Below are 72,089 nucleotides of genomic sequence, written 5' to 3' on the forward strand. Positions count from 1 at the left end.
GTGGAGTGGGGAGTCCATCCCACATTTGACTGTCCATCTATATACCCTCCCACTCAATGCCTTCCACAGCTGGGAGTGAAACTTAATTTGGAGTGACACTCGTGGTGGAGTGGAAGTGGGTAGGGGCTGGTTTGGAATTGGGCCTCTCCCTCTTTCTTTCTCTCACTTCAAACCACTTGTATTTGTTCTCTACACATCATTCTCTCTACCTCACTAGATGCTTATTCTTTCTGTCTCTCTCTCTTTCTGTACCTCACCTCCTCTCTCTTCAGGAAAGTGTTTCCAGGATTTTCCGTCGAAGTTCAACTGAGATGGCTTGACCCTCATCACGATTTAGAGCATGTGGATGTATATTGCTGTGTAGACAGGGACTGTCTGCTGCCAGTTTTGTTAGAATATCAGTTGGTGGTGTAAAACATTCATGAAGGACCTGGATAAGTACAAAAATAAAATAAAAGAAGAAAGCGTCACGTACAGTATGACGTGAGATCAAAGCCGATCAGAGCTCCCAGTCAAGGCAGTTTTTTTTCCCCTACCCCACTTCAGATGGTATACTTTTCACCCCTCACTTGCTTTCGCCGTCACGTTTTACATGGGATAAGCAGGCAGAAGGGGTATCCTCTCCTCTCCCCCGTCTCGTCAGCTGAGGGTATCGAGAGTGTCTCCCGCCACGCGTTTGGCAGTAAAGGGATTACAGCCCTATCAGTGTGGGACACTGGATCGTAGGGGTGAGGCGGGTTAGTGCGATCCACGCTGTCATCCACCCGGTCGGCCTCCTCTCCAGGTTCAGGCCTCACACTGGATAAGAAGAAGCAACAAGAGCACTACAGAGAGCCTCTCCTCATCCACGTTCACTCGCCAAACCAGCGCTTTTTCAAGTAAGGGGGAACATCAAAGGCTTCAAACTGTAGTCTCTATTAATTAGGAAAGAGAGAGAGAGAGATCTAAGGCAAGGGGGTAATTTGGGTTAAAACAGCAATTTGTCTCAAGTGTTTTAAATCCGAGTGCCATTTCGCAGCAGAAGCTGAATGGCCAGCAGTCTTTTGAATGTGAGGCCTTCCTCGTGTTACAGCGTTCGGATTCATTGGAGTCCATTATAGGGTGATGAGCCAACGATTTGCTCTGGTACGACTCGCTCTGCCAAGTGCGTGCGCTGAGGTACAGTACAGTACTGTAAATGAACTGGATGTGAATCAGGCCAGTGGCATGGTTACATTTGTAAACTTGCTCTCTTTGAGCTTCTGAACTCTCTCTCATCCCCAGAGTCAAGGCCTGGCGTACATACTGTATAAAGGAGCCAAGGAAAACAGAAAGATGAAATGATTGATTTTAATGGGTTTTGCTTCAGGATTAAATCAACAGTGTCGTGAAATAACCATGGAATTAAAATATCAAACGATTTGTTTCTGTTTTGTTGGCTTTGTCACGGTACTATATTTGTGTGGAGATGCCTGTTATTCATAAGAGAAACCCTCATAAGACCTGGATAATTCATTTGTATCTCCAATGTCAGGGTACACAAGCTGCAATGTATTGAATCTTGCCCCTGGCACCTTATCACATTCATTTCCACCGTTACTTGGCATAATCACAGTAAATGCAATATTTCAGCTGTTATATAAGAGCTTATTTTTATGGTTAAATAAAGGTTCGCCATACCCTATCACACAATACAGAACAAATCAGATCTTTGTGAGATTTTTTTGTCTTTTTTTTATTGCCTTTTTTATTACCTTCCCAGGAAGTCTGGGGAAGGAGGTTATGTTTTCGGTGCTGTGTTCGTTCATTAGTTAGTTAGTTAGTTAGTTAGCCTAGTTAGTTATGCAAAAATGACCAGTTTTCATGAAACCCAGTGGAGGAGTATAGCATGAGCCAAAGAAGAAGGGGCAGATCCGAATCACAGGACAAATCCACAAATTATTATTATCAATAATTATTATCAGTGATCCAGATAGCACCGGATTGGCACTGGGCGTGGTGGTATACAGAGGTAATGGCGATGGCGTCTGCAGACCCATGGACCATCCCCCGGTGGCCGAATGCGCTGTCCCAGGCGGAGGGCTCAGTTTGCATGCCTCCGACTCTGGGACGGCCGTTGATGGCTTGGTTACTGAATGGCAGAGATTGTCTGGAAGAGGCCTATCTCTGGCTGTGATCAGTACTATTCATCAGTACAGAGCAGTACCGAGCACGCGGGCGGCTTCCACTGCTCTGGCAAGTGGGCTGCTTTTGATCGCTGGTGTGAGGAGAGGGTCGTCGTACCCGAGACGTGCTCGGTGGAGACGGTTCTTGAGTTTCGCCAACACCTGGTTGATCATGACAGCAGTGTCCTCTATTAAAGTGTATGCATGCTTTTTCCACATGTGGGTTTCACTACAATACGATACGATAATACTTTATTCATCCCGTCAGGGAAATTCAGTGTACCAGCATGACACATAACAATAGACAAACACTAAGCCACAACAATACAGTACAAAACAATAAAACATTAAAACAATAAAAACATTAAAAGGCAACTAGGGCTGCGAGCAGCAATGAGCGGGCCCTCGCACCCCACGCCTGTCGGGGTGCGGCGCGGTTAAAGGGTGTGCTATTTCGGTGTCCAGTACTGAGAGAAACTTCCTGTCACCAGTAGATGGCGCTCTAAGCATGACTCAATACCGACGCATAGATGTGTTCAGGACGGTACCATGATGAAGCGTGAGAAATGTAGTGTAAATCGGACAATGTATGTAGGAGTTATGATGACTTCATGCCTGACCTGTAGGCGGCGCTATAAGTATGACTCAATACTGATCTACAGATGTGTTCACAACGCGACCTTCATCAAGCGTGAGCAATTTGGTGTGAATCGGATAATGTATGAAGGAGTTATGAGGACTTCCTGTAAGCAGTAGGTGGCGCTATAAGTATGACTCAATGCTGACACACAGATGTGTTCAGGATGCGACCTTCATCAACCCTGAGCAATGTGGAGTAAATCGGATAATGTATGTAGGAGTTATGACTACTTCCTGTTTCACCAGTAGGTGGTGCTGTAGGTATGACACAATACTGACTTACAGATGTGTTGAAGATGCGACATTCATCAAGCATGAGCAATTTGGAGTAAATCGGATAACGTACGTAGGAGTTATGAGTACTTCCTGTTTCACCAGTAGGTGGCGCTGTAAGTATGACTCAAAGCCGACGCAAAGATGTGTTCAAAATATGACCTTCATGAAGCGTCAGCAATTTGGTGCAAATCGGATAATGTATAGTATGTAGGAGTTTTGAGGACTTCCTGTTTCACCAATAGGTGGCGCTATAAGTATGACGCAATACTGACACATCGATGTGTTCAGGATGCGACCTTCATGAACCGTGAGAAATATCGGACAAATCGGATAATGTATGTAGGAGTTATGAGGACTTTGTGTTTTATGGCGAAATGTCAAAATTTGGGGGGGCGCCACGGCAAGGGTGTTTGGTGAAAACTAATTTCTAGTTTTTTATTAGACTTTTGATCACAAAGGTCTTCAGATGAAGCTGACCGAATATGAAGTTGATCGGATGAAATCTGTAGGAGGAGTTCGTTAAAGTACAAGGCATGGAAATGGTCAAAACAATGGGAAAATGGCACATTAAGAGCAAAATGGCAGACTTCCTGTTGGATGTTGGATATAGCTCCAAGATACAATTTAGTGTGTCTTGATGAACTACATATGGCCACCGAATTCATCAAACTGAAAGGTGGGGCTCGCCATTTTAAATTTTCCAGGGGGCGCTCTTGAGTCGTTTTGCCACGCCCATTTCCGTCACCCATGAAATATAAATTTTTTCACCGGGACTGCAAAGTTTCATCCGTTTTCATCGATGTTTAGGCCGCCAAAAAGGCATTTGTTTGGGGAGAAGAAGAAGAAAAAGAAAAAGAAGAAGAAGAAGAAGGTAGGAGAATAATAATCCTTACAATTTCAATAGGGCCTCACACCGCCAGTGCTCGGGCCCTAATAAAAGCATAACAGGGCAGTAAAAGCATAAAATAAGCTTGTTTTCTGGAGTACTAAAACTAAGAGTCACTTACTAGGACTACGGTCTATGGGCATTCCCTGGTCAAGCGTTTTTTGACAGGAGTGCGACACCTTTGCCCTGTGCGTAAGGTTACGGCTTCTATGCGGGATTTGCTCTTGGTTCTGAACGCTCTCCGTGGAGTTCCGTTCGAGCCAATGGCTTGCTGAAAGTTTCAGCAATCGATCTCTATAGCGCCCTAGAGCTCAATACCCATTGTAAACAATTAGAAAAAAATACAGCTTGCCAGTGAACAGATAATATAAATTGTTTTATTCCCTGCCAACATTGCAACTGTAACATTGGAGAATGGAGTGTGGACCTACTGTATAAACTTCACTTAACCTAACACTAACCATTAGGAGTTCAATGTTTAACTTTAATTGTGAAATATTGCAGCAAATAAGAGAAATGCATGTATTGCAGTACATCTGCATCTAATGGTTAATAAAACTGTGTTGAGAAACACATTTCCCTGGGAATGTCAACAAGTTTAAATCACACACGTTGCAAGCAAGAGTGTACAGATTCATTTAGTGAAAGAAAAATAACTCATTTCCCAACAAATTGTTAATTGCTTCAACAGGGAGTAAGTGTTACATATGGGTGAAATTAAATGAAATAAAGGTGATATGGATTGCAATCACTCTTTTCTAAATAAATATTGTTAGGCCCCGGCGTTTCCTTTCAGCCTCCACTGCGCCCCCTAAGGCGCTCCGACTCTCCGGAGTACCTCGTCACTCACCCAGTTTTCTTTTGCCGTCAGAACCCGGGTCTCCGCGGAGCCAGCTTGCCTGCTGTCCCCCTCCTTTTCCACTGCCTGATTTATTCACCTTTTTTGTACAATCTTACAGTTTTTTAATAAACCGCCTCCTGGGTATTCACATCATTGCTCTGCCTCCCGGGTTGTGCATTTGAGTCCAGTGCCAACCAGGACATATTGCCTTATCGAATTGTGCCACATAATCCTCTCTCTTCACATTCATAATTACCGAAATAAAGATTAATGTCAGTAGTCTAACTTTGGAGCTTCCTTTCCTAGAGGCATTTCATTGCTGAAGGGAGACTAATGGAATAACCCTGTGCTTGAAAATGGGGCCAACGTTCTGCACCTGAAATTCTGCATTTTCAACAGATACTGTAACAGCTTTCTAGTGGGCGGTAGGATGGTCTCTCTGATGATCTGTGCTACCCTGGTCAAAGACAGAGCTGTTAGTCAGACCACAAGCAGTCCGGGGGCGACGTCTACTCTGGAAGAGGGCAGACCTTGTTGTTAATGAGCATGGGCTCCCGGTAGCCTTTTGAGAGCCTGCCCTCTGCACCTTTTTAGCCAGCAGCTCCCAGCCTCATGCTGCTGGCCATTCTTTCCCTTAATCAGCCGGCCTTAGTCCTTGTCCACCACAGCAGTTTTGGCCCCCCCAATCCCCTAGCTCATTTGCCTCTTTCAGCCTACTTGTTTCTTTAAGCCATGTAGTCGTCTGCTCCCTTATCTCCAATTTCATATGCTTTCCCTCAGTTTGCAGTTGTTCACTCCTTTTTACAGATCGGATAAGTTTGGGTCGTCTAGGAGATCTAGAAGAGGCAAGCATGCCCTGTCACAATACCTATGGAGGTAAAAGTAGGGCATGGAGTATATAAAGAAAGCAGGGTCTGGGAGTAAAATGCAGCCCTCAGACAGTCATTAGCCCAAATAGGAGCCTCAGGGCCTTATACCTGTAGCTTTGACTTCCATACTAGCCCCTAGCCATCATCACCCTCAGCCAGAGGAGAGGTCAGTCTGTCAAAGGGAGGCAGGCACTGCTGCAGTTACCCTGATTAGAAATTAGCTGGGCCTACGCTGCAGCTCAAAGACAGCACGGATGGTCTTCTTTCTAATTACGTAGGAGACGCCTCACGTCCTTTACAGCAGACAGGATTTATTCAGGTACCTTGGCTGCAAGGTGCAGAACTGTCGAGGGGTGCCTGTCAAAATACCTAATCTCCACTACCCAGAGAAGGAAAATACTTTTGGATCCCCCCTATTTTGGCTTGCCCCTCTCCAGAAATGTTGTGAGGAGGAGACAAGGAGCAATACATGTCATAAAACTGTGTCTCCTATTCATAGTTTTTGGGGGCAAAAATCCCTGCAATCTCACTGCCTTCCCTGAGTGCCACCTAAACGTCAATTTTCATTCAGTTCACACTGACTGGGTGCTGAGGAGAGTCACTCCTCTTTCACTCCTACTCCCCAGACTGCTGTTTTGAATGCAGCCCTTAAATGATTACCTGCCTTACCAAGGCTGAACCTTGCAGAGGTCTGATTAATTATACACATAGCCGACCTCATTACAGACAGATATGGCTGCTGAACGATACACATGTCACTCAAACTCAGCGAGTCGAGGCCAAAGCTGAGAGTTGCCGTCAGACGTCACTGTCACCCACGCCTCGCTGCAGAGGGTGGCGGTGGGCAGCGGCGATAGCGTGACTAATGTGTGTTTTAATAGACGTATATCATACTAATGATTAGCATCAGATGAGGCATCAAGTCTTATCTGTCAACATCAGGGCGAGGAGGAGGGAAGACTGGTGGACGTGCCTGAGAAACCAGGGATTTCCCCCGTCCGGAAATCACATCAAATCAACCAGAACAACCCATAATCCCCCCCAGGCCACACACACACACACTTATTATATTTCCATATGGAATCCAAAATGCTGACTTTTAGAAAACCTGGCGTGACATACATTCTACCCATACTGTACATCAAGTTGTTCAAATATGCCTTGTACTGTAGGTTTTTGTACAAGCTCATTTCCATAATAACACTAGTCTGAGAGAAATTGGGTAAGTTATTTGGTCTACGCCACAGCAAACACAATTATTTCACAGTACATACTGAACCCTGTAAGTGATAGACAGCATCTGGTCAGACAATTGGTTGGAAGTCGGAATGGGACCCTGTCTTCTAGATAGATAGATAGATAAATAGATAATGTAATACTGATAGATAATTGTAATAAATAGATAATTATAATACTCTTGACGGGAACTCTGCAGAGAGCTGAGCTGACTGCAAAATGTTGTTTGAAGGGATATTCTGGAATTTTGTTTTGAATTCAAACTATCGTGTAATCCGTTCTGGTTTGTGGAACTTATATTTCTGTCTCTCAGTCAGCAGGCGGAGAAACACTCAGTTAGATCCGGCTAGAGCATAATATAGGTCCCCAAACCAGAACGGATTACACGAGTTTGAATTCAAAACGGATGGTAAATAGACACAAAAGAATCCTTGAGAGACTTTACTCATATTTAATTTGTTTTTGGGCGTGCTTTGGGTGTTTGGGGGTGTTTTTTGGACTAATGTGACTTAATAGGGTTGCACTAGCATTAGACACCAGTGGAAATTGGAACCACCCAACGTTATCTGGGCACACTCACACACACACAGACATACACCAGTCCTGAGCTCAGATCCCCTTCCCCTCACCCTAACCCGGGTCCGTATCCTTTTCCTTCCCCCTCCCTACCCCAACCCCTGCCTCTATCTGGGCCCAGGCACATTCACGCACACACAGACATACACCAGTGTTTGCCATGTCTCTCCTATGTTTTTAGCCTATCTTACTCTGAAATGTAATTTAATCTAATTTATTGCTTTATAAATGTTCTTAGCCGGTAGACAAACATACTCCAGGAGCTTGCTCGATCGCCTTGTTGAGAGGGGTCAGGAAAGAATTTTTACAGCTCACTTATCTGGCCCCCCGGTAATACTGTTTTTTTGCTTCCCTCTGGAATATGTAGGGGTGGGTCGTATGCCCACCTCCCTTGTTCTCTGTAAAGCGCATTGTGTTGCCTCTGGGTATGAAATGCACTAAACAAATAAAGCTTTGATTGATTGATTGATTGATCTACAGCATGGAATTAACTGAAAATGATCTCCAGGTAAGTCGAAAATGAGGCCCAAGTTCAAAAATTCCAGAATATCCCTTTAAGGCTGATGGTGTGACCTCAAAGTGCACCCATACTTACCATACATTGTAAAAGTCCAAATTTGAGTGATATGGGGTTATGGAGAACACTGCACTCAGATCCAACTCCTCTACCCCTGCTGCCTTAGATACTGTGTAGACAACATCCAAGCTCGGACGAGCTCTGCTCCATCCGACTGTGAATAAGAGATGTAATCTTTTAACTCGGACTCGTCCCAGTCCATCACCAGAACATCACCAATACCCAGTATAACCTTCACCCAAAGAGCCCTGCCCTCCCTGGCACATGTCCATCAAACAGCACCCACACTCTCTCTCCAGACACATTATTATGAAGTGCACAGCAATCACAGTTGGAATATGTGTGTGTGTGTGTGTGTGTGTGTGTGTGTGTGTGTGCGTGTGTGTGTGTGTGTGTGTGTGTGTATGTGTGTGTGTGCGTGCGTTTGTAGGCCTACTATACTGTATGAGTCAATGAGACAGAGAGAGAAAGACAGAGAGAGAGAGAGAGACACCTAGGAATCCACACACACTACCCACTCTCATCTCCTACAAGTGGTCAAGGACATGGGTCTATGTTCTGCACGTGCCTAGAAGGCTGTGTCGCCCTCTTTGACATTACATTCAGATGAGGGATCATCCTGCCTTAGGTGTTCACTCTCCTCTGCTCCCACAAAGAGCAGCCATGAATTTCAAATGACCAGGCTCACCCAACATCGATCATTAAACAAGAAAAAAAAAAACATTAACACATTAACACTCCGACATCTGCTTTTCATGTTTGTCATGGCAATCTTTATCTTCCTTTAGTTACTGTATATACACTATGCCACATGTGCCCCATATCTGTCACGTCAAGACCTAGCTGCAGCTGCTGTCTGCTGACCCATGAAACGCCGAGGCAGAGTAGTCCGTGTTTTCAAGCCGGAACGTCACGAATGCTCTAGAAACAGTCAGGATCCCCGGAGCAGGTCCCTCCTCGCTCCGCTCACCACCGGTGGGGTTCCCTTAACGGCCCCTGTGCTCTCCGCCTTAATCGCATAATTAACCGCGGTCATGGCAATTCAATTAAGAGTGAACGTGATGGCATACGATCGCAGCAGCATTGACCCCAGAGGCAAAGCAGCATCCCCTGACAATTTAGCTGGCCTCTCACTGTGTGTGAGGCGAAAGGGAATGATGGCATTACACATGCAAAGATTATGTAGAGCAATTACACTGTATGGATATGTGCGGTAAGTGATGAATTAATATTCTATATGATGACGGACAACGATTTGGGGTCGTGTGCAGCCTCACTCCTGTCATACCATAAGTTCCATAAAGATATTAAGATCTTATTAAAGATTCCCAGTGAAACCTGATATTTAGTTCCAAATGATAAAACTGCAGGGAGGCACTACTAGAACGCTGACTCGGTTTTCATAGCCGACATAATTCAAAAAAAGGATCTTGATTTAAATTGCTGAATAACGTTTATCCCAAATTAACCGGACTTCTAGCTGGCAATCACAGGGGCTAATGGAGGGGCCAAGGCCATCCACCGCCTGCTCATTATAACAATGCTTAATCTAAAAGGAAATTGAATGCATAAATGCCTGTACAATTGGGACACCGCATTGATAATTAAAAGTGAAGAGGGACCCACGTGAGGATACAAAACAGAAGTGGAAGCTATTTGGCTCAATCTCTTGCTCGCTGTGATGTATATCAAGTAGTGTACAGAAGCTGGTTATCCTGAAACAGGTTTGTTCTGACTGTTGTGTTGCTTCAATGACTCAGTGTGCTACTAACAGTTTTCTGTCTCCCCTAGTGTCTCTCTCTCTCCCTCCTATCCTCTAACCAGGTCCAGTGTCAGCTGCGGAGCTGTGGATATCGTAGTATTTAGTACACACACACACACGTACACACAGACACACATCAGTCCACATCCGGCTTAGGCCTGGACCTGATGCTCTTAGCCTTTCTTGCTCCGAAAACTTAATTTAAACTTAACTTAATATTATTTATTGTTCTTTAAATGTTCTTAGCCATTAGACAAATATATTCCAGGAGCCTGCCCCAGGTTGCCTGTTTCAATATCTGTGTGGTCTGTATGGCTCTATGTGCTACTAACCCTGCTCTGCCTTCCCTCTGCCTTCCCTCTCCCTAGTGCCTCTCTCTCTCCCTCCTATCTTCTAACCAGGTCCAGTGGATGCCCCACTGTCACCAGCAGACCTCCCGAAGTCCGATAGATACCCCTGTGTCTACTGTGGATGATGTAGCATGTCCGTAGAATATTCTCTCTCCTATGATGCTTTTAGCCTCTCTCCCTCTGAAATGTAATTTAATGCAATGTATTGCTTCATAAATGTTCTTAGCCGGTAGACAAACATACTCCTGGAGCTTGCTCGATCGCCTTGTTGAGAGGGGTCAGGGAAGAATTTTTACAGCTCACTTATCTGGCCCCCGGGTGATTACTGTTTTTTTGCTTCCCTCTGGAATATGTAGAGAGTGGCTCGTATGCCCACCTCCCTTGTTCTCTGTAAAGCGCATTGTGTTGCCGCTGGGTATGAAATGCGCTATACAAATAAAGCTTTGATTGATTGATTGATCAATCAGATAGTTTGCAATGTTTAGGAAGGGTGGAGGGGGGGGGGGGTACGCCCCAACCCCTCCCCCAGCCTACTTTGGTTCCAGCCATCAAGCTACAGATGCAGCAAGTCCTCCTCTGCCCACTGTTGGGAAGATAATTAACAGCCTAATTAGATGAACTCATTAGCGTGCATTGTAATTTTCTTATTTCATCTTCCTCATTAGCCAACATTATTTATAATTAGTGGCATTAGGAGTAATACGGATCTGAGGTCGTGCAGCAGCTGTCTGTGCTGTGTGTGTTTTTGTTAATACTGCCATGTAGGTCTATTGCGCCTTAAGGCATCACAGACTGTGTGTTGAGCTTTCAGGTGGAATTGTGTGGTGCAGGTTGGTCCATGGTGCTCCTACATAAGCCACAGAGGTAAGTGTGGGTCAGACAACCACCATGGCGTGGTTGTGTTTGACTTCAACCCGCAATTGAACCCACAGTCATTAGCAACTAAGCAATTGTTCACTTGTCAACTCCACTCACTCCAGGTTAAAATGTCAGGCTGTTTTTCCAAAGGCTTGTACATTTTAAAACAAAAACCCGTAATCTCTGCTGTCACATTCTGAACAATGGGCATTTAATTGAAGCTATTTTTCATTTTCCGCTGATTATCTCGTATTTCAAACCTGTGTGAAGCCTCTGCAGAAAAATACAATTGGAAAAGAAACTCAAAACAATGGAAATTTGTTTTATTTATTTAATTCTCCATTAATCATGCTGAACAAAATAATAAGGCACTAAGGCACTTTGTTACAACACAATTAATCAAAATGTCAAACTGTAAGCATAATTTCAAGTGTCGCTAAACATTTGCACTATCCTAGTCATCGTAATTATGTTTTTGGTGGCGTCCAAGTTGAAACAAGGGTATCTGTTGAGGAGAGTTCTGTGTAAGAGGGACAATATATTCATGATACAACACATGCTGTTAGGTCTCTGGTCTACCTTAGCACCATGGTCTGATTTATGATGATGACAGACTGAAGTCACTTCCCTCCGTTTTGCTTGAAGAAAAGATTGGGGAGCGCAGGGGAGAGCGGTCTTTTCATTTTACCTGCATTCCTCACATGCAGGTGTACAGTAGTAAACCATTTAGGAGACGCACTGGAGCGTTCATTAGCTTATAAAGACACTAATAACAATAGGCTTCATTCACAAACTAATTAACTAATTAATTAATTTCTTAAGAAGCATTTCTTCTTAAACTCTACTTACACTGTTTCCAAGAAGATTCTGGCATTCACCAATGTTCTCAGATGTGGGAACTACAAAAAGAACAGAATCTACGAGCGCGGAAAAGCAATCTTAAGTACAGTAGTCTACAGGAGTACAGACATACTGTACAGTATTCGTACAAAAGACATGCTCATTTAAAATAATGTGTGACTCCGTTTACTTCAAATCTACAGCTGCACAACATTATAGGATTGCAATACAGTAACATTGTATCATTTCTAATATAATTTAATAACTGTTTTCATTATTTTACGAGCGAGGCATAAGGCATCATCCAGCGGTTTATGAACACGTCGTGAATCAGACGGGAGCTTTCTTTAGAAACGTTCTTAGGAAGACATTTAAGAACGGAACTTGGGAAGATATTGGTGGATGAGGCCCATTGTCCTACTGAAGAAGAGAGAGAGAGAGAATATTGTAGAATTTAGTTTAATTAAACTTCAGCAGCTTTGTTCATTTCTTATCTTTATGATTTTAGAAGCAGATACAGAGGAACCAGAGGAGACTTGGCTGAAGTTCAAAGCTGAGAGCTGGGGAGGCAGTTGATGGTGAAAGAGATTATGACTGAGGTTAATTTACTCATGTTGCATTGGACCAAGGCAGGTGTGGAGGGGCACTGGTCATTAGCTACTGTAGGGTCATCATGCATGCATGTAAGAACATAGGCGTAGTTTTAGGTATGGACGCTATAGACATGTCCATACGAAAGCCACGGAAACACGAATTGTCCCTACCAAAAATAATGCAGAGTGAAAACTGTAGTTTTGAATTACCATTCACAACTTGAGAAAGCAAAACCTTATCGGTTGGGAATTAAGGCCTGGTTGACAGCTGCGTTCAGCAAGCTATCCAATCAACAACGTACAGTAGCCTACTTTTCCTCCCGCCTCTGTGACCCTGCGACTGCCTGCATCGCAAGCTCAGCAGCTCACAGTACATCGAGCATCAACTGCTGGTAACAGCGGGAATTTTGATTAGGCAGTAAGTAAGATTGAAGTTATTGAACAATAGGGAATAAAATATGTTGACCGACAATAATTTTTATCAAAGATAATAGTTTAGTTTGCGTCCTACTAAATGCCTATCTAAACTGTAACGTTAGTGCTAGCTGGTGCAGCTAGTCAGAGCTAGCTACTGTAGCTAGCTATAACGTTAGGTCTTGTAATGTTTGCTGATGCAGAGATGGTGCTGTCATGTTGTAATAACAGTTGTCTTTAGCTAGTAATAAATAAGATTTGGTATGTAACGTTAAATAATCGTTGCAAACTCTTAGGTTTGAGCAAATACAGAAACGATACAAAGTCAAAAACACATACAGCCCCCGACAACACATGCAACACAAAAACGCTGCTAATTCAGTCCTCAACACAACGGAAGTGTTCTGGGGTGGGGGGGGGCGGTAAGTGGAACGGACCGGAGACGGGCTAGACGTTCAAACCTCATGGTTCAAATAAGGCTAGATGAAAAGGCGACATAAGAAAGGTAACATTATAGTGATTATGTTCTTTTTTTACATTAAGGCTTTAATATTGTGCCATTCTTCTTTGGTTCTTTCGTTCATAAAAAGGGACTAATTGTTTGTGCCGCTGTTGCCAAGACCACCTGATCCATTTTTCCCGCTTGTCTGAAACAAAATATGAACACCACCACGGGTATGGATATGGATATGGAAGAATTGAGCATGTCATCTGCAGACATAAATAAGAAATGATGTACCTTTTATGTCGCCTCTTCACTCCACAACCTCTTCTGAACTGCTTTTCGGAACTTCTTCAAAAACACGTCTGCGGTCCATTCCACTTACCGCTCCCCCCCAGAACACTTCCGTTGTGTTGGGAACTGAATTTGCAGCGTTTTTTTTGTTGCATGTGTTATTGTTGTTGTTGTATGTGTTTTTGACTTTGTATCGTTTCTGTATTTGCAGCGCGTTTGCTGTTAATGTATTTGTTTTGGCGTTTTGCAGCACGTTTCCGTTGTTGTATTTGTTTTGGATTTTGTATGTGTTTTGAGTTTGTGTCATTTCTGTGTTTGCAGCGCGTTTCTCCTAATGGAAATGTTTTCGGTATTTGTAGCGAGTTTGCCCTTGTCAGCCACCGTATACGCGCGTCCACGAACAAGTTCACTGGTTGGATTGGTATTGGGATTGATCAAGGGCGAATGTGAAATAGCAGCCACGAACTCAGCGGGTTTTAGCCTGGATGCACCCACAGCAGCGGCCAAAGCTCCTGCTGGCGGGGAGTGAAGCTTTTCAACTCGCCTGTCACTGGCTCCCTGGAGGACTTTAGCCTGGCTGCAATAACGTTATGGCGAACGGAATGAATACCATCTACAAGCAAACAAAACATGTTCAGCTATAATTAAATATATATATAGTTAAAACTAAGATGCCCGGATAAAAAAAAGAATGTCTCCAATGGATATATTTGACAAAAACAGGTTAATATGCAGGCCGGTCTTCATTGCTAAATCAAAGCGGGGAGAGCCGGGCGTCTACATAAACGTGAACTTGTTCGTGGACGCGCGTAGGACAGAAAAGCACAACTGCGCAAGTACAAAAGTCACCCGAAATAGCCAAATGACTACAGATTTGCCAAGATGGCGCGGTTCAATAGGGCTTCACTTTAGATTTCGAATCCTGGGGGCCTGACTGTAGTACACGTCAGAATAACATATTCAGTACACACTCAGAATGCTGTGCTGAATTAGTAATTTCAGTAAATTTCAAGAACCGTCAAACTCTATAACTATAGTGTCCAGTGTTTCTTTTGTCATGTGAATTCTTCAGTAAGAGAGCAGCATGCAGATGACCCAGCCCATCAGACCAAAATATCCTCTCACCATCCATTATCTCTCTGTTCTATCTATGATTCTCCCTCTCTCCCTTTCTTCTCTCTGAGACAATGACCATTCCCGGTGTTTAAGTCCTGAGGTAGTGAGACAGAGAGACAGCAAGAGAGAGAGAGAGAGAGTGAGCGCTGCATGGTCTGTCACTTGCCCAGGTCTTAATCAGTATGTCTTCGAACTGCAGTCGTGGTGAAAAATGGGCTTGCCCGGGCAACTCATGATTAGAAACAGCCATTTTGGATCCTACAGTCATCTTGTGGTGGACAAACCTGGGGGCACTGGCCTCTCCTCTCTCTCTCTGGAGAGGCTAACAGAACAATCCTCTGCATGGAAAACAAGCTCTGGGTTACAGAAATGGTTACAGAAATGTCCACATACACACACACAAACACACACACATAAAAACCTGATTCCCTTTCAGCTAAACGTCCTTTGTTTTTGGTTATTGTTGGTTTATCTGAAATATGGTTTCTCAAGTAGTGTTTATAAAATGTCAACAGGCAGGGAATTGCTTCGATTAACTGTGAAGAACTGTGAACTTTGATTTCCAAGTGTGAACACCTATGATATCAAAGTCATTCCATATTTGGCCATTGGAGATTACAGCGAAGACTGGAGATGCACCCACAGGCCGTAAAATGAAACAGTGGATTCAGACAGTGAAATCCTGTCACCTCATTTCTTCTCTAATGAATATGCCTCTCTGCCTGCTCCCTCTCATTGGAGGGAGTGGTTTAGACTTTTTTCAGTTTCTTTTTTAGACTTTTTTCAGTTTCTCTCCAGGAGTGATCAGGCCTGGTCTGAGATCAGCGAAACTCTCCCTATAACCAGGGGTATGTTTGTTTGTCTATTTCATGCATGCCCCCGCAGTTTATCTCCCAGAGAGGCAAAGACATTTGTTTTGTCCACGTAATTTCCGGTTTTATTTGTGTGTGATTGTGGTGTTCTGGGGTGCTGTATAGGCATAGATAAAAGTGCCAGGGCTACTTATAAGACTAGCTGACAACAGCTAGGGGAATACAGGCCCTTCACAGTAGCAAACCACTCTATAATGTGCTGTTTACAAAGAGCGATTGGGCTGTCAAATAAATGCATCAGCTACATTGTAAACATAAAGGATGTGATTGGAAAAGCTGAACTATGCTCCAGTATACAACAATGTCCTTAGCTTACTTCAAGGGTGTCCTCTTCTATGATACACATGCACTTTTTTTTTTTAAACGAGAATCCTATTGTACTGTAGGAAGAGAATACTAAAGAAATTATGTGAGAGCTAAGCTTTGTCATTAAAACGAGAAAGCTTTCTTACGAGAATGTCGTTATAATGACATTAGAAGATGAAGATCTCTCATAATGTACTTTATTGCGGATCATACGTTTTAAGAGGAGACACAGATAGCAAACAGTCAGTGTAGCTAGCTGCGTAGTTAGCAGTTGCCGTATTTGTAAGGAAAATATACACATATTTCTATATACACATAGAAATTGAGAGTTTAACATGTTTTTGAATTATTTTTCAAGATGCCCACCCACATCCATTGTATGACCAAAACGGTGGTAGAGCAATTATCAGACTTTCTCAAAAGTGCTAGTTTTGTCAACGTTTTGATCTGAACCATTGTATATGATCATAACTAACCTTAAAACAGGGCTAAACATGCATTTTCCCTTTACTACTCCTTTAACTTCTGAAGCTAATTGCTGCCGCTCACCCAACTCCCTGCATTCAGGGGTCGCAAACTATGCTTCCTGTATATTGCTGCAACCGCTCCCAGCTGGCTACTCTCAGAGTTTTTGAAAACAAATGAGTTGAGAGTGGTTGTAAACTTTGAACAAAAGCTTATGTTAATTAGCGTCTCAGCCTTTCTGACATTTCCCCTTGCCTAATTAAAGGCTCACTACTCTGAGCGTATAACAATATGGGAAAATATTAAATTCTATAACAAGCTTCCCATGTGCCATTGTTCTTTTGTCGCACTGTAAAATGCCAAATTTGATTAATGATTCTAGCATCATTATTGAAACAAAATCCATTTTAACAGCTGAAAAGAAGCACCACTCAGTTTTAATTAATTGCATTTGTTCGATACATATACATACTGTACATAACAAAATAATTTCGATTCTGAGCAGCCATTTGACTAAATAAGTACACTGAATAGGACAGTCCACAGCTTAAGTTGAAACACCATATCCTGCGTGGTGTTAAAAGAACCTCTAATGGCCTACTGCTGAATGGTCATATCTGTCAATGTCTGGCACAGTTAAACTATCCTTGTGAGAACTAGGCTCTAGATCCTCACTATCACCAAAAACTTGCAGTTTTTGAGTACTTGCAGAATTGGTCACTCGGTCTCTGTTCTTGGTATCAGCAGATACTGTCAGCGCTAATGCAGGTGTATTGATGGAGACAAGGGTGCAGGGACAAGATGATCTGAGAGATGAAAATACAATATACAAATGGAGGGAGATGTGTATGCGGCTACAAAATGTAATGCTGTGAAACGACTTCCTGTTCACTCATTTACAGTAGGCACAATGAGGTTGCAGCATTACCAGAATATTATGTAAAATATCGTCATTAACATAGGGAACATAGTCACCTGCTATTCTGTGGAATTCCTCCTTCATGGTCAGAGGTTGTACCCAGAGCAAGGGACACTTTCCTTAGTTATGGCTCTACACACAGTAGCTTTCCTAATGTGTTCTGCATCGCCAATGTTATATAAAAAAAAAACTCAAAATTTGCTTTGATGTAAGAGCACGGCCACAATGTGAATTGTGCAGTCTAATAATAGCGATTTCAGGTCGGAGAATTAGATACATACTGGAGTTTACGGAAAAACGGTAACGTTATTATATAATCCTCGGGGAATGATAGGACATCCCATCGCAGTCTTAAAATCCTCTCCCGGGGGAAACATGCATGCATTTAAAACTTCATGAAAACTTCGCGTTTCCTTAGCCCTTCTCAGGAACTGTGAGTGTGCTGATGACGTAGCATCTGCTACCACAGTCCTTTCTACCAACATAGGAAATTTTGACTTTTAAATAGTCGCCAAGTTGGCGGCGCTTGGCGCTCATATTTAAAAGTGTCAAATAAACATTTCAAAGCCATTCACCAAAGCAGAAACTCCTATTCTAACAAACGATGGGTTTTGAAAGCTTTGCGCTACTGTTAAGTGATCTTTTTAGCTGGTTTTTGTGGCATCGTCATTATTTTTCGAGGCAGTCTTCTTCAACTGCCATACAACTCCGCATAGCGGACAGTGCCCCAACTGGTCGGAAATCCTTGAAACTAATGACGATGACTACATTCAACAACTGTACTGAACTGCCCACTGACTTCAGGACAGCAGTTGTTGCCCATATTTCGCCGCAGGCTCAAAACTCACCTCTTCAGGAAGAACTACCAGGATCCTCCCTCTTAAGCACCTATTTTTAGTTTGCTATTCTTCACTTTGATGCACCTTTGAGCTCTGGTGAGTAGTAGTACAGTACACTGACTTTTCCTATGTTAAATACATTAAATTACAAAGTGTCAGCTAAATGACTAATGTAATGTACATGCTGACAACATGCATCGTGGGTGGGGGATGACAGGTTCACTGTGCACGTGTTGCCAGTTCTTAGTCTTGAAAATTTCCATCAAGACTTCATCAGAAAGACTTGAGCCCCCCCAACCCCCCAATAACTCAACTCTGCTCTGGTCACTGGCCAGCATAACATTGGGTGTCTGATTCCAGCATCATTCACAGGTCATAGAATATGAACACTGTAACTGCTGTGCAACCTACTACAGGTACATTTACTGTCTACTTCTCCATAAGAGGTGATATAGACTCCACACACTGGCCAGTAACAAATCCCAGCACAGGGCCCCTAAAATTCAGCCTCATTCAGGTGAAAAATGACTTAATCTGTGAGGGAGGATCTTATCTCTTCCTCATACATACACACACACACACACATGCACGCGCACACACAAATACACCCACACGTAAACTTTCACCTCCACCTCAATTTAGAGAGCAGCCCCTCACCAGAGAGAGAGAGGGGGCAATAAAAAGTGTAAGTCTTTATATGGGAGTTCAGTAGACCTAGATGTCCCTCGAGGTTTATGAATCCTTTTCATGTTCCTATAAATGGGGTATTCAAGGCGCTTACTGGCAGTGTGTACTGTTTTCATTATTGTCTGTCATGTAAAGATTGCTCCTGCAAGAAACCAATCTTGCATGTTGTGAGTGAATTTAGATTTCTTATCTCCCCAAATCTTTAGAGCCTCAAGGCCAATCTCCATGCACCAAGTCAAAAGCTTTATTCATGCATGTCCAATATAGCGATCAATGAAACTATTAACACTGAGTCGTATGAGATTACTGAGCAAGGCCTTTTTACAAGTTTGGCCTTTCACATGAACTCCATGGCCATTCAGGTCTTTGGTCTGGTGACCACTATAGAGCAGGGTCTGGAGGAGGTCAAGATCTCAGCTGAACCACAACCAGAGAAATTGAAGCACGGATCGATGTTTCAATTGCACATGACTCTATTACAAGACTGCAATATATACTATAGGGAATAGAATATTATCAAATCCTATTCTAGATCAATGTTTAATTTAAAAACACAATATTATGTAAAAAAACCAACATGAACCAATATTTTCTATATCACAGTTTATCAGCTGTGGATTCTTAAAAACCTGTATGATTGTAGGTAAAATATAGCCTATTGTAGGTAAAAATAGTCTATTAATAAATAATTTTATTTACAAAGCACTTTTCGTTGTGAAAACAATCTCAAAGTGCTGGTAGTATGACATGCTTGTAATTCCAATAGGGCTGGGATTTGCATGATAGCCCAAGATTTTTCGTCATATTTTTATTGCATGAAAAACTTAACCATCATGACCAACAAGTCATCAATGTGAATATATTTACTTGACTACTATTTTTAAAACTTCTTTCCTCCAGTGTTGCTATCTGATAAGAATATGTTTGTTTTTTTGACCCTATTGATGCCCTTTCCCTTATCACAATATTCACAGAGATCTCGTTTCACATTAAAACATCGCTTGGAGTTACAGGGAGACAAGACTGTGACTTAGACCTTGGGAGATTGGAGACGAGAAGGGACAGGTGCGCTACCCAGAATCCAGCCTGTGAGCACAAGATGGCGAGCCCGATATCGATGCTAAAGGACTGTTTTCAGGTCCGATGGTTTGTTGTCCTAGATTTGACATTTCCCCCAGGGCCCGAGCGGACACGGCCTGTTCCAGAGAGGTGTGCTGATGGAGGCGGTTGGCAAGTTGTGTCAGCGGTGCAGCTGCAGCTGGAGGGGAACACACCGCAGGGTCGAGTGAGAGGCCAAGCCGCACATTGTGATCCACATCTCCCTGGCTTTATAAGCTCTGGTTCCAGAGTTCCACTATTGTTCTGGGGCACGGCCGCTGAAACACCAACACGTTTTTTCCCCCTCAGGTGGCTTCATCGTAAACTTTCTTTTATTTCTATTCAGCATTTTAAACAGTAACCCTGGGCGCCTCCTGTGGCTAATTATTGCTATTCATAATTTGCCAACTATTTTTACGATGACTCATTTGGCGTAAAGGTCTCTGCTTATGTCGACCTTGGACCACATCCAGATATAGCTGATCTAATCTTAGGTTATTGCTTAGCATAGCAGTGGGGTCATGCTAACTTTTCTCCAGTCCAAGTGGCTGCACAGAAGCTGTACAAACAGAAAAAAATCAGCTGCAGCAGCAGCACAAACCAAATGAATCCAGAACGGGAGAGGTGGGAGTGGGGGGAGGGGAGGTCCCCTCCGTTCGGGGTTTAATCAATCTCCCTCATGGGAATCATGTGTTGGAGGAGGGAGGGATGGAGAGAGGCGAAGTGTTGAAGATGTGCAGAGTTTTCAGAGAAGGAAGGAATCCCATCCCTTGGGGGACATGTCGAAGCCATCACACTCGTTTTTTCACCCCTCTGGGTGCATCTCATCCATTCATTAGGCAGAGATGGGAGAGGTGGGCTGCAGCGGCTGCAGTCGTACTGTTTCATTGCTCTCTTAAAACTGAGGATCGTACCACACTTTGGAATATTGAATCTCTTCCCCTCTTGGCCCTCCCTCGCGCCTTCCCTCTCCTCCCTCCCTCCACTCCTCTCCTCACTCGCACCCCTCTGCTGGGGAATGATGTGTGCCCAGCTTGTCTGCATCACTGCTCGTTTGTTGCAGTATCATCGTAACTCCAAATCCAGGTGTGTGTCGTGGTCGCAGGATAACATAAGCTGAAGGGTTTAGATCCCCTTGACACAGCAGTTGATTATGGACCAATAGTATCACCTATTGATTAGATGGACAAGACAACCTCATTACTCATACAGTATGTTTGGACCTGGCAGCCGGGGGCCATTTGCTTTCTAGTCCCTGTAGGTGCATCCAATATTGATTGCTAGGGAGTAGAGAGCTGTATCAGAGCTGCAGCATATGCAAGGCAAAGGGAGATGCTGGAGGTTTACTCACTGGCTAAATTTAGTTGTCAAACAACACCCAATGATCAACAGCAGTTGATTAGGCATTGTTCCTTGCCTAGTCAGCTACGGACCACTAGTATCACCTATTGATTAGACGGAGAAGACAACCTCATTACTCATTATGTTTGGCAGTCAAAGGTACCAATGTGCCTGCTGTGCATTAGGCCCATTACCATGAAATGTGTTCCGTTGACACACCTCATCTTGCCTAATTACCATCACTTCCCCCACATTTAGCCACATCACCCGTTTGGTGGAGGTAATGGTTCCAATTATGTCACTTTCTTTGCTTCCTGCTTTTACAGTAAATTTTGATAATTTCCCTGTTTGGTTCTCTCTTGGGTTGTTTGTTCAAAGTTGTGATCAGTCGCCTTCACCTTAAACTGCAAGACATGCTTTTTATCTTTCTGCGGCTTGAGAAACACCTTGACATCCCTAAAAGCCCTTCCCTGTAAAGCCCACACTGCGTTTTCTTTCCATTCAAACATACATATTAACCAGTAACTACTACAGTAACTACTGTACTAACTACTATAACGATTCTGTTCCATTTGTGCCTTGTTTCCTTACATGATACTCTATTTGACCTCCACAAAAGACACTTCCAGGCTGATTTCACGCTGAGTGTCCAAAGACCCCAGTTTGTCCTCCTGAATGATGCTGACGTATGTCAAGCCCCCACTGAGGGTTACTGCTGAGGTGTGCAGATCAGGGAGCAGATAATAAACTGTAATACCACTGGTGAGATCATGTGTTGATACTGTTAGGTGCTGTGTCTGTATCAGGAATTACGGCAAGGCACCAGCACAGAAGAGACAGGTACCCACCAGAGGCTCAGGAACCTTCTTCTCCTCGTCTCAGGGGAAAATCCCGTCCGTTTCTATCTGACACATTACTGATGGCTTACACACACACACACACACACACACACACATACTGTACACATGCATGCACACATACACACGCACGCGCACACACACACACACACACTGAATCATTTGAGATGCCAGGACCAGATTCACTTTATTTTATGATATGCTTTTTATCTCACATTACCAGTAAGTAATTTCCCTGGGTTTTTATCTTCTTTACCAAAGCGGTGTTATGATTCATCTGTAGTGAACCCAGTGATAGATGTTCTTGAGAGTGAAAATACTATTTGTGTAATTGGATCATTCCTGGCCTTCCCGCCATAACTCGTCTGTCTGTACCGGCGAGAGTTATGTGCACCCGTGGCAGGTAATGTTTTTCATTATATGCCAGGTCGGTTTTATATATAGAAAATGGGTGGGAAGGGACCAGGCAGCCGGGGGCCATTTGCTTTCTAGTCCCTGTAGGTGCATCCAATATTGATTGCTAGGGAGTAGAGAGCTGTATCAGAGCTGCAGCAAATGCAAGGCAAAGGGAGATGCTGGAGGGTTTTTTTTCTCTCGCTGGCTAAATTTAGCTGGCAAGCAACACCAATGATGACAGTCTCCTGGAGGAGGTGCCATGGCTGTGAGCTTCACAGCCAAGGACGCTGCCTTGCCCCCACAGTGTAGGGCACACGTGCACACGCATGCACACACACAGGAACACACACACACAAACACAGATTTTTTTTTCTCTCTAGTTAAAACAGAGACCATGGTAGGTCTCCTCATGCCAACATGTACATTTTCAGTGAATTTGCCTTCGGTTAATATTATTATAGTTAATATCTATCTATCCGTGTAAGCCTTTATAAAGTATGACACTTTTGCTTTTAAGTTGCCATTACATTTGAATATTAGAATGACAAAGAAGTAAAATTACAGATGGAGAAGAAAGGAATGCTCACTCACCACGCTTAGGAGCTCAACGGTGCAAGGAGAGCAGCGTGAATATCTCAAGAGACAAATAACGCTAGACATGCTTCTTTCACGCAGTCATCTTCTTTCTTTCTCTCCTGCTCCAGCTACTGTATACGTAAATATTTGCTGAAGAATGGGCGGGAGAGTGTCATAAAGATGGCAGGTTTTATCTGAATATTCAGGGATTTTCGGATTGATGAAGACTTCTGCTCTGTAGCGATCACTTGGACCACACTTGGGTCAAAGCGCCTAGTTTGAATGTGGAGGTTAAAGTCTGGCTTTATCCAACTCGCTCTTTGAGCTCTGATGAACGCTGTTTTCATTTACCCATGAAGGAGTGTCTGTGAATTAATGAAAGCCTTCGGATTCTTGAGGCGCTAGTGGTTTGTCAAAGTATGAGTCATGGTTATCTCATTGCATAGCGATGTGTTTGTCTAGTCAACACTTTTAGGTGAAAACAATGTGAATAATTCTCTTTCATGTGTTCTTAATTAAGAGGAGAAGGAAGCAAATGAAACAGGTTAATTTAGGACACTCCTCAACGAACACCACAGGGCTTGGAGCTGAAAAGTGCATCGGAGTGCTTGGCCTGAAAAAGTTCTCAGTATCTCACTGACGCATTTCATACTGAGAAGACAGATGTGTTTCCCCACCATCATCTCATTTTTCATTATCAACCATGTCTACAACTAATAGTCGATGCTGCTGGCGTAGAGCCACTATGTGCATAATGAGAGCCTTCAGGTGACCAACTGCTGAGAAGAAATTGAGATTGTGCCCAGAGTAAAGCATCCAAGTAAAGAAAGAAAAGTGTTTAGTCAGCATGAAAAAAACACATAAAACGCACCATACATTCCCCCATCTCGTCCCTTCTCTTCTCGCCAGCCAAAATAGCTAGCTAGTCATCAGCACATTGTGCCATTAAGGAATGTGAGGCTCTAAAGATGTACTGTACCTCTGTGGGATTCTCTGAGGGGGTTGGGAGTGGGCGACTCATGGCGGAACATGGAAGGATGGGATTGGAGGAACACCAACCTCATCATATGCTCACCTGGGGCCTGGCAGCAGCCCACATAGGTAATTACAATTATGCAAATCAAGCCCAGCCATCAGGCCTGAGACAAATGCACAGGAGAAAGAGCAGACACACATACTGTATAAGAACACACTCACATACACACATACGGCTCCACATTCCAACCCCCTCTGAGAATTCAACAGGGGTACACGGTACCACTTTCCATTCCCATTTGAATGCCTTAATGCAACTGATAAGATAGCCAAATGCTCCTCCTTTTTCATGGTACAGTTAAAAGCCTGTGTAAATAAAAGCCTGTGTCTTGCACACAAAAGGATATGGGCAAATCATGGCTGCTTAGAATGGATACTCTGAAAGGGCCTGCCATCTTCAGTAATCTGAGTTTCCTAGATTGCCTAAGTGGGTAGAAGATGAGGGCAGGGATTCAGCGTGGAGGCGGTGGGATTTAGGCCGGGGAGCACAATGATGATTTAAGATTGTTCCCCTAAAAGTGACTGTAAACTTGTAGATGGGAGGTAGGGTGCGCTTCTCAAAAGTACTTTAAGAATACGGTGACTCAAAGGTAAAATTCATTCAGTAGGGCTGTCTAGAAAAGAACAGACTGAGCCACACACATTCAATGAAAATCAGAGACAAAAAATCGGATGGCTCTTAGCCGAAACGTGTCAGCGGTCCATCTCAACTGGCCAGAATAATGGTGAAAGACCGTTTGTCCCCGATTTTCATTTAATGTGTGCTGCTCTGTCTTCTTTTCCGGGGCTCTACCCGGCCTGAGTTCTGACAACCCTGAGGGGAACATCCCCAGTGCCGACATCGTCCCAAGTGGGAATCGAACACAGGACCTTCTTGCTGTGAGGCGACAGTGCTAAGTACTGTGCCACCATGCCACAAAATGTTTATTGTAAATGTTTATTGTACATATTGAACGTTTGGCGATACTGTTATTCTTTGTCTCTACCTCTGTGAATACAGAACAAGTCCACATTGAGCGGTGAACAGCACTGACTCAGGAGCACTTGCTGTACTACGGGAACAATTTAAAGTAGCTAATGTGTCCACAGATAAAGAGTTAAAATAGTCTTGAAGAACTTGGTGGGAATAGGATCAAGGGGGCAGGTAGACGACTTAAGTTGTGACACCACTTGGCTCAGCATCTGTGTCAACTGGTGTAAACGACTTCATAACCCTTCTCCGTGGAGGAAGAGGGTCATCAGGCAAAACATTTGGTCTTGACTGGGTGCTATTCATCCTAATGCCAGGTATCTTGTTTCTAAAGTATGCTACAAATTCCCCACACTTTGAAGTAGAGGACTTGCTGATAGGTGTATAGGGGGCGGGATTTAAGAGGTTGTCAATCGTTGCGTCAAGCGTCCTGGAATTGTTTTGATTTCTAGAGATCAATTTTGAGAAGACAGCAGTTCTGAAAAATCCGCTAAAAAGGAAGGGAATTTTTTTGGGTGGTCTATAGACAGTTACTGCTAGAACTGAGTGATATTCAAAAGAGATAAAATCATCAAAGGAAATTCTCCTGCAACTCAGAGCAACAGTTCCTCTTACACCCTACATCCTACACCTTACACCCTCCTACCCCTTACACCCTACATTCTTCCATGTGTTTGGTCTCATGTATAATTTAAATCTGGACTACCCTGCAGAACTGAGGTACACATTTGAGGTTGTACAGAAAATCCTAATGGAGCTGGATGGCAGTACACTAGGCACAGGCCTTGAAACTGAGGTCATTAACCTCTTGTATTATATATATATATATATATATATATATATATATATATATATATATATATATATATATATATATATATTTTTTTTTTTTTTTTTCCAATGGTTATGTACTCCTCCCCGAACGTTCAGACACAAAGGGTTAAGGTGAGAGAGGGATATGGGCAAATCGTGGATGTGTTAGTGTGTTTTCATTCTTTTGCCACACTGTGCCAACCTAACCAGTACATTGTCGCTCTTTTTGCACAAATAAGGTTTTTGTATTTGTACTACTGTACTAACCCTGAAAGGTTTTAAAGCCTGAGAGTTTTTAAGCCGTCCCAAAGTACCGACAATGTTCATGTCAGTTCTACTGGGGTTACGGGGATCCACATTTGGTTTATTTAGTGAACCATTCAGTAAACTTAACTGTTTCCAGTTGCCCATTACATGTGTGTTTGAGTCAAGTGCACTTGTGCATGACAAATAAAGAATGATTCAAAAAAAGTGATGTTGTACTGTAATATCACAGTTTTAATGTATATTTTCCAATTAGAACTAACAGAAATGTAATGTACTATATTGACCATGTCAAAGCATGTTTCGGTTACTACCATGCTGGATCCAGGCGAACTTCCTGTTAGCTAACAAACTACTTACCCTAACCCAGTATCAGCCGACTCACAGGAAGTTCAGTAGAAGCCAGGTGTTGCCCAGTAACCAAACATTCCTTTAAATAGTCAATTCATTCAGAATTTTGCAAAACATGAATTTAGTAGTATAGGTGCTGTGGTATAATATTGTGCATACTAACTGATCCAATATTGATCAAAGATCAAATCAATATCGGATCAGTTATATGTACAATATTATACCACTGAAAAAAGTGTTGAATCTACCTCCATTAATCATGGACATCGGTGCCATAAAATCATGTTTTGCCATCATTAATCTTTCATAGGAATATAGTTAGACAGGTTTATAATAGACAAACATGATTTTTGTGCAATTTAATCCCAAAGTTTTCATGTTCATGACACAATTAAAATCATGTTTGTCTAACATGTTTTTATTGTGTCGTGAACATGAAAACATTGCGATTAAATTGCATAATAAAATCATGTTTGTCTATTATAAAATTGTCTAACTATATTCCTATGAAAGATTAATGATAGAAAAACACGATTTTATTTCATGTCGAATCAACAGATTCTTTTTTTCAGTGTACATCTTACATAATAATACCAAATTCCTCCACACCTCTCAGCCTACAGACTGCACCACCTAGCAGCCTAAACTATACAGCCTACTGCAACATAGAGCCAGTAGAACACCGGCTGGCCAAAACCTTTCCGCCAGCCTCAGGGCAAGTCCTAATGAGCCTATTTTCTGTTAATTGAATTCTGCGTGCGGTGTATACACGGGGCTCCACCTCTGTCTGCCACCAGCCTCCCAGCTGCAGCAGATTAACCTGAGAAGAACTCTGCAGTATGGCAGGGACTAATACCACCGCTGGCATGGGACGTTAATATAGCAATCCACCACCTGCCCACCATCACACACACACACGGTTGCACACGCACACACCCGCGCACACACACACACACAGCATACACACTCTGACACGCACAAACAAACATGCTTATGTGAGCAGATATCACCATGATGATCTTATATATAACCTCCCACCTTGCCTTCACTAATGCTGATGTGTAGTGTTGATGGGAACATTCCATTATTTGCATACAATTTGAAAATGCTTTTTTCATATAGGTATGCCAATTACAGGACCCGGAAGGGGGCCTTTATTTCGCCACAGAGTGACACACACATTACAGTACATAGTGAGCAGTGACACGGCACACAGCACACATGCAACTTTCAGGGGCCGCCGGTGAAAATGATCCCTGCTTTTCTCCCATCCCGAGCCGTCCTCCTCCAGGGGCAGCCAGCAGTGAGCAGCCATCGTTCATCGTGCCCAGAGACCAAGTCCAAGTGCTCAATCCAAGTCCTGGTCAGGGACTGGACTGAAGATCATCTGTTCTTCTGCATTACTTTTCGTGCAAACACAGGGAGAACATGCCTTCTCCGCATAGAAAGGCCCGGAGTCCTTCTTGCTGTAAGGCGAAAGTACAAGGTACTGCGCCACCGTGCCACATGCAATTTTGGGGTTCAGTGTCCTGCTCATGGGGTTCAGTGTCTTGCTCAAGGACACTTCAGCACACGCCGGAAGCTGGGATCAAACCGGGGACCTTATGATCCCCAGCCGGCCACTCTACCACCCATGCGATGTTGTGATCCTTTTTTAAAAGATGATTATTATTGCGTGCGTGTTCACGGACCTCATGGTGTTCCACGATGGATTTTATGAACTAGCGCAGTCAGCAAATAGAAAATGTTCATTTTCCTGAGACACAAGAGTCACTTTGAAAAACAGTGATACAGCTAAATGACAATACAAAGGCAAACAATGAAAATTTCATTTTTGATTTGCTTTGAACTGTGCCACACGATGGCGATGATTCCTTCTGATACAGGAGGCCTATTGATTTGGCGAGGCATGGGAGGGAAACAAATTGTCCGTTTCAGTAGAGGAGCCCTGGAGCTCTCACCTCCAAACCAATGAGCAGGAGCGTACATGTGCTCTTGTAAGAGGCAACAGACCAGGATTCAGTTTATCAGCTACAGTAATATGTCTTCTTGTCTTAAGCAAGGCAGCATGAGGTCCTATATAGATATCCTAGCACTGAAACAACATACAGCAAAACACATCGTCATGAATGTCTGCAGGCCTAAACCTTAATTGGTTGAATGGAAAAAAGGAGCTATGAAAGTTGTCTGTGTTTTGACATTTATTTTACATTTGTTAGGGAATGAAATTTTGCAGGGATGACTGATGGTGAGGTGTAGAGGAATGTTTGCTCACTTTATCCTAATCATCTCTCTCACTCTTCATTAGCTTAAACTTTAAGACAGACCATTGGCGATTTTATAGGGGGGGCAGGACAGCCCAACTCTGCTCAGATTCTTAAAAAAAAAAAAAAAAAAAAAAAAAAAAACTTTTTTTTTTTTTTTTTTACTAATTAACACAATTATTAAATACATAATTGTGGTTTGTTCCAGTTTGTGTTAGATCATCATTAATTTTAAAAGTGTATTTATTACTTAAACTAGGCTACCTTTAAAAATATATATATATTCATAATCCACTAATGGCACAACTCGTCCGTCGAAGAAAATTAGATCTGACTGTACTGCTCAGTGCTCAACAAGCTACAACTAGCCAACCTGCTCATAATGGCAAAAAGAGCTATAAAAACAATTTACCACTTCTTCATAAAATAAAATAAAATCTGGCAATGCTAATGAAGAAGCTACCACTCGAAATGACAGTGCAGCAGGTGCAATCGAATGCAGAAGTGCTCCAGAGGAACAAGCACACAGCATCAGAGCTAGCACTAGCACTAGCAACATCACCATCGGCGAGGAAGCTAGCACCAGCAGGCAGTTGCAGTTTGATGTTGTGATGTTGGGTATGGCCTAGTGCTCGGTCATAAAGTCATATTGACATGCTCGTGGTGTCTAGATGAAGTTTGATGCGTTGTACATATTGAATTGTCATACGGATTTCTCATTAGCATACTGTTCACAACTGGTATTCTTTGTAAATAGATGGGACGAGACGACAGAACTTTTTTTTTTTTTTCTCACGTCAAAATGTTGCCCCCCCTACTCTCAGAGGGTAAAATCGCCTATGAGACAGACATTGGATGATTTCCATTTTTGCCCTCAAGTGAGAAGCGTTTGGAAAAGACTGTTAATCTCTTTAGGCCTCCCTTTTATTAACTGGCAGTAGGACATATTGACATGAGGAATTCTGTCGTTTTTGTTGTTGGAACAAATCATCCTCCGTTGAGTGGAGATGAAGACAAAATGAAGAAGGTGACAATGGTTAGTGGTCAGTTACGCAGGTGACCAGACACTCGTGACGAGGTCGGCATTATTTCCTGACGACAGGAGCCACGAGACAGCTAGGTCCTAGGGGGAAGACTACTGCGTAGATGGTGACGGAGGAAGAGGAGGCCCTAATAATGGGTGAGATACACTGAAGGGGGGGCTCGTGAAAATCAGGAGCTCCCACCCGGGCCCGTCACTCACATGTCCTGCGGAGAATGAAAGCGGGCCTGCTGATTTGTGCCTAATAAAATTGTCACATCCCATCAGCATCCACATCGACAACGTGCAGCACGAGCCCCTAGCAGGGGCCAGCCTGGGGTGAGGGAGGGCAGCTGCTGGTGGACAGCACCTCAGAGTGATGGACGATGGGAACTGAGCAAAGGATGATTGGAGCCAAGATAGCTGATGGAAGGTGATAGGAGTTGAAGACAGGAGTAGCCTATTCCGGCTAGATTCACCCGTGGACATGGCGGGGTAGGAAGTGATGCGTACAATAGCACCCGCCAACGCCGATAACAGATGGCGCCACCGAAGCAGAGCTTTTCCTCCAGCCTACTGAAGAAGTTGCTCCATTATGAGCGCTGAACCGTCTTTTCATCCATTATGGTGGCACGTGACTTTTGTACAGGCGACCCCAACCTTTCCCGGTCTCTAAATATGAGAGAGCAGCTGTTGTTTTTGTTCTTCTCTGCTTCTGTGTCCGCCTACAAACTCACACTCTTAATGAGGGTGAGTGGAGGGAGATGAATGCAGGTCACATTTCTACAGTGGCAGCTTTGAGACAGGGTCCTGTCCCAGTAGTCTGCTTATTTTCTCCCAACCACGCTCCCATTTGGAGTGGCAGTACCCGAGGCCTGACCTCTAGAGGGAGGCAGAATCTGAAGTCAAAGAGAGCAGAAGTCCACCCACACGCCCTGAATAGACTGGAATCTTCCTCTCTCTATATGGTCTATGGTTCCCAGTTTCCTCCTCCAGTCTCCTTTGTTCCATTTGCATTGACACTGTTTAACTTTCCAGTCTCATGACCCACATGTGGTCTTTTATTGATGTTATTAGATAACGCTGAGTCAGAGGCGGTCAGACAGGGCAGTGAACACATCAAGGCATGAAGAATCATGTAAGAGCTATATCTCATAGTCACATACACCACACATACAGTACAGTACCTGTTGTAGTTTTGAGCATGTAAACATTAACAGTCCATCAAACTTTGTTTCTATTGTTTAGAAGTAGAGTTGGTCCCCCTGGTGAAAGTTTAGCCCCAGTCTGCCTCACTGGATTTTGACACATTCTGCATAGAGTATCTGTCAGGAGCAATATGACAGCAGCATTGGTGATTGTTGGAGAGGATCTTCCAGAATGCTAGTGACGAGTTTGCAGTCTGTTGTGAAGTGATGGAAGGAGGAGGAGCTACTGTATATCCTCTGTGGCAGGAGTGTTAAGGGGGAGGGGGAAAAGAAAGGAGAGAAAATAGAGCTTGATCTCCTTAGAGTTGGCAGGTGAACGCCCATGCATGTTCACAGATAAGGGTATATCGAGCAAATTACCCAGTGTTAGCCCTGAATGAACTTTGAAGGCTTCTCTTCCTCCTCCACACACACCTCAACAAACCACGAGAGAGGTATGCCCTCACAGTTGATTATGGTCTCTGCTAAGTATAGATTGCTGAGGTGAGGGGAAGTTGCTTACTCGCAGAGAAAGTTCTTGACGTGTTCTCATTAAAAAGCTCTCCAATTTAGCTCTCCAAAAGGCTCTCCAAGATAATGTTCCAGCTATTGTTTCTCTTTGCTGCGTGATAAATAAATAAATAAATACATGAAACAGCAGGCTACTGCCAGTTTCAGAGATATTTTGAGATACATTCTTAACCTTGTTTGCTTTTGTTGAAATTGTTCCCCTACTCCTACTTCCTTTCTCCCAGACAATTTTGCCAACTTCTTTGACAAGAAAGTTAATTATATCATATCCACTACCCCCCCGCCAGTCGACGCTCCAACCACACCTCTCCACACACACCCCTCTCTACCCCCACCATCTCTCCACTCTCTGCTCTCCCTCCCCTCTCCATGTCCCACCTACCTTCCTCCCCTCTCCCCTCTCAACCTTGCTAAATCTAGCCGCACCATCACCTGCTCCCTAGACCTTAGTTTGCTTATAGCCTACTGTTTGTTTACTTCTGTTTGACAACCTACCTACCTTAGTTCTAGTTGTGTTTGGGTTTACTGTGTATTTGTTATCTCTTCTTGGGTTATTCCGCAAAACCATAATGTAACCAACAGACTGTTACACAATGGAACTTACATTTTTACAGGCAGTAATAATTGTCGCAGTGATATTTTGCATAGAACGGTAAAGAGGCTTTGCCCGTGGTATATTGTGAATATACAATGGCTCTTAACCAATCAGATTGCGAGGTTGGAACTATCCGTTGTATAACTCAAAATATAGCTTATTAGAATATTAATGCAATACAGACAATTGTAAAAAATAAAAAACTTTTGTCATACAGTGGAGCAATGAAACACACACAGTCCACTGAGTGCTCTTAACCCATCCCGTTATCTTTCTCCCAAGGGCAGCCAGGAGACAGTAGGCAGCGTGCATGGGACATGGCTGGGGACCAACCAAGTGCTCCTGGCCGTCTTCACTAGGGACAGACAGCGCTAGCTATCTGTTCCTCTGCATGTTTTTCATACTGGGTTCCTTGTAAACACAGGGAGAACATGCAAATTCTGCACAGAAAGGCCCGGAGACCTTCTTTCTTTGAGGCAACAGTACTAAGTACTGCGCCACCGTGCCGCACATGAGCGATTTTGTGGTTCAGTGTCTTGGTCAAGGACACTTCGGCACACTCCGGAAGGTGGAATCGAACCAGGGACCTTGCGATCCCCAGCCGGCCATCCTACCTCCTGACATACATGCCACCCTGAACATGTACAAAGTCAGTGTAAAAGTCAGAGTAAAGTGTCGGGTGCAGATGAAGGTGTGTGTGGGGGGGAAGGGGTAATCCAGCAGGGGGGTTGCAGGTGTTTACTGCGGATGATTGTTGACCCTGTGCACTGCCTGGGGGAAGCTGTCATGGAACCTGTTGATTCTGGTCATGATGCTCTGCCATCTGGAATCTTGACGGTAACAGATGACAACCGGGACGGTTAGTGTCCTTCGTAATGAAGGTGGCTCTGCAGCAGCAATGTGAGATGTAGAGGTCGCTGATGGATGGTAGCTCCACTCCGATGATCTTCTGATCTTTTTTCGCACCTGCCTCCCTGTCCTGGGCAGGTGTGCTGATGTGCCGACTGTGGTGCCTCCAGTCAGGATACTTTCAGTGATGCTGCGGTAGAGGTTCACAAGCGTTTGTGTGCTCATTCCCCATTTCTGTAGGCACCTCAGAATGTAGAGGCGGTGTTGTGCCTTCTTCAGGATGGCTTCCATGTTGTGGGTCCAAGCTAGGTCATCAGAGATCTGCATCCACAGAAATCTAAAGTAGTTGACTCTCTCCTCTCCACTGATGGTGACTATTCTTGCCTGTCCTAAAATCTGTATGGTTTTACAACTTCTGGTGCACACCTAACATGGATGTAGATCAACTTACAGTTGCAGCTATGGTAGTTTGTCTTGGTTCAGCATTCAGAAACCTGCACTACTATATGTACTGTACCTGTACAGTATGCTACATTTGGGAATACTACTGTACTATAGTTCATCTTTAGCCTTTTGAATTGATTTGAAACACTGAAAGCAAAGTTAGGAATCATACTCCAATATAATCACCAGCCACTAATCATGATAATGAAAACATTGAAATCTTTCACATCCTGAGTCGATTCAGTATCATCTTCAGTGCAGTGTGCCAACAGGAATGCTTATATGACACTAGAATATATTGTATTTATGTGTGTCGGGATGAATGACCATAATATTATTTGAACTTTCAATCATCCAACACAGTGACTCATTTCAGACACATATGAGAGATTAGCATGCTAAGTATCGGCATGTGTCAAATAGCAGCCTGTATTCCATATAACAGCTTTAATGGGTGCCCTGAGTCTCAGCAGCCTGGAGATTGTATTTCCTGGAGAGGTGTGTGTGTGTGTGTGTTTGTGTGTGTGTGTGTTTGTGTGTGTGTTTGTTTGTGTGTGTGTGTGTGTGTGTGTGTGTGTGTGTGTGTGTGTGTGTGTGTGTGTGTGTGTTGCAGGTAGGGGGCTGCGGAGGAGTGGCAGATGAGGAGGGGGATGAAATCTCATTATAGTCATTTTTATTCTCGTCATATTGAATTTTCTCCAAATTGCCACTTCTATAGTTCCTTTCGTCCTCTGGCCAGTTTTTTTTCCCTTGGGAGTGCTTATATTATGTAGTAATACTGCGACACCCAGCTTTGTCATAGATTATATTTCACAAGGGAAAATTGGTGAGAGGAGATATTGCTGTTTTCATAGCGCGGGATAGAGGCTGGAGTAGATGAGATGGCCCTGTAGGTGAGGCTATAGAAGACCATGAGGTGGCCTTGAACTTGATTGCACCCTTGATCCCATACTGATAGCCATAAACATCATGATGTGTGTTTTTACTGTATATGTGTGTAGCCCCTATTAAATGAGCAGTTAGGGTTTGTGGGTGGAGATGGTCGGACACAAAATGCAGACGGCAGGCAAGCAGCGCAGGTACAAAATGTTTATTCCAAAACGGCCTCAAAAGTAACAGGAACACGGAGGGTAAACGTATTTAACTGACACAGGTCAAAGGAAACATGAGAGCTTAAATACTGTACACAGGGGCTGAGTTCCGAATAACATACTTCCATACTATATTGTATGCCAAAAAATAATGTAGTATGTCCCAATACATATTGTAGTATGCCACGTGCAGTATGGCAAAAATACCAGGATATCCTACTACATCCGGTCATATTTTGCAGTTTGCAAGCCAGCAGACTTTTCTGGCTATTCTGACCCACAATCCATTGCACAGCAGAAATTACGTTACATGTGCGAGTTGCGACAGCTGTAGATGAATGCCGCTTTATGGACTGCGACGAATGTGGTAAAATTTCAATGCGCAGTGTTATGACAAAGTGGTATGTCCCAATTGTATGCAAAGTACGTACTTTCTAGGGGCAGCTGTAGTACGTACTGGTAGTAAAAAGTATAAGTACAGTATGTGATTCTGAACGCAGCCAGGGAGAACAATCAAGGAGTGAAGTGGAGGGGAGCAACAAGACATGATGAGACGTGATGTGCAAATAATCACTTAGATAAGGACATGGAGAGAAGACAACACAAAGATAGAAAGAACTAGGACACAAGTGAAGGGAACAGAAAGCGAAGAACTAGGAATAGGATTGGGTAAGAACTAGGGGAAACCAGAAGGGGGAGCCAGAGGGGACCAGAGAACTAAAGGGGACTAGGACTAGGTACTGGGAACTAGAGAGGAGAGCTAAGAAACACAAGGAGGGACTAACGGCGACTAGAGGACTAGGACAGGGCGTGAAGTGGGATTGTCGGGGTACAAGTGTCTAGAGCTGGGGCTGGAAAGACACAAACAAAACACAGGGAAGACAAGACAATGAACACAAGACAAAACAGCAGAAGGCAGAAATAATACAACGGTGACAACAGCATTACAAGGTGACAAGTGTGCAGAAGTCTCTGGGGGGAGTGCAGGGGCAGTCAGTGGGGGTTTGCCAGATTGCCAAGATGCTGGGTTATTTTCACCCAGGCAGTCACCCTCCACTGGATTGACTAAGTGATGGGGAGAGGCATTCCTCCAGCCAAGACTGCTAAATAGAATGGTCCTCATCACTGGCTAAGTTGCTGCACTTCAGTGTACCAGCAAGTTATCTTGTGCCAAGCTATCTTACACCATCCATCTTGTGGATCGATGTGCACAATATAATTTTACACACTGATCAAGATCAAGGGATCAAGATTATTTTATTTGTCACATGTAATGTACGGTAGACAGTCGCAGTGATATATTGATGCCAGCTCATTACAGATAAATTCCAATACAATTTACAAATTACAATATTTTACAAATTACAAATTTATACAGTAAATTACACAAGAAGTATCATTTCTATACAGTATAAAAATAAAGATAAGATACGATAGATACCAGTCTGGATGGATTATGTACATGCTATATAAATGGATATGAATAATAACCCCGGGGGGGGTTGCATGGGAGTGTTATGCACATGCTATAGCTATATAATAAATAATTCCGGGGTGTGAGATATATGAACATATACATTTGCATGTGGTTATGTTATATACACTAGATATTCTGATCCACCCGTAGATATAGTGGTACAGTACTGTACATATAGTGGTACTATACTGTTGACTTTCGTTGTCTTTTATCATTGTCCTTATTAAGCTGTGCGTTGTGTTTTGATGACAATAAAAGACTGCCCCCAATCTCACACAATACCACACAGTCCAGTGTCTCCTTTCTCAGGTGTATTCCAAATGAATCTCTCCAACACGGGATTTGAGCCTCAAGCAAAAGCGGTTTATTACAGAAGGTTTAACATACAAAAGGATAGCTTATAGTCTAATGTACAGTTGACCTCTCTGCATGCTGTCTGGACCCAAATCAAAGCACTGGTCTTGTTGCAACGTTCTTATGTGGTGGGAGAGATTTATTTGGGATACATCAATACGTTAGAGAGAGTCATTCTGGTGCCAGATGGCTTGCGGAAAGAAGTTCTTCCTGAGTCTCTCCGTGCTCACCATGTGTGTGCGGTATCTTTTCCCTGACCAAAGCAGAGAGAACTGTCCATTGCCTGGGTGCCTGGGGTTTTTCGGGATGCTGTTGGCCTTGGTCTTGCATCTTCTGGTGTAGATGTCCTCAAGGTGGGGGAGTGGCCCCCTCAAGTACGTTCAGCTGACCATACCACTCTCTGTAGGGCCTTGCGATCCTGAGTGCTGCTGTTCCCGTACCAATCAGGATGCTCTCAATCGTGCATGAGTAAAATCTCTGTCGAATGTGGTGGAATGCTCTGAATTTCCTCAGTTGTCTGAGGTGGTATGGTCTCTAATGTGCTTTGCTCACCACAGTGTCTATGTGTGTTGGCCTGGTGATCTGGACGCCAAGGTACTTGAAACTGTCCACTCTCTCTACAGGGGTCCCGTTGATGATTAGAGGGGTGTAGCTCCTGCTTGCTCCCAAAGTCCACATCTCCTTTGTCTTGCTGGCGTTCAGATGGAGGTTGTTTTCCTGACACCACTGGGTCAGGAGCCTCACCTTCTCCAGGTTGGCCCTGCATCATTATTGGAGATCAGGCCTATCACTGCTGTGTTATCAGAAAACTTGACAAGGCATTAGGGTCAAAGGTGGCTGTACAGTCGTGTGTGTACAGGGAGTACAGTAGTGGGTCAGAACACAGTCCTGGGGGGCTCCCATGTTGAGGGTGAGGGAGGATGAGGTGTTGCCTACCTTGGGGTCTGTCTGACAGGAAGTCCAGGATCCACTTGCTTTGCCCCAAGACCCTGAGCTTGGTGTCGAGTATGTGTGGGGTTATAATGTTGAAAGCTGAACTGTAGTCAATGAACAGCAATCTCACATAACCCAACACGTTCCCCATGTTCCTGTTTAGGTGGGAAAGCTAGTGTGGATCCCATCCTCTGTGGATCTGATGGATATGTATGCAAACTGTAGGGGGTCTAATGTGCTGGGCAGTGAGGAGCAGATGTGGTCTTTAACCAGCTTTTCAAAGCACTTCACCACTGAGATGAGAACTACTGGGCGGTAGTAATTGAGGCATGCTAGTCTTGGCTTCTTGGGTACAGGCATGACGTACCTTGAGGTCCCGCGGACATCCTGGTGTTCACTTGTTTAAACACTCTTCTGACGTCGTATTCAGAGAGAGTGAGTGCTCTCTCTTCACCTCCGCCTCAGGTGCAATGGCAATCCAGCCATTGTTGGTCTCAAAGTGTACATAGAAAGTGTTGATGCTGTTCACAAGAGCAGCATCTATACCTCCTGAGGGGGATGGTGACCCCTTATATATAGTCAGTTGAATCCCTGCCACACACATCTGAGGTCACCATGTTTCAATTTTAATTCCATCTTCTCACTGTATTCCCTCTTGGCTTCCTTCACTGCTGTTGCCCTTACATTGTGTGCTGTTCCATACATATGTAACCCATATGTTTCAACATGTCCTGGGTGGGATTCGAACCCCAGTCAAAAGCGGGACAGACACTGCTTTACACAGCTACGCTGATGAAAAGCTAGCTCTTCATCGGCACGGGTGGACGGTATTTACTGTATACTGGGGGAGTAACAACTTGCTACTGTACCTACTCATGACTCACAAGGACTCTGTTCCACTCGGTTACACTCACCCCCCTTAACCAAACCACATGGCATCTGGGTCACGGTACCAGTGCAACCCATACATCTCAGCATGCCCTGGGTGGGATTTTAACCTCTGTCTCCCAAAGGACAGACACCACTTTACCCAGCTACGCCGATGAAAATCCAGCTCTTCATTGCCATGGGTTGACAGTATTTATACTGTGAGTTTAACCAACAACTCGCTACCTACTCAAGACTCACAAGGACTGTTTCACTCGGTTACACATACCAACAAAAACACTTAAGTCTGAAAATGTTACAACATTGCCAACAACTTGGAGCTTTCGAAAAGTCAAACATTAGTAAACTTGAATATTGTATTGTGAATCTTGCACACCTTTGTTTTGCACAACCTAGGGTTCTCAAGGAATTTATCCGCTTGTTATGCACTTATTTTCTATCCTGCACGCTTGGATTTTGGATTTCTTGTATAATTATATTTATATTTTGTATACATTTTTCTACTGTACATTTGTATTTTAGCCTTGGTTGTGCTTCTTCGATGTCCTTCTCGCAGTCCTGAATATGACTGCTGTAATACTGCAATTACACTGGGATTACAATGTGATTAATAAAGTACTACTTTTTATTGTCTAACTTTTTATTTGATATATGAGATAAAAAGTAATTTAACTGTCCATCTTTCTTTCTCTCTCTCTCTCTCTCTCTCTCTCTCTCTCTCTCTCTCACACACATACACACACACACACAACGCGCGCGCATTTATTTAGGTATCTAACAATTGTGTGTATGTAAAAACGCTAGCCTATGTGCATAATAAAGACGATTCAGTGTTGGTTTAGATTTGTACGGCAATATAATTTGTAAACGAGGGTATACGCTTCCATCTGATGTGAGATCTCCACCGGGCATCTTTCACTTCCGGGTATCGGCATCGGAAATACTTCATCACAGAAAGGCGGATCCCTGCTGAACTAGCGTTGTACTCTCTTTTGAACTTATTTTTTTTTTTAGCAGATTGAACGTTTCCTGTCCACACAAGCAAGTGTCAGATGTGTAGATACATCGTTTAGGAATTATTTGATTCTAGACATTTTTACATTCATATTTGCTCGTCGTCGGCAATTCAGCCAAGCTTTGCGTCCCTGTGCGAGAAGTTTGTCTGTAAGCTTAAAGCTAGCTAGCGTTAGCATCACTTGACAGCTGCCTCTTCTAAACAGCAGGGAGGCTACATCGAAGTGAACTGTTGAACACAAGAAAATGGGGGATAAAGAATTGATGTGGGCCTTGAAAAATGGAGACATGGACGAGGTTAAAACTCTTCTCGTAACGGTAAGATGCATTTACATGCTAAATGCTAGGTAGCTAGCTAGTGGAGAAGTACTAGCTACAGAAGTGGGTACTGGAATATCCCTCAGTAGCATTAGCTCCAGTAGTTAGCCAGACTAGTGCTAACGCGGCGTTTAGCTGGCCTTGCTACTGTAGCTAACATAGCGATCAATGGAGCCAGGTACCGCGGTAGCTATTGGCAGTGTTGTGTTGTTCAACCATTTGCATCGTTGTTGATAGTCGGCAAACTAGTCGGCTAGCTTGAAAACGAATGCAGAGCTAGCTAGGTCTAACGTGACAATAGCTATGCGGAAACTGCTGTCACACCTACCCTGACTGCCCACCCATCTCTATCTTGTTATGATGTGCATCTAACGTTAGCAAATAGCCTAGTACTAGCTAACGTGGGAAAATGAGTAGTTTAGCTAACGTGCCATATCGTTGCTACTTGATATAACGTTATGTACAGTAGAAGTGGAGCTTAGCCTGCCTTAAGCCTACTAGCACTAACAGTGAGCTGATCCAGGTGGGCGGGGGTCTGGAGCTGCTTGCTAGCCACTGCACCCGAGATTCACTGCTAGAATTCAGGGCTATTTTGACCATGTACACTAACATGCACGTAAAGAATAAAGGCCTTAGTCATACATGCTTTGGTTGTTGGAAAACTGTACATGTTCCATTGCACAGCAGCTGATGAGCTAACTTATCTTATGGAGGTGAAGTCAGTGGTTGAGCAGCCTAAAATAGGACTGTGACCTAACCACAGAACAGCGTTCTTGTTTCACAGTATGCATTCAGTTTGATCTCTAGACTATTCCGGGTCCTGACCTCGTCCCCAATTATACATTTGGTCAATATAGGGTGACCTATTAGACCTAGGTCTACATGTTCTGCAAGAGGTAGTGTCAAAACAAATTAGCTAGCTACCTTAGTCTGGTTATTACAACTTTTTATTCCATTTTCCAGTTTAAGTCTCACAGTAGGAGACCGTATTGGACATGAACAGCATGCATAATAATGTTTGCCAGTTGATTTTGACTTGGCTTGACCAGTATTATTGTTCTTCCCTTTTTGCTTTAACCCCCCTATTGATCTTGAAGGACCCCTGATTATAATTGCGCTGGTGGTTTGATGGAAAATGCGGGCCTACCTTGTCTCAGTTGTGGCTGTACAATTTCTGAGGTGGATTACCCGATGCAGTTTGCCAAAGTATTTGTTCATTTGGCTGGTTTCATATGGGGCTCACAGACATTCCGTTATCTATTAACGACTAGGCCTAATCCCCAGCACTTGACCTTATTCCTCAACTGTATAAACCATTTCAATTAGCCCTCTTATTCCATCCACTGGGGGCTGCTGGGGAGGGCTCCTGGAGGTAACATTTGAAAACGATTACAAGGGGTGAGATTTCATCATCCAAATGGATTTAGTAGGATTGGGTGTAAAATGAAGGAATGGAATCTCGTCTGTCCTTGACCTTCAGGGGAAACGGTTATGGAGGTGAGTCTGCTTGGCAGAGGCGGACAGACCGTGGGGCTGTGCTGTAGGGATGGACTGGGACTGGCTGTAGTAGGGCAGCGGTGATGGGATAGCCTCTGTAAACAGTAGGATTGTCATGGGAAAACAGTTGGTCTGGGCGGTTTCAGACTCACCTGAGCAACAATAAGAACACATTTTTACTTTTGCTGTGCTTAGGGTTAAAAGGTAGGTAGGTAGGTTATAACAGAAATATAATACACAATACACAGAAATGTAAATACAGATTAACTTTACAATTGTGCCAAGGAATGCAGTACACCTCTAAGCGTAAACAGGAAATGATCTCACTAGGCTAGTACTCGTCAATGTGCCTTAATCAGACTAATGGAGCTTGTTTAAACTAGCAGCTACTGAACACATCCTGGGCAGGTGTGATGGAGCAACAAACCTTCTAGATGCATAGCCTAGATCTTGCTCGGCTCATCCATTGCATTTCAGTTCCTATGAGGTCTGAGCTCTGCGTTAAGCTGCTCAGAGCAGCTACCAAGCACAGCGACATTAGCAGCACTTGCACTACCCAAAGCCCATCTGTAACCCTTTCTAAGCTAGATTGATTATCAGGCTTGCGCAGCGCAGAGCCGGGCCCCCGATTCATCCCCACCATGATAGGCTGTTTGCTGCTTTCATGCATGTAGTCTTATCAGATCTCGTAGCGACTGCTGAACCACGCATAGGATCGCCACACTATCTCTCTGTCAACCGCAGATCAGGTGGACCACAGCAGTGTGTAAGAAGATGCGTCTCTCTCTCGAAAACACACACAAACACACACACATATACAAACAGAAGTTGCACACCGGCAAGTCTTCATCTCAGCTTTCTTTCCCCAGCCAGTCTTCAGTGAAGTAGCCAGTGCTAAGACTTTGAGCTAACGGGAAAGGTACTTTGACATATTACTGTCATTAGCTTAGCCTGAGACGTAATGAGTGGTCACAGTAAGACCACCTCGCTTGTCCAGACAATTGTGTGTCTGTGTGTGTTGTGGGAAGTGTGTGTGAGGGTTATTATTTGCAAGCATGTCGGCCTAACCTCTCAACTGCAGGGTTGACAGTTTGAGGTTTAACAATATCACAGCAGGGAAGTGTAGAGAGGGCTCCTGTGTGTGTGTGTGTGTGTGTGTGTGTGTGTGTCTGATTATGTCCAAACTGAAAGGAACATCTCTTTGCTTAGTCATAGTCGGATTGTCAGTGTGTCAACAATCTTCCTGTTAAGAAATAACAACCCCACGTTTAGAATGATAACCTCACGTTTTAAAGCTGCAGCTGCAGGAAGATCTTCGTAAGATTTTAAACATGTAAATATTGATATTATTGCTATGATAAATCGAGAGTGATAAGTGGTTGCGTTCTCTTCTGTGAAAATTGTGTCTTTGTGTCTCTGCTACGGTAGTAATACTTTTACTACTAATTATAATTTGGTGTCATGTTGACACCAGAGGATTAAAAAATAATAACAATAGGGTGCCTCACACTTTCATGCTTGACTGCATCTTAAAACTGCAGCTTAAAAACACTGTAGGGAAATGTGTTGTGTGTAGGTAACAGCCATTTTTACCCACCCCCTCTCTTCCAGGCAGAGGACGTGAACCGGACCCTGGAGGGTGGCAGGAAGCCTCTTCACTACGCCGCTGACTGTGGTCAGACCGAGATGCTGGAGTTTCTCCTCGCCAAGGGAGCCGACGTCAACGTAAGAGAGCCACAGCCGGGAGGGGGAGGTGGAAAGGAAATTCATGGCCTTCATGCAACGTGTTCAATTTGATTTCATTGGTACCCGTACCCTGCGTACAACTAATGAACCACCTTGAACTGGGGTGTACTGATGCAGAAAACAAGCCTGCTTTGTGACTGGATCCACTCTTACAATATGGCTACAGTTACTTAAAACACACATTAAATGCTGACTGATTTCACAAGAATTTTGCTCTGACCCGAACGTGTCATGTTCCGCTACCGACCAGTCTTAACCAGCCAGAACATGCTCTCTGAGTGATGGTCCTACTGGGCCTCACCAGACACCCATGGCTGGAGTAGCTGACGTGGTACAGTAGCTGAACTGTATAATATGCCTAGACTAGTATGGTTTCAGAGTAGAGGTTGGCTCTATTCAGTTTAAGAGTGTGTTTTCAGCCTGGTATCCGATTGCCGACATAAATCTGACCTGAACGTTGAACCGACTTGACCCTTGACCAGTGGAAAAGTCTGAACATGTAGAGTTCTCCTTCCCTTTATTCACACGATACTAGAACTTTGTTTACCTGAGTGAAGTCCTCACATCCTCTCTCCAGTATCGGCCTCATCAATTATCGCCCAACATTCATATCATTCACTCCAACATCCATCAGTCTGAGTGTTTAAAAAAAAAAAAGATAAAAGAAGCGAAACTAATGGTACCAACAAAAAATGCCCCCGTCCCTCTCCCCCGACACTTCGGAATGTATGACCCTCCTCCCCAGTGCTTCTAGATAAGAGACCCAGGCACCAGAAAAGGAGGGTTGAGGATTCGGAGATAAATACAGCGGCGCAGTTGGGCTTCTCTCCTAGTTATTCATGGACGTGATAAGCGGGAAGGATAGGGAGGAGAATAAAAGAGCTTCCTCCCTGAAGTTATTTCCCCTGATAATAGGCGTGATGTGTCCTTGTGTAGAAGGCAACAGCAGCAGCTGCTATGATCCACTGATGTATAATGCACAGGCCTGTTATCTCATCCATCTCTGTTTTTTTCTCTCCTTCTCACCATGACTTTATCACTCTTTTTCGTCCTATCGCAGGCTGCAGACAAACATGGCATCACTCCGCTGCTCTCCGCCACTTACGAGGGTCACCTCTCCTGTGTCAAGCTCCTGCTAGAAAAGGTAGAGTCAACATGCGCGCGGGCGCACACGCGCACACACACACACACACACACACACACACACACACACACACACACACCCTGAAGCCCACTAACAGCAGTCACATACACACCACACACCAACACACAGATGTCAGAAGCTGTGTGTGAGCAGCACTGCTGATGAGGTACCTTGTGTTACAAAGGGCCACAGCAGAGGCCCTGGCCGTGAGGCCAACCCCCCCCCCCTCCCCCCAGCGCGCGCTGTGGAGGCTGCTGGAATGTTCCCAGACTTCACACAGCAGTCCTGTTGTTTATTTGTTTTTTCTGCTCCCCCCAGCCCCTCTCCCTCTCTCTCTCTCCCTCTCTGTCTCTGTCTGTGTCTCTCTCTCTCTCTCTCTCTCTCTCTCTTATTAATTAGATAAAAATACAAATATTTATTAAAAAAAAGACTTGAATAATTAGTCACCTCATTCATTTATCTGCGCAATCCCTATTGTTTATGCTGCGTTCCTTTTGTATGGGAGCTCCGGATTTGGCGCCTATACACCTAATATGTAGCCTATCGTCTGACATCCGCGGTCTTTAATATTATAGTCATTTAACTTATGCTATTCAATGATCAGGGGTGCACGGCACATAGCCACTAAAGTGTGCTCATATTACTAAAGTGTGCTCATATTAATTAATGTAGCCTAATCATTTGGTTTATGAAAGTCAAGACGTGATGGAAATCTGTGCAACAATAGGCTATGACTAGATTCCAAGAGGCATGCTCGCTTTCACAGCTTAATATCCGAGTTGCAGTCTGAAAGAGGCAGACCATTAAATTCGCACAACATAGGTTTATGTATACTAGTATACATCCAAGCAACTGTCACAAAGTACCCCGTGTTTTAAATAGCCAAACCAGACTTGGAGCGAGATACGCAACAAGTGAAAATTGTCTTCCGCTGAATATTGGTTAGAAAGATAGAGGACCTTTATTGCAGACACGCAGGTCTATATAAAACATTATATATAACACTTTCATAAATGTACAATTCGTCTAGGCTATTTTTTGCACGGTAGGCTATTATTTCTTTCACTTTATTATTTGCATAATTCTTTGTGGACCAATGTTTGAATAAATTTGCCTTCGAACGTTATTGCCCTCTCTGACATCCGCGGTCTTTATGTGAAATCTAGTTTTAGCCTACTGAAACATTACAGGCTATAGGCTAGCCTACTCTTCTTCAATTAAACAAAATAAATCACATTGATATCTATGCTAAGTAATAAGCTGTAAGGACAGGCTGAACTACTGTTTTGCACTGGCAAACAGTGTGTGACAGCCCTGCGCAACGCGTGCAAATTGGCTGCCGCTGAGTGGTTGGGAAACATCAAGAATAGTCATGCATCTTAGCTTGCATAGTTTGAGAAACATCCTCAATTTTTCTAACTAGCACTTGTTGTAGAAACTTGGGAATCCTGTTTTTAGACTAGTCATGTAATCAGTTACAAAACCACCGTCTAGTCGTCAGTGAAAATAGTCGCTGCGCACATCCCTACGCAGTGGCACCCTTTTTTTTTGTTGCTCAGTTTAACAGGAAGCCTCTTGAAATTGTTAATTGTTCTCTAGCTTGTGGTTGCAGTTGTATCTGGTGTCCGGTGTTCAAAAAGTCACAGTTGTAGCCAAGGCTCAGTTTTAGTGCTGTAGATCGCATCAACTCTCAGGTCTATGGACATAAGGACGCTATAGCATAGTGTGGGTCACTTATCACTTGTTCCCTTGTGTATTCTCGTTTTAGCAGCCAGCTCACGTTCACCTTATAAGATTAGAACACCTTTGCTGGGGGGCATAGCCTATCTGTGTGGCAGGCCAGGTAGAAAAGACCAATATTGCCTTGCTTCTTACCAGTAAGCTTGTGGAGTTCGCCACTGCTGTGAGCTGGACCACCACTGCTGTGAAATGGATGTCCCTACTGATGATCTCTGACTACTTGGAGGACTTTCATTTCACTTCCTCCTTATAAACGTGTCCCTTTTACGTCTGTGGTCTACTACATCCCTCCCTCTATGGCACTCATTCAGACCAGTCGTTAGGATAAAAGATCTATGGGGTGTGCTTGAAGGGTGTACGTGTGTATCCTCATGGGTGCGTGCATCTGTCTACGTGTGTGTGCATTTGTGTGGTGCACAGGGAGGTAATATTCCAAGTGAGTGAGCAGCTGTCTCCCCTGAAACGGGGTAAATGAGCCAAGAGAAACAAAAGCCCCTCCAAGGCCTGGCACTTATGCGCTGAGCGCGTACTCTTCCTCTCCCCTCACCGAGCAAACATGCCTCAGTAAAGGGAAGCCAGCGGTAAAAGTTAGCCATGACTGCGCTCACCGTGCCACCGAAGCCGGCACAATGAAGTGCTGCCGCTTTCATTACACGTGAAGGGCAGAGGAGCACATAAGCCCAAAACACGCCAACCTGGCAGCCGGCTGACTGCTCACCGTCTACCTCCCTGTCACCCTTGTGAGGACAGGGTGTTCACGTCACCCCGACTAACTGCCACTCCATGTACCTGGCCATGTTTGAAGCCTGTGTGCGAGCGTCATGCTATTTAACAGTTGATTTTTCCGTCAAGAGAATTCTGACTCCATAGCGCATTCATCATCATGTTTTCATTATACAGGCAGACAGAGACAGTCAAGACATACACCCCATGATTAATAGCCTGCCTACCCCTCGTTCATTAATCTTTGAGAAACTAGTCCAGTGTGAGGCACGGGCAGGAACACATTGTATCAGAGTATTCCACCGACAGCACGGATTTATATTTTTGTATTAATTCTGAGAGAAAGAGACAGGGCGTAGTTGCTGTGGAGCATAATGGGAGCTGACCTCTGACCCCTCCTTTAGAAATTTGTTGTGGTTGATGGTGAATTATAAAAGGCCTGTTTAACCCCGTGTTTGACCCCCCAACGCCAGGCGGGAGAGCGCAAGGGAGAAAGAGAGAGGAAGAGCGCTGACTGCGGCAGACCAGAGAGGCAGTCATCTGAGACGAGGGCCTGTTAATTATGAATCAACAGTGAAGAGGCGCTCCCTGGAGCAGCCCACACATGCGCGCACACACACACACACACACACACACACCTCCTCAACACCAACATGGCCATTGAGTTACGTAGGTGTGTGATATCAGTTACACAGTAATTGTACCCCTACATTCTCCTCTCTCTATCTGTGTCAGGCCAGTGTGCACTGCACTGGTCTGAGAGATGGTCCATTGATTGTTATGTTCTTACTGCACTGGTGCTTGTCTGATGCCTGGGTTACACAACATCGAGATGAGAATGAGAACTAAACGAGAACGACCTGCAGGTTACGCAAGCGTTTTGTCAGCGTCCCCAGAAGTTATCGAGTTCACATGCACATGCATATCACAGCACCATTCACAACACTGGGCATGTGCTTGCCGGTTGTAAACAGACCCTGACCAATGTTTCCGCTGGTTCCTTGCCGCCACACCATACATTTGATACAAAAAAATAAGAATACAAATTAGGCTATATACTAGGGCTGGGAGTCCGAACTTCGGGATTCGAATATAATTCGAATATTGACAGAAATACTGGTATTCGAACGAATATTAGGCAGCCCTTAATATTCGAACCTGTTATAGGCATAATTTTTTGTAAATGTGTTGGCTAGCAAACGTTGCTTTTGATTCAGATTCAGAGGGTTTTTCACGCCTGGTGAAGTTGCAATCGCGAGCTCATTAGCAAGGCTATTGGACACCTGGGCTCCTGTAGGAGGTGACGTTAGTTAGCACGGCGCGTTCCAGGCAACCCGTAACTCGTGTTTTTCCGACCTCCTACACGTGAAAATGCTCTGGAATGGCAGTCAAACCCGTAACTTCTGGTGCGTTCGTTTATAACTGGGAGGTGGCAAATTGCGACTTGCTACTAGGAATGATTAAATAAAACGCCGCATGAACTCGCACTTCCTCGTCGCAAATTCGGATATGTTTCTCAGCCCCCAGTTGCCGGCCAACGTCAATATCATATCATATCATCATCATATCATTCGCTATAGCTCGAATGCACACAGGTCGGAGGTAGGTATTTTGCCACTTGCGACTTGCCACCTCCGACCACAAACGAACGCACCATTCCCACCCGTGAACTCGTACCATGGATGTATTAATAGAATACATCATTGCTTATCGATATTGCCTATGATACAATGCCCACTAGTGGACAGAATGTGCACAACTTTATTTGAATACCTAGGTAGGTCTTTCTGTAAGAATTTAATGGTAAAAATATTATTAATAATAATTCGAATATATTCGAATATTATTATTAATAAATAAACGAACTTCGAATATGATTTTGGGGCAAAAGTCCCAGCCCTACTATATACTGTATATTAAAGCCTAAATGCGCTTTCAAAACCATGATAATGTCGTGCCCGCATTTTTATTTTCAACAATAGCTTGGGCCGTGCGCTCTGTGAATGCTGTTTTCTGTGGTCAACTCAAAAGATTTTGCACGTGAAGGGAAGTTTTCTTCAGCGAGCATATTACAAAATAATGTAGGTTAGTGGTTAACCAGTGTTTGAATTGGACCAAAATGTGCCGGTACCTAGCCTACTCCTCAATAGGGTACATAGCAAATATATGAATGTTTATAATCAATAAGTGGACTCATATAGCCTACAGCCTATATCACCAACAGGCGGACCGCGATCCGAATCCGGACCGAGAAGCCGTCCAATCCGGACCTCGTCTTTGACCAGATAAATCAATGAGAATTTCTCCCTTTTGACGGAGCGTAGGCAACTAGTTTGAGCCTGCACAGCCTTTGTAGTATTTTACGGCATTTGTTTACTATCTCACGCGTCGCTAGCCGATCAAATCTGCATGTTCATTGCCTGATGTCACCTAGTCTACACGTGACAGCCTAGCTATCGTTAATGTTACTGTAATCAGAGCAATATTATTTTGTTTTACATGCATAGAAAGGTAAGATAATATTGGTTGTAGGGCTGGGTATCGATTCAAATTTCAAGAATCGATTCAATTCCAATTCACAAGGTTCAGAATCGATTATCACGATTCGATTCAATATCGATTTGGTTAGTGTTACTAAAACCCTAACCCTTTTTTTTTTTGCTGTAACTTTAATTACATGACTGCCAAGTTATGCAACACATCAATACTAGGGCTGGGTATCGATACTGATTTCCAAAAATGAATGAATCATTGAATGAATCATTGAATGAATTAATGAACTATTCATTCCGTCATTCATTCATTAAATAAAAGATTGATTTTGGGATTCATGAATCAATTCTGAATAATTTGATTAAGAATCGATTAATCTTTTTTTTTAACCCAGCCTTAATTGGTTGCTTAAACCGCAAATAAATAAAGTTGATATCTAAGATTATATCTAAAGCTGACTTGATTCCTCATTGTAACAAAGAGCCAATGTTCTCTAAAAAAAAAAATCAACATCTTCCTCGTGGCTCACCCACGATAAAAATTCATGAAACTAACGCTTGGCCACCAGGCAATGCGTAAGCTTAGCAAAAGAAGTAAAGACTAGAAAGCGTTCTCAGAGCACGTTTCCATGCATGAATGTGTAAGTTGATAAAAAAAAATTATAGATAAGAATAGATAAGAAAGCAGCACGGTTTGACACGTCTTTTTCCATATGATATCAGAGTGCATTTAGTAGAAAATAGTTTGTGGGATTTTCCAATCGCTCTGGTAGTTTTTATAATCCTGCTATGTGACGGATAATACAGTTTTTTTCATTTGCTTCAACACTCAAATTAAAAAGAACACATAGTTAGTGAAACCTGACACTCAAGGGGCAAAACCTCAGCCCAGATGTGCAGGTAGTTTATGATTTATATGTAGGCTAATACTAGAGCCCGACCGATAGGGATTTTTGTGACCGATAACCGATTATAGAGCGGGGAAAATGTCAGATAACCGATATGCAGCCGATATAGTGAATTTTTGAGCTGGAATGAAAACTGGCCTTTTTCTGTGTGGATTGTGCAAAGATTTTGCACCGATATGATTATGCAAAGGTATATTCCCAGTGGCAGTAGTACAGAGACAGCTGCTTTTAGTACTGTAAGTAGTGTAAAATAAAGCATTACACTAGGGTTTAACAGACCCAAGACATGTACTTTTTGCATACATTTTATTTTTCCTATCGGCGTGTATCGGAAGACATTTCACCGATACCGATATGACCCAAAATGGCCAAATGAGGCCATATCGGGTACCGATATATCGGTGACCGATAATCAGTCGACCTCTATCTAATACCACAGGATCCAGGCTAAGAAGATGTAACTTTTCCTAATACAGTGTGTATCTGATTAGTTTTTTATGAGTCAGATATGCTTTTGTTTTACATGCATAGAAACAAGACAATATTGGGCGTAAACAGCAACAAAAAAAAGTTGATATCAAAAGCCGAACCCGGGCCGACGCATTGCTAGACTGGTACATTACTGCTTAGCCACGGGCTGTATAAGAAATCTGGCAGGAGAAGTAAGTATAAAGGTAAGGACCTGGTCCAAATGTGGCAAATGTTGTTTTCTTTTAATTCATGTATCCGCCCAGTGATTCTGATCCGCACCAAAATGTGATGTGTTCTAACTGTCCATGCTACACCTCTCCACCGAGTTTCATGAAAATCGCTCTGGTAGTTTTTTGTATAATCCTATGTGACCAAACGAACAAAATAACACACACGACCGAAAATATACCCTCCTCCAGCGGTCGCTGGGCGGAGCCAATAAACCATATAATTAGGAAACACATACTGTAGTGTATTTTAGCAATGTACAGTATTTAGCCTATAGCCTATTTGTTGCCTAACAAGCTTTATTGCTCGACTACGGACCTATTTCAACCAAGCTTGAAACTTCACAGGTTTTGACAACGCAAACTGCTTGGTGCACACGAGACACGAAAGACCCATAAACAAGGGGGAAACAAGCTTGTGTAACCCAGGCCTGAGAGATGGTACATGTAGTGTTCTTACTGCACTGGTGCATGTCTTAAAGATGGTACATTCTTACCACTAAGTGAAGAATATGGCTTGAAGATTTATCATTTGGATAGTGGGTGGGTGGGCAGGGTTACGAGAAATGAGGATTGCTCAGACGACCGTTTCCTCCCCTCTAAATGTAGCTTCCTGAGCAGTTGGCCTGTGGCGTGGGGAGGCGGTTGTGTGTGTGTGTGTGCGTGCGTGCGTGCGTGTGTGTGTGAGAGAGAGAGAGTGAGGAAGAAATATTTGGCCTTGTTGTGTTTTCAGAGACCCTGCTGAGCTTGTTTTTTGGTAGTTTTCTGTGTAGATTGTTCTCCCATAATTCATAGCAGTGAGCCCACTTTTATTCAGTCTTACAGAACTCCCCATCACCATCACTAGGCTTGTGGAGACTAGGCTCTATTCTGGTCTGGCAATGTTGCTAGTTAATATGATCTGTCTTCAACTTGGTGTACACAAATGTAGCCTTGTCCTTATATTCTTAATGGAACTCCGACGTGCCTTAGACCTCAGTACATAATAGGCTGTGCTTGATCAGGGCTGGACCTGTGTGAATAGTGTGTTCCTAAACCAGCTGCTCAACCAGAACAATTAAAAAGGATCTATTATGAAAAACTCACTTTTCAGTGCTTGTGCACATACATTTGAGTCTGTTGGGCCTACTGACACACGAGCCTTTCAGATTTGCCTGAGACTTTTAGAGGCACAGACGGAGTGGAGGTGGGGATCAGCAGCTCATTTGCATTAAAGCTACACAGAAAAGGCGCATCCAGAGCAGGACTGAAACAGAGGGGTATAGAGGCATGCAAGAGTGCTTAATATGAGTGATATTTTCAGTAAAATATATATTCAAAGACATGTTTTGGGGATCTCAGAGACCTATTCACTTGTTGAAAAGGAGCATAATAGGGGACCTTTGAGTTCTATAGAGCCAACACCAGAGGCCTTTTAAGAACAGTTATTTATGTACTAGGAAGCTATTCTAATTGATTATGTACTGCAGCTTAGTAGCCCAACCAAAATAGGATTTTGGGCCTACATCTTACAGAAATAAGAACGTGTGTGTAAGTTAAAGGATAAGGACACTGAATTTCATGTTTAGCCCTATTCCTGGCTTCCCTGGCATGTATCTGACTAGTACAGGTTAAAATATTTCTGTTTTGTGCAGTACAGAGTTCTGTGTCAATAACATCGGCGCGCGCACCCTGGCTTGTTGGTAGCTATGGTCACAATCGAAAAACTAAAAAAAGTATGATATACGTGAATTTCAAGTTCAGGAATTACATGGTTTATGCTTACCAAGCTCTGAAGTCGTCCTGTAAACACCATAGGTCCTTTTGCCTCTGCATTTCGAAACAACAGTAACTTGTAAACAGTACTAATTTCACCAAACATACAACAGCCATCCCTTCACGCTGTAAACCGCAGACTGAAGCAGCCGCAGTGAGATAAAAAGCTGTGTGTAAGATAGTGCCGAAGTGCAATAAGCATCAGCCCTCTACGGTGAAGTTGCAAAAACACCACAGTCTTATGATCCAATTCTAGCAGTTTCCCAGTTACACAGAAGATGCCTGAATAATGCACTTGCAGTTAACTATAGCAAGATTGATGCATGCATAGCCATCTGGGTTACGTTGGACCAAGTTAGTGTTCTGTACGGTCAACAAACTCACTTTGCTCAACTTTCTTTATGGAACCTTTTCTAGATCTTGCTCGTGAGTTTATAGTTATAGCTAAAGCTTGCTACTGTAGATCAGCACATTGCCTATGAGGTAGATAATGTTAATGTTAGGAAGCCAGTCGCACATGCAAGTTGAATTGGTTTCAAGTTGGATATTTGAAGCTCACATTAGCTAGCTGGCTAGCAAGGTGAATTGGGTTTAAAAAAAAAATCCCTAATTTATTTAGACAAGGAAGAACATACTGAGACCAGGTCTCTTTTACAGGTGTACCCTGCTTACAAACAACACATACAGTAATTCGGAGCTCACAATGTGTATCTACCAAATGTTTAGCAGTTTGTGTTATTCTACATTTTGACACAAAGATTTTTACTACAAATGTATATTTTAAATGATCGGTTATCAGTCTCCTTTATTACTAATATCAGATTACAATCAGTCTCGGCCCTGAAAAAAACATATTGGTCGATATCTAATTCAGTCTTCATCTGTTCGTCTTCCTTTCCATCAATCGTGAATGCTGTCCTGCAGGCTATAACAAATGACTAACTCTGGAGGGCTGACTCTGTAGGGAAATAAACCACTAGAGGTCAGATAGTCTGACTCTGGAACCCTGTAAACCACTAGATCAAAAGGCCTGCATGGGAATGGAACTTTAATAGGTCACACCCGAACCAGCCTACACTTCTGAGGCCTGAGTTCGCTGACACCGCTGGCCTCGCTACCAGCTTTGTGGTTTCGTTTTTCTCCACATCGATGATGTTTTGCCCTGAGCCACCCATCACCCCACCCCCTCCTCTCTGCCCTCCCCCAGCCTCGCGCTCCACTGTATACAACACGGACTGCTCCCATGCAGATATCGATCCTCCCAGTCCCATTGAATGTGGTGTAAAATAGGACTGCTTGCCCGCAGTGCTTTACTGGAGCTGGCGAGTTCAGGTCAATACACTCCTGTAAGAGACACATTTATAACCAGTCCTGAGGGGACGTTCTCAGCTGATAGATTATGCATGGAAGTCTCTCCTCGCCACTCAATAATGGCACAATGAAGACTTTAATCGAGACCTGGCCTGGACTGGCTGAGGGTCAGCCTCACGTTATCTCCCTGGCTTTGTTTGGCTCCATCAGCTAGCCAGCGCGCATCCATCCCCAATTCAGGCTTCTATCATAAGCTAGCCAGCTAGCATCCAGCCACAATTCAGGCTTCTATCATAAGCTAGCCAGCCAGCATCCAGCCATGATTCAGGCTTCTACTGTATCATCAGTTAGCCAGCTAGCATCCAGACACAATTCAGACTTCTATTTCACTGAAGTGGCACCTACAGTAGGGAGGCCATTCTCACTCATTAGCAGAACTGCCAACTCTCACACATTGAGAGAGTCACGCAAATGACCCTTTTCACACGCTCTAATGCCACCCCTATTTCTCACCCTTGTAAAATACATTTCTTAAAAGCATTGCAGCTGACACGCTATTATACCGCAAACTTACAGACTGGTTTGAAAAGACTCCACTATCGGAGGCTTCGAATTCTAAAGACAATCTGACAGATGGTGAGTATCCTGTTTGATGTAGTTTAGAGTAGGCAACGTTAAAGTAAACTGACTGATTCGCCTATGGAAGATTTCCTCCCAAATGCATGCAGTGGTTATCCATTGATGAAAAGCTTTCAAGCAACCTAACCTACTGCAATTAGAACAACTATTTTGTCTACTGTAGGCTACATTAAATGCAGCCTACTACTCCAAATCATAATTTAAACATGCTTAGACTCAGCTGCTTGCTGCTAGTTTACAGATCTCTAGTCTAGGTAATAATTGTGATACTGTATATTGTCCTCCAATAAACTTTACTATGAGTCTATCCTCGGAGGCATTGTTGTGTCTATATCTAGCGGGTTTTCAAAATAAAAGTCCTCTGATTAAAAACTCATGTTTTTATTTGGGGGGGGGGGGGGGGGGGGGACAAATGCATAATGTTCTTAATATTGAGGGGGACGTATTCCGTGTCCTGCCGAAATCTCCGCCTTAGCTAGCTAGCTAAGCTAGCAGCAGATAAGATAATCCAGCACAAATAAAATTCAACAGAATGCAGGAAATTAAGTGTTTGATGGTATAAATTTCCTGGGGGAAATTTCCTGCAGGAAATTAAGTGTTTGATGGTATACATTTCCTGGGGGGGAATCCTCAGGCTCGATCGCCTTTTTGAGAGGGGTCAGGGAAGAATTTTTACAGCTCACTTATCTGGCCCCCGGGTGATACTGTTTTTTTGCTTCCCTCCGGAATATGTAGGGGTGGGTCGTATGCCCACCTCCCTTGTTCTCTGTAAAGCGCATTGTGTTGCCTCTGGGTATGAAATGCGCTATACAAATAAAGCTTTGAGTGATTGATTGATTTGATTTTCACTACATGTCTCACCTCTGTGTGGTACAGTCCAGCTCCTGTGCGCGGGCCCTGAAACTCTTTTGCGACATACTGTGCGTACACACCTTCCTTCATGTCTCCAAGCTTTTCTGAAAAGTTGGCAGACCTGCTCATTAGCCTAAGCTAGGCTACATCTCACTTATAGCAGCACAACTCGCTCTCCGCCGACTGGGGACTGTTTGGAGCGCTAGGTGTTTACAGAAGATCATTACTCTTCCTGTTGAGCCCGGCTAGCTCATTACTCTTAAGGGCTGCCTGGAGCACAGTACAGTACGTCGGGAAACAGGTCCACTGTAAGCAGAGAGAGGTAGCGAGGAATGGAAGGGGATATGGAGAGATAGGGAGGGCAGTTTCCCGCTCTGACGAGTCCCTCTGGGAGTAATGCATCAATGGCAGCCCAAGATGGTCCTCACATGACTCTACAGGTGTGTGTAATGAGCGTTGAGAGGTACATGGCCAACTACTTCATTATATGGCTGTATAGTCCAGTGGGCAATGGGTAGTGAGCGAGCGAGTGAGCAGTGAACGAGCGCGTGAGCGATGACTGCGCCAGGGCGGAGGGCCCAGCACCGGGGTCAGGGGGCGAACTCGTGCTGTTTGCTGCCGTCTTAAATTGGGCCTGTGGAGTCCACTACATCGGGGCCTTCAGCTGGAATCGGCTACTAATGACTCCCCCTGAGCTAGAGAGCCTCCTCTGTCTGCTCCTCTGTCCTCGAGCCCTCAGCCCGACAGAGCTGGGAAGAACAACATGGTGTCTGTGGGGCCACGTCTTCCAGATACTGTACGTGCCTGACCCATGCTGTTTTCCCCCACTGTTGTGTTGCACATGCAGACTTGCTTTCTTGAGTGTTAGCCAAAGGTACCTGAGGTCTAAATCTCGGGTCTGACAAAAAATATCTCAAAAGCTCTTATGGGATGATGAAATTTGCACACCATAATGTGTAAGCAGTTGGTTTAGTTTTTTTCTGCCAAACTGATAACTGTGGAGCAATTCAAACTTGGTGAAAACGTGTATTCTTTTATTAAATCTCAACCGTCAAGTCGAGATTTGTGTCTGACAGTAAACCATCTATCTGGTTAATAGCTACAGCCTGGGCTGCGCTCTGTTGCTCTTATGTCGGGGCACACACACACACACACACACACACAGTCCTTGGCATTCAAACTGGGTCAGGCTGCTCCACTGTTGGCCCTGCTTCTCCACGCAACAATGGTCTCTCTCTCTCTGCATGGGCTCTGTAAGCCTCTGTAAGAGGCTAAGGTTGGCAGGCCAGACAAAGAAACCTCTCTACACTGTGCTTCTCCCCTCTTCTTCCTCTCTTCCATTCGCGTTGTCGCAGTGCTAATGCAGCACGTCTCCTGTATGTCTGTCTGGAGAGAGCTCGCCCACCCCCCCCCCTCCCCCCTCCCCCCATCCCATATCTTTCTCTCACTCTCTTTCTCTCTATACTTTGTGTCTCCTGTTTGTAGTCTTGACATTCCCCTTGCTCCCCCTCTATCCTCATCCCTTCCCAGTCCTCCTTTGGATATAGGTACAGCTGCCTACTATAGCTCTGCTGCTGGGTGCCCCAGAATGGCTGAATTATACACAGACCCACAGACCGGCCTGTACTCCTGTGACTGAGAGCTTGGGGCAGAGGAGTGAACAGATACACCTGTGTGTGTGTGTGCGTGTGTGTGTGTGCGTGTGTGTGTGTGCGCGTGTGTGCGCGTGTGTGTGTGCGTGTGCGTGCGTGTGCGTACGTGCGTGTGCATGCGCGTGCGCGCGCGTGCGTGCGCGCTGATTAGAAGATGATGCAGACTGGCTACTACTCAGCTGGAGCACCGGGGCCTTGGGTGGAAGGCTGGGGAAGAGATCTGAGACAGAGGGAGGAAGAACCCTGCTCTTCTTATCACAGGCCTCTCACTGGGGGTCTGTAACACTAGTCATAACTGCCATGTCGGTGTCTCTCTCCCTCTCATCCCCCCCCCTCTCTCTCTCTCTCTCTCTCCCACCCTCTCTCCCTGCCGCCCAGGGGGCAGAAAAGGACCGGAAAGGACCCGACGGCCTGAGTGCCTTCGAAGCTGCGGAGACCGACGCTATCAAGGCTCTCCTCAAGTGAGGCGCTGCTGGGGAGGGCAGGAGAGATGGACGGATGGATGGACGGACGGACGCAGTGGTCCCTGCACAGACGAGACGGAGAAAACCTATCTACCACTTCTCCCTAGATCTCTGTCTTGGCACTACTTTGTCTAGTTTGTGGGATTTAGTTTGGTTTTGAATTTTCCTGATCTTGATTTTTTTTTATTCATTTTGTCTGGGGATTTATGGTTTTTCTTCTCTTCTTTGGGTAGTCATGCAATGGATGGACTTGTTAACCATGTCTCCTTTAGGGACCAAACACCAAGGGGAAGAGCCCACACCTGGACCCTCAAACACAGCCCTCCAAAAAAAAAAAAGAACGATGATGTAAAAAAAAAAAAAAAGAAAAAGACAAAAATGAGCTTAGCACTTAACTTTCACAGTTCGCAATTCCTGTGTGCAGTCTTCTTGAGGTGAGACCGATTCAATAATAATAATCCAATAGTGTTTTGATTTTTTTCTCTTCTATAATAGTAAGTGTTGTAAGGCCATCCTGGTTGTAGCTGTCATGCAAACAACAGTTATATATACTGTAGATTAAAAGAATGGTTGTAAAGATTCCATTACCTCACATGTGGCCTCTTCTTTTCCTCCACTGTCTGACCCTGTTTGTAGGCCAGGCCTGCTTACATTAGCAGTGTTCCAGATTTAGGGCTTGTCTTAGGGGGTTTGTCCACTACTAATTTAGTTTTCCCATTTTCTACCTAACCTACCGGTAATTCATTTACATATCACACTATGGAATTCATGACTAGCAACGTATAATCACATACTTGACCAATCCCCATTTTCGCTATTTAATTAATTAATTGGGGAAAAAAAGTTGTAATACTGATCAAGCTGTTACTGAAACCTTTGCTGTAGAGAAATGTGATTGGTTGACATTACAGGAACTTTAAAGGGCAGGATTTTAGAGAATGCATTCATTTCCCTTTTTGAGTGAGTTTTTTCCCAAATCTTGCTCTGATCTGAAATCCTTAGTTATCGCTGCCTGTCTATGTTTTTGTATGAGATGAATTTGGTGGGCTCTGGGACTGAATGTTCAAACTGTGGAATGGTAGGTGGGTGATTGGTTGGGGGGGGGGGGGGGGTTGTCATCCTTCTCCCTCAGGGTTTGATTACCTTAGCCTGCCACCTCTGCTGCATGTCACGTCTGCCTCTGCTTCGACACACCTCAAAACGCTGTGTCTCTTGGTTTCTTTCGACAGAATAACGACGCAATGAAAACAAAAACTAAAGCAATGCTTTCTCTCTGGCGTCATTGTGATGAAAAAGTCTGTAAAAACATAAATAAAAAAATAAAATGCTAAATGTAAGTGTGTCTTTGTGTTTTGTGTGACTTCATTTGTTTGCCAGGGTTGACCCTGCAGGGATCGAGGTCGAGGCTGACTTGTTTATGTTCAGGACTGGTAGGACGGAAGCTAGTCATGCCACTGAAATAGCTGTGAATTGAAATGGTAAATTGACTGCACCTATATAGTGCTTTTATCCAAAGCGCTTTACAATGACCTCTCATTCACCCATACATTCACACACCAATGGCGGCAGCTGCCATGCAATTTGGGGTTCAGTGCCTTGCCCAAGGACACTGTGACAAATGTGAATAGGAGTCGGGATTCAAACCGCCGACCCTAAGATCATTGGACGACCCGCTCTACCATTGAGCCACTACTGAGCCAGTAATTTATCAGACATTAAATAATGTCTGATAAATTAAGATAGGTCTTGTTGCCTGGACACATCAGTACCAATGCTTCCAGTGCTAATCCAGCACAATCAGAGCGGGATAGCCAGTTAGCTCATGAGCTCACAACAACTAGCAGCAGCTTCCATAACATTAATGGTAGCGGTCAGTGGCTAAAGCAGTTACACTGATAATAACATGAAGTCATCCCCACCGAACGCCGGTGTCCCAGGTGGGAGTCCAATGCTCTGACCATGACTCTACTTGTGCAGTGGAGATCGGCATGTTGGTTTTGGGGTCCTTCATCCAGTCCCTAGTGTGGGTTGGGGTTAGAATAAGGGTTGGGGTTGGGACAGGATCTGACCTATAAGGCAAGGGGTAAAGGTTGGAGTGAAAGGATGAACATGTGGAGGTTTGCGGTATAGTCCCATAAAGTCATCCCCACCGGGTCTTGAACCCCGGTCTCCCAGGTGGGAGCTCTCACCAGTACTCTACTTGTGCAGTGGTATCAATGGGTTGATTTTGGTGTCCTTGATTTTGGTGTGCTGGGACTACTGCCTCTTGTGGTGCCAACAGAGAAATGCAGGCCAACATTATCCGGAGTAACGGAGTAAGGGATGGAGGGAATGATAACCGGACAAACGCTATACTAGGTGCGCTGGCTTACAGCCACACACAAAAATGTTTTGCCAGAGGCTTCCTGTAGGTACCCCAAAATGGATACCTATTTGTCTGCTCCCCAAATACCATCATCAGTATAGGCAAGGCCTCCTTGCTTAATGGCTCCAATATTGCTTGTGTCTTTGTCAAATTCTCAGCCACTGCACCCTCCCCCAGCTGTGTCTGTGCCTCCAGCTAGATGTTTTGTGTCCTGAATGAATAACAAGCCACAGCCATTGATTCTTCATTATACTTTCTGGCTCTCGGAGAGGTGAGCTATTGGGAAGAGGAAAGGAGAAAAAACGACAAAGGTTTCTCATTGTTCACCGTGCTCATGTGCTTTGAAGAATGTCCTCTGGCGAACAATCTAACTAACCCCCATGACGAGCGGAGATGGCTGTGGGCAGTGGGAGCGTTCCTGTCACTCAGGCATTTCTGATGAAACCTCGTTGTTCCACTAAAAACACGACATCAGTCTGCCTCACACGGAACAGGCTGAGGTGCTATAAACCTCACGCAAAACACGCATCTCATGATGGATTGTTTATGGATGGCTCAACAACATTCACACCCTGTGTTCCCAGGTTCACGCCGGTCGACTGACATCATCCCCCTCCTGCTCTATTCAGTCATAATGAGCTGAGTTCTGGAGCCTGACAATCAGTAGGTTGTTGTTGACCAACCCAGGGCAGGGTTAGTCTACTGCTCTTTTACTGGGGCAGTCTATATACAGCACAATAGGGTCATTGTAAAGACCAACACACTCTTGTACAGATCTAGTGTGTGAGGCTGAACCTATATAACCTTAACAAAAGAGGCCTGTTTGTAGGCTCTTAGGAGGTTTAGGTCTTGCATCTACCCACGACATTGCTAGGCATTAGAGTCTTCTGATCCTTGCCTCTCTGATTGGCCTATGGTTGGCACGATAGTGTGAAAACAATGCTTGACACTCGACCGTAACTCTACATCAGTGTACCCAACTTTGGCAGACAAACAACACTGACATTAGGAGAGGGCAAATAAAGACAGCCTAGGTGAGAGACTAGAGGCCCAGTGAGTGAGGCTTGGCTTTAAGTGTTGGTACTAGGATGAAGTGCTTTGCTAACCAGACACTCTCTCTTTCTCTTTCTCTGTCTCGCTCTCTCTTGGAGAATAATCAATTATTCCACAGACTTGAAACAACAAGATAAACCCACTCACAGACAGCCAGGTTTGCTCAATTCCACTCTGTCCCGCTCTGATTGTTGCTTGTATAATTAAGAACATTTTCCAGCAACATTTCAGAAATGGACGTCCTCTCTTGATTGGCAGGGGCATTGTCTGCATATAAAGCGCCTAATTTTCTCTTTGTCAAGCCAGCAAATAGCCATGATGTATGCTGAGGAAAACCTATGATTTTGACTGATGATAAACAAGGAATGAATCATCGTCTCCACGTTTTTCATTTAGCTGCTAAATTGCATTGCAGGTCTGTGTACGTGCTCTCAGGCAACTCCAGTGCTTTCAAGTCTGCTGGATTTGCTCAGGGATGGAAGTCCCTTCTACTCATCTGGTGACCAAGGAGCAGTTGTCTAGTTAACTGCTCTCCACAGTGCTCTACTGGGTGGCCCTCCCAACACATTATCTGGTACAGTAGGTCCGTTCTACTAGGGCGTACAGGGCGTGGTTTATCATCAGTTTGTTGAGTTACCAGATCAAATAAAGGCTAAGCAGTGTTCTAACTAGTGCTGACCCTCTGGTAGTCTAACCTATGATATAAGTAGGCCAATATGAAAATATATCATCTTAACCTAAAGTGGACATTCATCAGATCTAATGAGGAGCTGTGATCTCCACCATTTGCCCTGAACTCTACTCCCACCTGCTGTTTCAGAGGGAGAACAGCAACTTGAGGCTTTGTTGCTCCATGAAAACCGCATATGTATTGTATAGCATTTAGAATCTAATCAGAGTTATCTTAATGATACAGTATACTCACTTTCAGAACAATCTTGGGTGATTATGAGACAAGGGTGGTACAGTAGCAGACTGATTGCTGAATGTTCTGTATTGCAGAAATAATTGCCATCTGCCGTAATTAGCATACAAGCACAAAAACACAAGGACACAACCACCCCCCCACCCCCCCTCTCTCTGTTTGTTGTCCTGTTTTTTCCCCACCAGTTGCTATGGTGAATCCATGCAGAGAGAACCTTGTGACTAACCAGCTCGGAACGGTGGCTAATGAAGTAGAAAATTCCAATCATTATCATATTATTATTTGTCTTTGAGACTATGATTGCCTTTTGAAGAACTCACCCTCCCCCAACCCCATCTCTCTTTCTCTCCCTCTCTCTCTCTCTCTCTCTCTCTCTCACACACACACACACACACACACACACACACACACACTCACTCCTCCTCTTCCCCCTCCTCCTCATATGTCATTACCTGATTGACCACTGGCTGTAATAGTTCACATAATGACCTTCTACCCAAATCTTATTTCGCTGGTTGCAGTTCATTAGGATTTGTGACTCATAGCTAAGCAATCCATGAAATGAAGATTAAATCAAACCAGCTTTATTGACTATTTTATGGAATGTTCATAATTAAAACAATGTTGTTTACAGTGCATTGTACATGGACCAAGAAGTTGTTGCTCTAGTGACTGAAAGTTACATTGGTTCAATTGAAAGGGTCCGTATATTGAACACCTCCAGGTGAGTGTGCTGTATAGTTCTGCTTTCATTTCAAATATACCTTTTGTGTTCTTCGGGGCAAAGACATCTTAAGAGCTAGTGTATGTGAGTGTGCATCAGTGTGTGTGTGTCTGTGTATGTGTGTGTGCTTGCGTGTGCATGTGCGCATTAGTGTGTGCGTGTCTGTGCATTTTAAATATTGGACAGCACATTGTAAGTGTGATCCATAAAAAAAGAAGAATGAAATGAATAGCTGGTGGGCTGGTGGTGGTGGTTGCCTGCATATCAAGGGAAATCGCAGAAGTGCTGAAAATTTCCAATGCCAGACTTTAAGATCCAGTCCAGCGGACACATACAGCATCCCTGGACTGGGGGAGGGAGGGTGTGTGTGTTGGGGGAGGGGGGGGGTTCTCTATCTCAGCTTTGAGGAGCAATAGCAGTGAGAGGCTGGAGGTGGCCGAGGCAGATTGGACCAGAAAGTTTTCTATACTATTGAAGTCAGCTAAGTTCTGTTTCGGTCCGCCCCACAGACCCTGGGAGGAGTGGTGGGGGAGTGATTTTGGACACACATCAATCTCTTCTGGACTATTTACTCATCAAACCCTCTTTGTTTTTACTCCCAGCTATTGCGCACTGAGCCCCGACCCCGAATGCATGAGGTGCCTCGCCGCGAATGCTCTCAGCCGGATAATCATTTGTAGAGAAATCAATGCGGCTAGAATGCTATTAGAAACATTTTAATTGGGAATAAAAGTCGATTTATGAAGGCCGTTATGATGGGCTGATGATCGGCCTTGGAGAGGCACGATACGGCCGGCAGCCTCGTCCTGTGCGCGTGCCGCTGAGCACAGGGGCATGCTGGGTAAGTTATTGAAGGCCGCATGCCTTTCCTCCTGATGTTCCATCTCAAACTTTGGGAAAACTTCCCTGTGCTATTACTCCTGCTCCCTCTCTCATCTCTGCAGGGCAAGAGGCAGGGATTTAATGAACACACGCCGCTTTCTTCCATAGCCTACAACACCATGTAAAAGGCTTGGAGGATCTTAGAGGTGTAGCGTTTGAGCAGCCACAGAAAAATACGGGATGATTTAGGTATTACAGGACTCTTTTTTCTCTCTCTCCTTTGCCCATATTCTTTGCTCCTCAACCTGGCGTCTGTCATGTACGTCCCCAGCCACTAGGGATGCACCGATGCATCGGCCGATGTTGGCCTTGTAGACTGCCATCGACCCATCGGCAAATAAAATGACATTTACCGATGGTAGTGGCCGATGTTATGTCGCAACAATTACGGGTTTTCTTTTTTTTTTGCCAAACGTAGCCTACCCAGCTGCAGATCCGTGACATAACGCCGCAAACACACGTGTAGTTTGCTTTCAAATTAAAATGAAATAAAATCTGCGTTTTGGAACCAAACACTTCATTGCTTTGTTTCCCTGGCACAAAAGGGGAAATAAAATAAAATAAACATCGGCCATCGGCCGGATGCTAATTTTAAACATCGGCATTGGCATCGGCCCAGAATTTTTCCATCTGTGCATCCCTACCAGACACTGCCTTGTTGTGTATGTGACCCCCATTGACTCGGGGAGACATAGAGGCTCTCGCCTTATGAACCACCAGTTCCCTGCAAAGGCTGTGGCCAGGCCCCCTAGTGCCCCCATGTGATCATCTCCGCCTCCACGTTACATGTGCAGAATCCACCTTCAGCTGCTCATTCACCTCAGCCCGTGGTCCAGCTTGCCTCACTCCAGAGAAGATCTTAAGTTTTACTTGTTGATGTTTTTGGACCTATGAATTCTGTACTATTGTATCAATATATGGTTAGTTGCCCCTCGATACTGTAGCATGAATGGATTGTTACATTTTCGGGAGCATCTGCTGAATCTTCAGCTATTTTCCAGTGTCAGCCAAACATCACACAAAGGTTTTTGTCTGCCTTCAGTTCCACTTGAAAAAGCTGCTCCATCTATGAACTAAATGCTCAGCCTGGAGCTGAATATCTTATGGGGGTGTGAGATCTTGAAAGATCGTGATCTTTCTTATTGATTAATTCACTTTTTTCAGGTGCTATGTGTCCTCCACCAGTATGAGTCACTGATGGACAGCGTGGGTAGTAGAATATGTAGCAGAAAGGACAGAACTGACATGATGACAGCCCCGCTGACGTCTACTTCGCCACTGTCCTCCCTGCTGACTAATGTTAGCCTCTCCAGCAGTACGGTGTGTCGTGACCATCTGTCTACCCGCCATTCACCTCAGTATCAAGGTCCACACACTCACAGAGGGGGAGAGAAAAAGGGTCTCAGAGAATAACACCACGACAATATCCCGCTGCCTGTTATTCACAGTCCTTCATGCAGTTCAGCCTTACGCGTTTTAATCAATACAGACACAGCCCTCATCTTAATAGTGCTTATTTAATTATTGTGCTCCCCACTCCACAGTCTGAATGTGTTGCAGCGTGACAAACTGGATATGGAGGCCTTGTCAAGACCCTGTGTGGGCTGAAGGAGGCTTGGATAAAGGTGCCTCATTAAAAGTCTGAGAAGTTAACATTTGACGTCCTTGAGATGCCTTCACAGAGAGAGAGAGAGAGAGAGTCAATATCCTCTGGCTGACAGCAGCCTGCTTTTCAGAAGCGCACCAACCACAACGTGCAATGGTAGTGATGAATCACTAAAAGATGCCAATATAATAGTTAGCCAACTCTCTCTCTCTCTTTCTCCCTCTCTCTCTCTCTCTCTTTCTCTCTTTCTCTTTCTCTCTGGCAGCACCCCGCTCCCTTGCCAGAGTGTGGGAGTCGCAGAAGGACAGTTTCATGCACGCTCATTGATTATGTGTGTTTTTAATGCACGTTAGGCAGACTAGGTAAGTAGGCTGCAGTGAATCCTGAATGACTGAGAGGAGCTGTATGTCAAAGCATTGATCACACCATTAAGCGCTCAGAAGGGGTCTGAGTGACCATGTATCCTGTTAATAAAGTCTGCCAATTTTAATGTTGGGGGCCCCAGGTCAGACACAGGTGTCAAATTCATCCTATTACTGCGACGGCCTCGACCGTGAGAGGACTGTAAATGCTGTGGTGCTGTGTTTAAAGTGCAATGACATTATTTTCCTAGTTTGTATTTGATATTTGTTGTTTCCGCAACGGTAATAAATCACGCTGATGCCAACATCCCCAGATCTGACCTACTGCATAAGGGTTCTTCAGAATCACCAGCACAGAGAGACAGACACAATCCATCAGAGACTCTAGGGGCATCTCAATGGTCTGTCGTGGCCTCAGCTCATCCTCGCATCCCTCTCATCTGCTCTGCTATGAAGGGACTGAAAAGGCCACAGGTTGAATAAATATGGCCTTCTCCTTTCCAACATTGTACAGAGACAAAGGAGAGGGAGAGAGGAGGAGGCAAGGAGAGGAACAAACTCCAAACAACGGATACATATATGTGCGCTCTGGCTCTGCTCTGACATCCTCTGCACGTAATTTCCAGCTCAAATCTGAGGCTTTATCAATGTCCAGACCCTGGGGACACCAGCCAGATCTGAGCTAATTATGTGTCCCTTTCAGATAGACTGTTTCCAAGGTCTAGAGCCTCCTGCTCTGTCAGAGTTGGCTCTATCTGGTGGCAAATGGCTGCTGGCAACCCAGAAAGCTTGTTTAAGCCATCAGCAGGAGCTTAACACTTGGGACACTTGGGAAGCCATTTGCATTCTGTCTTATTTTTCCACTTGGAGATTAACTTAGTTGAAATTACAGCCAGATGTATCAGGGCTAGCTGCTATTCTGGAATTCCAATGTCACTGGACTGAAGACAGAGGCTAGTGTGTAGAAATTAAGAGGTACTACTAGGAAGTGGTCCAGTTACCCGCTCCAGTGCGCACTGACAGCTAGTGAAAATACCCATTCGCATTCAATTTTCTTCTTTGTCCTACTATTGGGACTTTTATCAAGGCTTTGAGGGTAATTTAATTGCAATCTTTGAAGATAATAGATTATGTGCCCTCAATTAACCTTTTCACTGCTTTCTAGAACATACTCACTGCATAGCAATTGAGTTTTAAGCCCTGTCCTTCTCTCTCTTCAATGTTTTTCCCATTAGTTAAATCTTTCAGTCAGGCAATGGTTCATGAGCATAATGTCATATCTATTAAATAGCGTACAACACAACAGCTTTGTGATGGGTTCAGACAAAACACTGTGGAGAAAATATAAATGGGTGTTCTGCTGGGAGAGAAAGAGAGATGGATCAAAATAAAATAAAACTTTCCAATTTTGCTGCAACTGGTTGATTTGAAAACAACTGTGCCAATGCACACATCTGTTAAACATTTGGGTCTGGATGAGCTGAAACAGTGATGTTTTGTATCCCTTTTGGACCGCTGAGACTATATTTCATATTAAATTTACTGTATTCTAGTACATTTTTGGGCACCTATGAGAAGTATTTGAACATAATCTTTCCTTTAAACTGATGATTGTTTTGTATTATTTGTTCTTTGTCATTAATTTAGATGCCCAGATGGCTTCTATTTATTGGAAGAAGATGCCACAGACGACTTCTGTCTTATCATCTCAAGAATATTTCCATACTTAAATGAATTCTGCTTAATTCTGAGAATGTCACCTTTTCCTGACAATCTTCCAAAGTCTGTATCTACTGCACCGGTCCAGATGAAATCTATAACTATAACTCTTATTAGATTGGAGGTGTGTGTGTGTGTGTGTGTGTGTGTGTGTGTGTGTGTGTGTGTGTGTGTGTGTGTGTGTGTGTGTGTGTGTGTGTGTGTGTGTCAAAGGGGCCTATTAATTCCATCTCCTGCTGAAGAGGTTAACACTGGCGTCTCATCCAGGGCCATTAGCCATACTAACACAAGATGGAGAGAAGACACAGAGAACCGTCTGAACATGAAGCCTCTGAAGAAAGTCTCTGGGATCTTTGATCGCTGTGACTCTCAAGGTCCCAGACTTTCAAAGAGACTCCTCTCCGCTCTCCCCCTGAGCATGTTTGAACAGAGGTGAGGCAATGGATTGTCTCTTCAGTGAGACAACTTTTCTAATAGCCTATTGACATTTCCTATATTGACGTATGAATTCCATTGTTCGCTGTCAAACCTTGTAGCGCCCAGGACGTTTGTGTCTGTACGTCACCGCTCACATGGGTAACTAGCATCACGAATATCACGGGGCACACCCCACTTCTTCGGCCGTCCATCCAATCCCCACAGCCCCGCGTACTATAAACCCTGCCTACCGGAAAACATCATGTCTGCTCAGCACCAGCACCCCCATACCAGCAGGACGGACAAACAAAGCTTACCTCTACGATCATATTCAATCGCGACGCATCGGCAGTCAACAAGCTAGCCGGTGTTAGCTGGCTACGCTAGCCAACACCAAACGGAGCCTTGAGAGCCCAACAAAAGACTCCAGACGAGCTGCCTTGACGCCCCTGACTGACTTACGGACATTACAAGTAAACGGGAGGGACGGGGATCTGTGGTAAAACCCGGAGTGGACTATATATATACACACATCACGATCCAGTTGGATTATTGTGTGGAAATGGACTCTGGACTCTGATGGACTGAACCCCACACTCGCACCTAACCTCACGCACGCAATGTTGTGTTTAATATGAATATAATGAACATATCATGCAAACTGTCTGTTGTGCTGTTGTGTGGTTATTTCTTGCGGTGTGATGTTCCATATGATATATACTATTACCTGAAGTATTGTATTTGCATTTTGTAAGGGTTGACCGACTTTATTTGTCAGACTTGACTCTGACTGGCACCCCGGCGAACAACTTAAGAAGGTCTATCCCGTTACAAAATGGCACCCCAGGTGGGACACGAGCTGGGAGAACACAATTAACCCTGGCTGAGGTCTCGTATAACATGATCTGACAAACAAAGGACACCCAAGATCACCCATCAAATAAGAGTATCTATAAAAGTGGTTATAAATAAAATCACTTGTAACATAATGAGTGAAGGTGAAATGGCTGACGCATTCGACCTTCTGGATCTATCCTGGGCTGGGCTTCCCCCAGTCTGCCCAGGGGGCCAGTTATTGACACCTCTGGTCCCTACCACACAACCCTACCCCCGCCAAGGGAGCCTGCCCTCTGGTGGTCAGGAGGAACAACAGTGGGCTGCACCCCCAGCCAAAGCGTACCAACCGCTGCTGGTGCCCCCTGCAGAACAACAGGAGGAACGTGCTGATGGACCAGCCCAACCACAGGATGGAACGAATCTGTCCATAAAGGATATGGACCTGACGCTGCCTGTTCTGCTCCCAGTGAAGGTAATCCCCTTGAGGAGCAGGAGCGCCGGCGTGTCCTGGATATTTTTATGGAGGAGTCTGATGATGAGGACTTCCTCGGCTTCTCTGATGCTGCCTGTTCTGCACCCGGTGGAGGTGACCCTGGTCCAGAAGAGACAAGACATGATTGTTCCTCAGACTCTGTCCTTGAAGGCCCGGAACACTACAGCGCCTTACCTTTGGTCGGCTTCTGCTAAGGGGGGAGGAGTGTAGCGCCCAGGACGTTTGTGTCTGTACGTCACCGCTCACATGGGTAACTAGCATCACGAATATCACGGGGCACACCCCACTTCTTCGGCCGTCCATCCAATCCCCACAGCCCCGCGTACTATAAACCCTGCCTACCGGAAAACATCATGTCTGCTCAGCACCAGCACCCCCATACCAGCAGGACGGACAAACAAAGCTTACCTCTACGATCATATTCAATCGCGACGCATCGGCAGTCAACAAGCTAGCCGGTGTTAGCTGGCTACGCTAGCCAACACCAAACGGAGCCTTGAGCGCCCAACAAAAGACTCCAGACGAGCTGCCTTGACGCCCCTGACTGACTTACGGACATTACAAGTAAACGGGAGGGACGGGGATCTGTGGTAAAACCCGGAGTGGACTATATATATACACACATCACGATCCAGTTGGATTATTGTGTGGAAATGGACTCTGGACTCTGATGGACTGAACCCCACACTCGCACCTAACCTCACGCACGCAATGTTGTGTTTAATATGAATATAATGAACATATCATGCAAACTGTCTGTTGTGCTGTTGTGTGGTTATTTCTTGCGGTGTGATGTTCCATATGATATATACTATTACCTGAAGTATTGTATTTGCATTTTGTAAGGGTTGACCGACTTTATTTGTCAGACTTGACTCTGACTGGCACCCCGGCGAACAACTTAAGAAGGTCTATCCCGTTACAACCTCATACTGTTACACATAACTTTGTGACTTGTCTGTCTGAAAGTTTTCCATTTCATAGTGTAGCTTCTCTCTACACTTCTATTGTGGTTACTTTCCGGATTGTGGCTTCCATCTGTGGTGTGTGTACTGAGACTCTCTAGCAGAAGGACTGAGGAGATATCTCCCTCTCCATACTCAGAGCCAGTCATAATGTTGATTTATTTTTAAGATAACTTCACATGAATTCCTGGCGGGCCTCAGCCATCTGGCAATTCATTTCGCAAAACGGTGAAACTAGACAGCAGAAGGACTAAGGTTATTGTTTTTTTCAGCCTCTTTTGTTTTATTAAGTGTATGATGTCCAGAACTTAAAAACAAAAACGCATGCTCATTCAGAGGTTAATGAAGCAAAAATCTAGCAACAAGTCTGTCCATCAAGTGAACATACAGTGTCAGTCACTATGACATGATGAAAATCATACAGAAAATGGACAAAGGCACGCATAAAAACTGGTGCGTGCGTTTACTTAACCCAGCACCTGTAAGGCCATTCCCTCCCCTCCCAGACTGTCATCCAGCATACAACCCAAGTACTTCACTGCTGTTTTAGCTGCTATGACCTCAGTCCCTACAGTACTTCTACCTTGAGTCCCAGAACCTTTTTTAATCCGGTCTTATATCTGAATAAAATAGCTTTAGTTTTACCTACAGTAAGTGAAGTGAGAGCCAGACACAGTTGCTAATCTTAGAAAGTTCCTCTCCTAGAATTTTTTGCCATGTGCTCAAGTATGTGAGCAAGGCTGAATCATCTGCAAAACAAATTAAAATAACATGCATCTCTCATATCATGTATGGCCAGGTCCAGTCTGGCTTATGGCTGATGGGTGTACATACAGCTGTTCTTTTGATAGTTCTGGACAGATTCCATCGCCTGCCCTATTCACATCCCTGTAGGTGGTGAAGTAAATAAGACACAATGGCTTATCTGGACATCTACACATTTGATTGAGTCAGCAGGTAGCATTAAGTGTTGTCCAGTGTTGGGACTCCACTTTTGGCGGTAACTAGTAACGTCACCCCAATGCATCTACAACCCCTAGCCTACATGTCTGACAATTCAGTCTATGGTTCTGACAAAAATTAGCTCTCTGTCATGGAAATATCTACATAATTGTTCCCTCCTCGAGATCAAGGACAAAAATATACTGGTAAAGTGTAATCTACTGCATGTGTAGGTGCCCATAAAACAACTAGGGGTGTACCCGAATCCCAATACGTTATTCGGGAAAGCAGAAAATGTGATGGAAACAGATATTTTTCCTACCCTTGTTCTTTGTTATTATTCTGGAAGGTGCAAATGAGCATTATACAACGGGTAGTTACGGTCCTTGATTCTGATTGGTTGGAAGCCGTTGTAAAATACTCAAGGACCATACACCTGTGACCGTATAACAAGTAATTTTTAGTATTAATGCACCGCCAACATTTGAACATCTGAACATTCAATCCAATGCATTTACTATTACCTAGCTTTCTATACTTGTGTAGCTAATGTGGCAGCATTATTATAGCAGCCGCACCACAAACTCATCCGATAGTGCTATTGCAACGTTTTGTGTTGGAATTCTAGGATGCCCCTTGCTCCGCTGCGTGTCGTGCCTAACGCCCCCTAGCTGTTCTAAAATCACTGTAACCAACAGCCTCTCGTGGTTTATTGCTTAAATCTCTGATCTTAAACAGCTGTGTTGTGTCAGGCCAAAATGTGTCTGGCGGCCAAATGTGTCTGGGTGAAGTAATGGTCTGTCGTTGCTATGGCAACGTGACGCGCTCGCATTTCAATGACCTGTTACCAATCTGAGTCATGCATTTGGGTTCAACTGCATTGAATAGGCTTTACACATTCAATGTGGTTATTGCAGATGTCATAATGGTAAGATGTAGGATATATATATATATATATATACATACATATACACATATAAATATACATATATATATATATGATACCACGAGCCAGCCAGCCAGCACATTAACAAACGTAGAGCTACCAGGTGAGAATTAGACAGTCCAGAGTATTGGTGGCTGATAAGCAATCCACTTGACTGCTGTATAATTCAGTCCCTTCAAATTATTAAGGTGTAGACCATATTTTACAGTGTCAAAGGCTTTATGAAGATCAAGTAAAACCATCTCACAGTTTCCCTTCATCCATCTCCTTTCTAATGAAATCATTTAGATAAAGGAAGCATGAGTCTGTAGAATATGACTTACTGAACTCTGATAGGAATTCATATAGAAGATTCTCCTTTCTAACATATTCTGATATCTGATCGTGCACCACTCTTTCTAAGATCTTAGATGTCACACTCTAAAGGGATGCCTTGGCCTGTAATTGCCAGGCTCAGATCTATTCCCTTTTTTGTACAAGGGAATAATCTTTGCATGTTTAGTGCCACTTGGTACAACGCTTTCTACAGGGAGAGCTTAATTAGATGTGCAACTATTTCCTGTGTCCCATCTCTTTAAACATGTTATCCAGGCCAGTGGCTTTTGCTATATTGAGCTCGGCCAACATCTCTGCTACCGTCTCAACTAACACTTTGGCCAAAGCAAACAAACTGCCCAGTACTCGGCAGGAATAAAACCTCTGAATAAACTCATCTCCATATTCTCCTATCTTAGAGGCAATGCATCAACCAGCTTGTTGGTTAC

General features: G+C 44.1%; 1 protein-coding gene across 1 annotated transcript; it reads left to right on the forward strand.

Annotated features, from left to right (window-relative positions):
• The first annotated feature begins 39,139 nt into the window (after positions 1–39,139).
• mtpn (myotrophin) lies at positions 39,140–57,671 on the forward strand. The gene is made up of 4 exons (XM_084448244.1): positions 39,140–39,468; positions 42,577–42,690; positions 43,772–43,855; positions 57,004–57,671. Exons 1-4 carry the CDS (start codon positions 39,397–39,399, stop codon positions 57,088–57,090), a joined length of 357 nt encoding a protein of 118 aa, XP_084304370.1. The 5' UTR covers positions 39,140–39,396; the 3' UTR covers positions 57,091–57,671.
• The last annotated feature ends 14,418 nt before the right edge of the window (positions 57,672–72,089 follow it).

This window comes from Borostomias antarcticus (assembly GCF_949987555.1).
Source record: "Borostomias antarcticus genome assembly, chromosome: 13".
NCBI lineage: Eukaryota > Metazoa > Chordata > Actinopteri > Stomiiformes > Stomiidae > Borostomias > Borostomias antarcticus.

Bases quoted from the DNA above. Each gene is read 5' to 3' on its own strand.
- mtpn (XM_084448244.1), top strand. From the start codon at position 39,397: ATGGGGGATAAAGAATTGATGTGGGCCTTGAAAAATGGAGACATGGAC. The intron at 39,469-42,576 runs GTAAGATGCATT...CCTCTCTTCCAG, and splicing joins TTAAAACTCTTCTCGTAACG to GCAGAGGACGTGAACCGGAC. The intron at 42,691-43,771 runs GTAAGAGAGCCA...GTCCTATCGCAG, and splicing joins CCAAGGGAGCCGACGTCAAC to GCTGCAGACAAACATGGCAT.